This window comes from Monodelphis domestica, chromosome 3 (assembly GCF_027887165.1).
Source record: "Monodelphis domestica isolate mMonDom1 chromosome 3, mMonDom1.pri, whole genome shotgun sequence".
Lineage (NCBI taxonomy): Eukaryota > Metazoa > Chordata > Mammalia > Didelphimorphia > Didelphidae > Monodelphis > Monodelphis domestica.
In genome coordinates, this window is record NC_077229.1 from 179,596,492 (window position 1) to 179,668,580 (window position 72,089).

At 37.4% G+C, this 72,089-nt stretch overlaps 1 long non-coding RNA gene across 1 annotated transcript; it reads right to left on the reverse strand.

Annotated features, from left to right (window-relative positions):
• Positions 1 to 29,135: 29,135 nt before the first annotated feature.
• Positions 29,136 to 37,136, reverse strand: LOC103103329 (uncharacterized). Its single transcript, XR_008917575.1, has 4 exons — positions 36,044 to 37,136; positions 35,756 to 35,834; positions 31,278 to 31,333; positions 29,136 to 29,601 (listed from the first exon to the last, which is right to left on the reverse strand). It is a non-coding gene; the product is annotated as an uncharacterized LOC103103329 (long non-coding RNA).
• Between the last annotated feature and the right edge of the window lie 34,953 nt (positions 37,137 to 72,089).

The window sequence follows — 72,089 nt, forward strand, 5'->3', positions numbered from 1 at the left end:
CGTATGCTTTGTGGTTATTTGAGCTCAAGAAAAGAATGATGTGTTTCTAGAGGAGAAATAGTACATTTTTCTTCTAATGTTTAGCAACTGAAAAAATGTATTTCAAATCTCTTTTTCCATATCCTTTAAACAGTCCTGGGAAGGGGTCAATATGAAAGCTTTTAAGTCTCAAAGGATTTTAAAAGTTAAGTTTATAGGAGGAAAGAAACCTAAATCATTCGCCTTCCAAACACCCTACATTATGATCATTTCCCTACCTGAGAGATGGACTTGTTAAGAAAACATAATTGTTCAATTTGAAGGTCATATTGTCTCTTCATTTTACTAATAAGTTTTCAAGACATAAGTGTTCTAGACAGAATAATTTAGAATCATGTTTTATTAAAAAATAGTAATTAGAGATGGGGAACTATTAGGTAATTGAACCTCTATTTCATTAGAAGATTGTTCCTTTCAATACATTTTGGGGCAATTTAATGTTTCTTTCTGAGGTGGTATGACAGTAGGTAGAGAGATAGGAAGTTAGGAAGTCCTGTGATCAAATCTGGCATATGGCACATACAATCTATATAACTATAAGGCAAACCACTTGACTCCTTCGTACCTCTAGGCAATTTTTTAAAGTTATACTTTTTATACAAGTTGCCAATCTGTATTAATGGAGTTGTTTCTATCCCTGGAACTTCTCCCTAAATAAACAAAAAGTAGATGTTTGGACAAAAGGACAAAATATTTCTTCAATTCCTCAGTTTGATGGAATATCTAGTAGAAAGATGATGACTCATAGTTCAAAATATTTCTCATTCTAATTAGCTAGGTGCTTATTCTTTATAAGAGCTATATCTAGGGAAGCTTCTATAATCCCTTCCAACATATTGCTATTCACATTTCATCCCAATTCATCAAGTATAGAAGAGGAATTAAGTGTTTGTTGGTGGTTAAAATACCTCTATCTAAAACTGAATCAATGTTGCCATCCCTTGTGAAAGTTGAAATTCTGTGCCTTCAAGAAACAATTTATATCAATCAACCAATCATTCAATAAACATTTATTAAGCACTCTCTAAGTGTCAGGCACTGTGTTAAATGCTGGGGATACAAGAAAAAAGATGCTTGCCATCAAGGAGCTTACAAAAAATTTTAATGAGTCAACAGACTAACAAATATACACAAATCAAGCTATATACAGAATCAATAGGAAATAATTAATAGCAGGAAGGCACTGGGATTAAGAGGGATTGCAGAACAGTTCTGTAGAAAGATGGGATTTTAGTAGAGTCTTAATGGAGTCAGGGAGGTCAGTTGTAGGAATGGAGGAGAGAGAGCTTTCCAGATATGGGAAGCAACCAGAAAGAATACCAGAAGCAAAGAGAGAGTTGAAAGAAGAGATTTTTGGAGAGGAAAGATAGTTTTGAGAATCATCAGCATGGAGATGGTAATTAAATCTGTGTGAGTTGATGAAATCATTAAATGCTGTGAAGACTGGAACTCAGGAGAGAGGTTAGTTCTAGAAATATAAATTAGGAATCATTTATTCAACAAGCATTTTAATTGCTCACAATACAAAGACAGTGGTCCCTGTTCACAAGGTACTTATTTTCTTTTTGAGGGAAAATAATATGTACATAAACAAATAGAAATTATATATAAATTAAGATGAAGAGATGATTGTTTGGAGTCTCCAATCTGATTTATAGCCTCATCATTCAATTGAAACCTCTCTGTGAAACCTCATCATCTAATGATGTCTTACTCATTAAATCTAAGGCTCTTTCCTAATCCTCATCCTTTTAAACCTCTCTGAAGCCTTTGCCACTTGACCATGATCTTCTATTTATATTTTCTTCTCCCTAGGTTTTCATGACACTATTCTCTCCTGATTCTCCTCCTATCTGTCTGTCTTCAGTTTCCTTTGGTATATCTTTTCTCAGATTATATCTACTAACGGGATAACCCCCAATACTGTGCCCTGGGTCCTTCCTCTTTTCCTACTATACTATTTAGTTTGATGATCTCATAAACTCCCATGAACTCAATTTTCATTTTTATTGAGATGAATCTCAGATATTTTTATAAAACCTCAAGATGTCTACTGATTCCAAACTCACCTCTCAAACTGCTTATTGAACATCTCAAGTGGTCTGGTGGACATCTTAAACTCAACATATCCATAATTGAGTTAATTATCTTTCCTCCTTAAACTTTTTCCCTTTTCCTAACTTCCCAATTCCTGTTGAAAGCACTATAATCCTTCAGCTCAGAACCTAGCTGTTAAGATCAGATTTCTCGTTCTGTCCTCCCCCCTCAATCAAATCAGTTGCCAAGTCCTCTGTGTTCACAACACCTTTCCTATATACCCTTTACTGAATTTAGACACTCCCTTGGTCTTGGTGCAAGCCTTCATCACTTCATGCCGGGACATTTGTAGTAGCCTTTTCTTGGCTTCCTTGATTAAAATCTTTCCAGTTTAGTCCACATGTCACTTATATGTCAATTTAGTCTCCCTAAAGCTCATTTCTGACCATGCCATGCCCTCAAACTCTAGTGGCTCCCAATTCCTTCAGGATAAAATGTCAAATCTTCTGTCTGAATTTTAAAGTCCTTCAAACTCTTTTCTACTTTCCAGACTTGGCACGCCTTCCTCCTATTCCATATACTCTACAATCCAGGATTATGAATTCCCTGATGTCCACACAATTTGATTCACCTTTTGATTTTGGTTTTCTCACTGTCTGCTTATTCATAGCTGCAAATATTTTTTTTCCTTTTTCATGTCTAATCTCCTGTGGTTTCCTTGGCTTCCTTCAAATATCAACTAAATTCTGTCTTCTGCAAGAAACATTTATTTAATATTAGCACCTTCTCTTTAAGATTATTCCCAATTAATTGACATATATCTTGCATATACATTGCTCATTATAAATTGACTCATTCCTCACCATTCTGTGAGGTCCTGCAGGGCAGGGATAATTTTCACCTCACACTCAGTACTTAGCGTAGAGACTAGAACATAGTACACAAAATAAATGTTTGTTGACTTGATCTGAATGGATAAAATTGTTGAAAACAAGACCATATAACCATGTGCTTTATATATAGAAATCACCTAATAGATTTTTAAAAGTTATATCAAATTATCAAAATTTCTCCACATTAACTATTCAGCCAATCTATTCAGATTTCCTTTTCTTTATTGCATTAACTTTCCTCCAGTCACAGTGAAGATAAACTGTTCAGAGAACCAGTCTTCTCTAATGAGGGTAGTTACCAGCATTTAATTCTGTTTTTCCATCAAGATTGGTGACATTCAAGCCAACCATGCCAATCAATCCCCAAATCAAGGGTAGCCAATTCCTTTGTAGTCAGATACAATATTGTCTTTTCTGCCCTCCATCCAAGCTAGTGGTTTTGGTGATCATCACTACTGATGGCATGTGACAAACTACTATCACATTTTGACATCCCTTTTCAACTTTTTGTTTTTGTTTCCCCCTTTCCATAGCTGCCAGTGTCTTTAGTCAAATACCTGTCTGTCATCCCAATAAGAGAGGTCTTAATGTCTTTGCATTATGGAGAAGGACCTCGGCTGCTTTCCAGCACTTTTATTATAGTCCCTCCCTAGCATTTTATCACACATTCTGCTCGCATAGCTTTCCCTGCACCTCCACAGAAACCCTTCCAAGTTGGCAGCTTTAGTGTCTACTGTCATTAATCTTCACTAGGCTGTGAGCATGGGGCAAAGGATGATTTATGGCAGATACCTGCGATAATGCCGAGCTCAGGTGAGTGGGGCTCCAATGTATTTACTGGGCTAGATTCCATTCTGGAACATCTGAAGAATCAAACATGCCTGCTTTGTTTCTTTGGAGATCTGCATTTGTTTCACCCATCAAATGTTATTTAATTTAAGGAGGAGAATGGGCAGGGAGAAGAAAGAATGGGGATGACTTTAAATATTATAATTATGTTTAGACACTGAATAGACCAAATAATCAAAAATAAAAATGACTAATGCTTAATAGGCCATTTTGACTTCTTGGCCACTTCTAAACTTTTAAAAATTGAAGAAAAAATTATAAATTGCACCTACTTGACACTTCCTGTGCCATCTGTTTGAGGTGATTAAAATCCATCTGCCTAGTGGGTTGGGTTGGATTCCCAGGCTCATGTTCTGTGGGCTAGCAGAGGGAAATGAAGTGGGTATAATACATTCCCAGAGACTGTTGAGGAATGAGAAAGGTGGACAGGAAAAGAGAAAGAAGAAGAAGGAAAACAAATGTCACAGAAAGGTATTCTCCTAAGGATTAGGAATATTTGAAAGTATCTATGAAATAGATGCCAATGACTATTTGCCTGTGACTTTTCCAAGGTCTATTTGAGGATTCTCATTTTACCAAGAGAGAAGTAATATAATTGGATATAAAGAACATTTGATTTGAATTGGATGAGGAGACCTAAGTAGGTCGTTTTGTATCACTGAGCCTTAGTTTGTGCATGGGTAAATTGGGAATAATAATACTTGTGCTATAGATATCATAAGATTGCTGGGAAGAAACTGCTTTGTACACTTGACACTGCTATGTGAATATGATTAATTATTGATGTATGATAACAATCTTCTTTGGGAGCCCTGATCCCAAAGTAGAGGAATGATTGTTTTTTAGAATTGAAATAATTAAATAGAAAGCTTCTTAACTCTTTGGTTAATTTGCTTCAGTTACAGGTAAGATAATATTTTTCACTATTTAGGGGGTCCCTCACAGACATAAATTCTATCAATTCCCTGAAGAGGCAGCTAGACAATACACTAGACAGAGTGATGGGCCTGGAATCAGGAGGACCCGAGTTAAAATCTAGCCTCAGATATTTACTAACTCTGTAGCCATGGGCAAATCACTTAACCTATACCTCAGTTTCCTCAATTATAAAATGTATACTTGTCTCTTAGGGTTGTTGTAGGGATCAAATGAGATAAGATTTGCAAAAATATTTAGCATAGTTCCTGGCAAAGGGTGTGAACTTAATATTTGCTTCCTTTCTTCCTAATAGACAAAGGGTCTACACCTTTTAAACTGCTGGGCATCATAGAGGTGGGCTATGGGGGTAACCTATGTGGTTGTTAATGGGATTGTGTGTAATTCCCTTTTTGTTATACAGGGATGGTGCCATACTCTGAGATATAGATCTTATTTTAACTTGATCTCCTTTGACCATTGACAAGATCCCTTGTTTTTGCCAAGAACTCTGTTTTTTGGAATGGCTCTGAAGGAGAATTTGAGATGTGAATCCTCAGAGACAAAAGAAATCCACCTAGAAAAAGGCATGAAGAGTGAGAGCACTTTGAAGACCTTTTCAGCCCCTGAAAACATCCCCGACAGCAATGAGTAACTATTCTACTTCCCTGGTTCCCAATTTTCTTATGTTGAGCTTGGTTTGAGGCAAAGAACTACTGGAATCAAATTTGGATAGAGTTGTTGTGAGTTCCTGGGAGAGTTGGCTTTTAGGGAACTCTGTTGGTCCATGTGTGCTGTTTGGGGTTGGAGGTCCCTGAAGCTTGGTCCCGTATTATGGAACCCATAGACAGGTTCATGGTTGAAGATGAAAATTGCTAGATGTATACATCAGAATAATGATTTGAGATGATGCCTTTACATACAACCAGAGGCAAATATAATGGAATAAACCCATTGATATAACACACACACTTGCATTAAGGATGCCCTGAGAGTTGAAGTTTCACCTTAGAGTTGGTCTCCCTTAAGATATATTATGTAGGACCATGTAGAGGGCTCAGTGAACAGAGAGAGCCAGGCCTGGAGATGGGAAGTCCTAGGTTCAAATATGGCCTCAGACACTTCTTAGCTATGTGATCTTGGGCAAGTCATTTAAACCCAATTGTTTAACCATTACCTGATATTTGCTAGTGATTCCGAGACAGAAGATGAGAGTTTTTTTTAAAGATATGTATAGAACTGCAAAACTTTTGTGCCCATTTTTGGTAGTCTGGCAACTACATTAAATATAATTTATTAAAGTAATTTATTAAATGTGCCTTAGGAATGGGAAAAGAAAAATGACTTAAAAAAAGATGTAAAATTTTTGGATAATAGTTCTTATTTTTCATTGTTGTAAGATTAGAAGAGCAAGAATCTTTTTTATTGATATTATTTTTTATTTGGTCAATTTCAAACATTATTCCTTGGTTACAAAAATCATTTTCTATTCCTCCCTCCCCTTTCTCCACTCCTCCCATAGCCAATGCACAATTCCACTGGGTATTGCATTTGTCCTTGATCAGAACCCATTTCCATGTTGTTGGTATTTGCACTAGGATGTTCATTTAGAGTCTATATCCCAAATCATATCCCCTCGGCCCCTGTATTCTTGCAGTTGTTTTTCTTTGGTGTTTTTACTCCCACAGTTTTCCCTCTGAATATGAATAGTGTTTTTTCTCCTATATTCCTGTGGGATGTTCAGGATCAATGCATTACCACTAATGGAGAAGTCCATTACATTCAATTGTACCACAGTGTATCAGTCTCTGTGTATAATGTTCTCCTGGTTCTGCTTCTTTCACTCTACATCACTTCCTGGAGGTTGTTCCAGTTCCCATGGAATTCCTCCAGTTTATTATTTCTTTGAGCACAATAGTATTCCATCACCAACATATACCACAAAAAGCCATTCCCCAATTGATGGGCATCCCCTCATTTTCCAATTTTTTGCCACCACAAAGAGTGCAGCTATGAATATTCTTGTACATGTCTTTTTACTTATTGTCTCTTTGGGGTACAAATCCAGCAGTACTATGGCTGGATCAAAGGGCAGACAGTCTTTTATCGCCCTTTGGGCATAGTTCCAAATTGCCCTCCAGAATGGTTGGATCAGTTCACAACTGCACCACAACTTCCACCAGCAATGAATTAATGTCCCAGTTTTGTCACACTTCAGCATTCATTACTTTCCTTTGCTGTCATGTTAGCCAGTCTGCTAGGTGCGACATGGTACCTCAGAGTTATTTTGATTTGCATCTCTTTGATTATAAGTGATTTAGAACACTTTTTCATGTGCTTATTAATAATTTTGATTTATTTGACTGAAAATTGCCTATTCATGTCCCTTGCCCATTTATCAATTGGAGAATGGCTTGATTTTTTGTACAATTGATTTAGTTCCTTATAAATGTGAGTGATTTGACCTTTGTCAGGGGTTTTTGTTATGAAGATTGTTTCCAAGATTGTTATTTCCCTTCTGATTTTGGTTACATTGGTTTTGTTTGTACAAAACCTTTTTAATTTGATGTAGTCAAAATTATTTATTTTACATTTTGTGACTCTTTTTAAGTCTTGCTTGGTTCTAAAATCTTTCCCTTCCCAAAGGTCTGACAGGTATACTATTTTGTGTTCACATAATTTACTTATACTTTCCTTATTTATATTCAAGTCATTCACCCATTCTGAGTTTATCTTGGTGTAGGGTGTGAGGTATTGATCCAAGTTTAACTTCTTCCATGCTGTCTTCCAATTTTCCCAGCAGATTTTGTCAAATAGTGGATTTTTGTCCCCAAAGCAGGAATCTTTGGGCTTGTCATAGACTGTTTTGCTGAGGTCACTTACCCCAAGTCTATTCCACTAATCCTCCTTTCCGTCTTTTAACCAGTACCGAATTGTTTTGATGACCGCTGCTTTGTAATGTAGTTTGAGATCTGGTACTGCAAGGCCATTTTCCTTTATATATTTTTTCCATTATTTCCCTGGGTATCCTTGATCTTTTGTTCTTCTAAATGAACTTTGTTATGGTTTTTTCTAATCCAGTAAAAAAGTTTTTTGGAGTTTGATGGGTATGGCACTAAATAAATAGATAAGTTTGAGTAGGATGGTCATTTTTATTATGTTAGCTCATCCTACCCATGAGCAGTTAATGTTTTTCCAGTTGCTCAGATCTAGTTTTAGTTGTGTGGAGAGTGTTTTGTAGTTGTGTTCATATAGTTCCTGTGTTTGTCTCAGCAGATAGATTCCCAAATATTTTATATTGTCTAAGGTGATTTTGAATGGAATTTCTCTAATTCCTGCTGCTGAGATATCTCCAACACATCTTAGAAGAGTAATAATCTTGTGAAGCAGATGTCTTTACATTTTGTGACTCTTGCCTTTGATACATGCTAGCCATGCCACCATGGGTAAGTCACCGGATTTCTTTGAAGTCTGGTCCCTCTTGAGCTTGTAGAATTGTGTCATTGGGGGAAATTTCTACAAAATAAATCTTCATGTGCCCCTCATCCCAAATCTTTTTGTTGCTTGACGTTATATTATTTGTGTCAAGTAATTCTGTTGGATAAATTCCCTTTACCAGTGGAAATTGCAATTGTTTTGCCATTTACAATCTTAGAAAATTACCTTATGATACTGAATAAGTAAGTTAATATCACACTATTAATACCTGTCTCCAGCAAAATTTGAACACAGAACTTCTTAGCGGCAAAGCTAGCTTTCTATCCACTCTGCCACGAGTATGGACTAAAAGAAAGAAATAATAGTTAAGTACTTCATTCCATGACACTCCCCTCCTCCTACCCATATAAGGTAAGTAGTGGAAAAAACTCCATTTTACTGATTAAAAAACTGAGGCTCAGATAAATTAAAAGATATCATAACACTTCATCTAATAAATGCAGAAGTGTTAAGTTTAGAGGAATCTTGTTTTGATTATATATGCAGATTTATATGAGATAAGCTTGCCTGGTATAAGTATCTGCAGGAGTTTAAATATGGATGTATCATAAGGATCTAATTATAGTTGGTCTCATCTACCTGCTGTTGTCTTGGCATGGACCTCAAGGATGATGTGCTTCAATGTGGTTTAGTGGAAAGAGCACTGGTCTAGGAGGCAAATACCTACAATTCCTCTCTTAAATCCTTAAATCTGGACAAATTATTTAACCCCTTTGGGTCTCAGAGTCCTTGTCTGTAATATGTAGTTAGTAATGCTAACTCTGACTTCTCAAGGTTGTTGTAAAGACCCAATCAGATAAGAAAAACATTTTTAAAATGATCAAAAACTGTGCAGGTGTGCTATATATTACAATTATCATTGCATATTGATATTAATGTCTTAGTTGTTATACAGGTTAGTAGTTTTATGTTATCTTCTTTTTTTTAAACCCTTAAATTCTACCTTGGAATATAAGTATTGCTTCCAAGGCAGAAGGGTGGTAAGGACCAGGCAATTGAGATTAGATGGTTTGCTATGGTCACACAACTAGGAAGTATCTGAGGCCAGATTCAAACCCAGGACCACAGGGTTCCAGGCCTGGCACTATTTCCACTGAACCATCTATCCATCCTTACGTAATCTTCTTTTGATCCTTCCTCTGACTAAAGAGGAGTTATCAATTCATTATATGCTTCCATACTCTCTTATTGATGATGTTATCTATTTTCATGGCTTCCATTAGCCCCTCGAAGCAAATTAACAGTCTATATTCTAATCTCTAACTTCTTCTCAGGGCTCAAGGTCCATATTTCTATCACGTGGAAACCTTTTTCTGGATCTCCTGCCGTATCCCAGACTCTCATGTCCAAAACTGAATTTCTCCTAAACATCTCCTCATCCTCTGCTGGAATTCTGTGTTTCTGTTGCCATCTTTGTCCTCCAAACCATCCAAGCTTGTAACCTCAGAGTAATCTTTGACTCTTCCTCTTGCCTCAGTGTGTACATCCTATCAGTTGCCAGCCCTGAGAATTCTGCCTCTGCAGCATCTCTGACATCTGTTCCCTCTTCTCCATTTTCACTGTAATCACCATCCACAATCTGCTTCTTTAACCTCTCCCTCGCCTTCCCTTCCCTGCTCCTCCTTTCCATAGAACCTGCCCTGAACAACGTAGGATTAAGTCAAACAAATCAACCCATTGGCCAAGGATGAGGACACATGCTGCATTCTACTTTAATGGTTGCCATCTTGCTTTCAGATGGAGGCAGGCATGCTTCACTCATAGCCCTCTGAAACCAGAATTGGCCACTGCATTGATCAGTATTTATCTATGTTTTAATGGTGTTTATCTTTCTATTAGTATGGCAGTTGTTTATTGCTCTCCTGCTTTGCATAGTTTACTATATATCAGTTCATAGAAATCCTCCCTAGTTTCATAGCCATCATTTCTTGTGGCATAATACAATTCCATTACATTTATATGCCACAAGAGAAGCTAAGTGGCACAATCGATTGAGTGCTGTTTGTACTTGCTATATGACTCTGAGCAAGTCACTTAACTATATTTGCCTCAGTTTCCTCACCTGTCAAATGAGCTGGAAAAGGAAATGGCAAGTCACTCCAGGATCTTTGCCATGAAAATCCCAAATGGGATCACAAAACCTGAAAACAACTAAACAGCAACAATACATGCCACAATTTATTGAACATTTTCCCAGTCGATGGGGAAAGGACACTTATTTTTTCCAGTTATTTGCTCCTTACTTCAAACTATTTTCTAGCCTTATTACATATTGCTCCCTTCACATATTGTGTTTCAACCAAATGATTTTATTCTTTGTCTCTTAGTTTGACTCTGGTTTGACACTATCCCACCTCTGTTTCTTTGCTCATATCTATCCTGAACTCTCCCCAGCTTCATCTAGTGAAGTCCCTTTTTCCCTCAATGAGGTATGATTCAAATTCCACCTCCTCCTTGAAGTCTTCCATAAGCCTTGATTCTCCCCATTCCAGATGATAATAATATCTTTGTCCCCATAACATTTTTCTTGGGCTTTTCCTCTTTTTTTTAACCCTCACCTTCTATCTTAGAATTGATACTAAAGAGGGACTCTAAGGCAGAAGAGCAATAAGGGCTAGGCAACTGGGGTGGTTAAGTGACTTGCCCAGGGTCACACAGCTACAAAGTATCTGAGGCCAGATTTGAACCCAGGTTCTTCTGATACCAGGCCTGGCTCTCTAACTACTGATCCACCTGAGGATTCTATTAAAGAGGAAGAGTATGCCCCAAGCTGGATAGTCACCTGGGTGTTGGAAGGTACTTGTTCTACTCTAGGTTTAAAAGAAGTGCTGAGAAGACCTCAGAGAATGATGCTCACGAGAATAGTCACAAAAGAGAACACCTGCAAGAGGAGGAACGTGAATAAATTGACCTAGAGTTGGGATCCATGAAGAATCCTTTAGCCCTTGGTTCATTCTCTGTTTCAGTCATTCATTCCGGTTAGATTGGAGGTTCCTCACCCCTTCCCTTTTGCCCATCTCCGGGAAGACCATCACATTCCAAAATTGTGCTTGCCTTACAGATCCTTTCCTAGCCCAGTGCCCTTCTCTGGTCCAAATCATTTCTTCAGCTTGACTCTGCCAACGAACAACATTCTGTTCTGGGCTGAAGGCTGGGAAAGGAAGGTCTGGAAGCATTCAGTGCACTTGGGCAGGGGAACTCACAGCTGTTCCACTCTTTCGCTAAAGCCAGAGAAATTGGTAAATAAACAAATAACTAAGGCCTAGGGTTCAGTTACTAAATACCCCCAATATGTGCGAGCAAGCAGCATCAGGCCCGTCAAGGGAAAATAAAAGCATAATCTAGTAATAACATGTTCGCCTCCAGCCTCCTGCTTAACCCAAGTGTTAAGTTAAAAAAGGCAAATAAGGGGGTTTGCAGCACCCTTTTTATACCTAGTTTAAAGAAAATAATGTTTTCTGGGACCAACTGCATCCTATGTTAGTAGGACCTGGCACCATTCCCCTCCCTGTGAAAGGGAAGAGCTTTAAAAATAATTGTTAGCAATTACTATTTACCCTTCCAATGAGGAATCGTACCATTCCCAGAGGAAGTTGTATTAATGGAATCACAGTAATGGGAGGGACTCAGCATTTCTCTGGGTCAGTGACCAACTCTCAGGGAGGGTTTAGCAGAGCTTAGCAGAGTTCCATCTCCAACACGGACAGATATATTCGACTCCCAAGATAAAAGGGGAACCAGAGTGGCTAATACTTGGCAGAGGGTGAGCTCTCAAGTCTATCCTCTTTCCAGGATTCATCGAAAGCTTCTGAAGTCATATTTGGGGAGATAGGTCAAAGACTGAAACATGGAATCATAGGATCATAGATTAAGAGGAGAAAAGGTTCCCCTAGTTCACCCCTTGCTCCCCCACCTCCACCTTTTTAAAAATGAAAAAATCGAGATCTGGGGAACTCAGGTTACATGCCCCACATCATGTAGTGGAAGAACTTGAATTGGATCTCAGGTCTATTGATTTCAAATCCCTTCTACTTTCTACTGTACCAATCTTCATCAAAATCGAATTATTAAGTATTAAGTTACCTATGGTTACATGTTTTGTCTTTGCCTTTTGAAAATAATAAATGATAATAGTCATTTTAGGATTCTTTAGCACTCAGATTAGCATTTATTTTCTCTAGAAACATCTTTTTTTCCTAGGGGCAGCTAGATAGCATAGTGGATATAATGCCAGATTTGCAGTTAGGAAGGTTCATTTTCCTGAGTTCTAATCTGGCTTCAGACACTTATTAGCTGTTGGACCCTGGGCAAATCACTTAATCCTGTTGGCCTTAGTTCACTCATCTGTAAAATGACCTGGAGAAGGAAATGTCAAGCCATTCTAGTATCTTTGCCAGGAAAACCCTAAATTGGATCACGAAGAATTGGACATGGAAAGCGACTGAAAAATCATAGTAAGTTACATCCGTTGGGAAATAATCAAAGGAGTTCCTTGATCATCTTAATGAACTTCCAGGGCTATAAGCCTTTATTTGAAACTTTGATTGTACATTCCTTTAGAGAATAAAATCATGTTCCTTGGTACCAGCTAGGGGATAGATTTTATGAACTGGGGCAGTCCCCAGATGAATTGCCTGACCCACACCCTTAGTATGACATCTTGCATAGGGAGCCATTCATTTGTGCTGATACAAGAGAGCATTCATTAAGGATCTGACCCCTTTCAGTGTGTCTTTTTCAATATTTCTTCCAGAGAGTCCTGCAGGGAAAGCCCCACTTGCTTGCTCTGACCATGGCCACTTTGAATGTCGCAGGAACACAGTTTAGAGAGAATTAATGTCACCGATGCATTCCTGAACAATGTTGAATACCTGAGGAGGAGGAAGTCACCTACGCAAGGGTTAAGAGTTCCTGAGAGTTGCCTCTTTAGCTGTCTTACATAAAGCAATCCTGGAATGTTCCCTTATAGCTAGAAAATGGAGATTTCTCAGACTGTGTGACCCTAAAATCGAGTCTTTTAGCCTGAGAAAAAGGGAACAGCAAAAATAGCATCAATCTTGTTTGTTGCTTTTAATGGAAACTTGAGTTTGAGAGTTCAGAGATCCAGCCTTTTGGATGTCCTTTTGGAGAAGGGGAGCTTCCCGAGGAACATACCTTTTGGAGAGAGCATAGGCTCACACACATGGCTCCCAGTGCTGAAAGGAGGAATAGCAAGGGCCTGACATCATGACATGGGGAGACAAAGCATATGGACCTAGTCTCTTACTGTCATTGTGAGTTAGTGTAGATCCAATGGGAAGGGAATTTTTCTGTCTAGCAGCCCCCAAAACATTTCCTTTGTGGGGCAATCTGAACCTTCAAAGTAGTGTCATAAATATAGACATCTGCTGTATGGTCTCTATAGATATAGGATATGAGGGACTCAGTGGAATATTGGAGAACTGTCTATCTAGCAGCCTCAGGTTTGTTTAATTTTTGAGTAGAGTCCAACCCCAGAGGGTGGTTGTATAAGTCTGGAGATTTTAAATATATATATATATATATATATATATATATATATATATATATATATATATATATATATATATATATATATATATATATATATATGGTAAGGAAGAGTCACTGAAATGTCAATGGTTTACCCTGCTGGCAACCTCAATTTCAATTTCCCCCTAAAAGACTCCAGATGATGGGGTGGCACTGATTCTGCAGGACATTGGGGCCTCAGTGGAACATAAGAATCACCAAAGAGGGAAGGGAATTGAAGTGATTATTTTTGAGTTATTTTGAAACATTTATGTGTTCTCTGCATTTTTGGGAGTGTGAGTCTTTAATTTTTAATGCTTGATATAATGACTGATTTTATATGTTGTTGTTTGATATAAAGACTGAACAAGAACTGTTACTTTGCTTGCATGAAAACTCCAAGATCCTAGAATTCCAAGATCTATTTATGGAAACCTGAATAAGAGTGATAAATAAAGGTTTTCTTAAGTAAACTCTAACTGGGGAAAAATGAAATAAAAGCAGAATGATTCAGAGGTCCCTAACATTTGACTCTATCTACATGAACTTTCATTTCAGGGGCATAGATTACACATTCATATCAAACTTTGTAGATTAAGAATTAAGGATAAACTATGAGGAAGGCAACCTAAGTATATATAGCTTCATGTTACAGTTGTAGAAATTGAGTCCTTAAATTTGCTGAAGGACACTTAGCTAATAACTGTTGGAGCTGGGACCTGAATCTATGGCTTCTAATTTTGCCTCTCAGATTCTTTCCACTCCTTTTTGTTGCTTCTCTAATTATTATTTTTTAAATTTTAATATTTAATTTTTTATTTTAATAATTCTTTTACTACTTGTCATTCTTACAGTTGTCCAGTGCCCCCTCTGCCCAAGCAACTCTCTTTCAGTAGAAGAAGCCTTTATGTTCAGCCTTGTCATGATTCAGAAAAGCAGTTCTGAACTGAATCTTACTGCTGTCATGGTTCACACAGGGATATGCTGGGTGGGAATGTTCCACCAAGCGAGCTGCAAATCCTAACTGAGACAAACTCTCAGGAATGGACCCTCTATTCTTTGTGATGTTGATGCAGAGGGGAAAGGCAAATGCATGATGATTATCATTGCACTAGAAATCTGATATCCTAAACAGATTCACATAAATAAGATCCATTTTCCCTCTCTCCATTTGCTCCAAAGAACTGAGAGTTAGACAGGAAACTTCCCCATAAAAATTGCAACAACTATTCAATGATCCCTCTCCTAGCCCTATATATAAGTTATATTTCAGCAAATTATTTTGTAATTCTCACTGATTCGTTTCAGATGTGTACATTTGTCTATGTAAGTGGACTAGAGGAATCAAGCTCCTTAAAGGCCAGGAGATGGTTTTCTGCTGTTGTGCTCCTAATTTTCTGGACTTTAATACCATATCTCTGTAGCAATCTCACCCTGGAAACCCTCTTACTACTTGTGAAACAGCCATCACATCAGCTCTTTTCTTCCATTGGTGAGTTACTCCCAATGTCTCCATTTTGGAAAGGGATGCAGACCAGCCAACCTTCATTTCCCTTCTGGTTATGCTTCTGATTTTCCAGATTTAGTATTCCCTACCTCCCATCCCACCTTTCACCTCCCTTTTATGTACTATCTTGCTCCATTAGAATGTAAACTCCTTTAGGGAAGTGATTGATCTTTCTTTTTGCTTGTATTTGTGTCTTCTGTGCTTAGCACAATGTCTGGTACATAGTAAATGCTTAATGAGTGGTTGTTATTCTACTTACTGAGTACCATGCTTTCTGTCAAATAACATCTCAGAAAATACTTGGTATCTGATGACTTGATATCTATACCAAACAAGTTGGTAGAAAGGCTCCTTGCCCTATGCATACTTTCTATCCGAGACAAGCAATAACATTGATTCACAAAACAGAAAGGAGGCACAAACAACTGAACCAATATTGAACAAGAGTAATAATTATATGCTGAGCATATTTCAGATTAATGTATACAGATATGGGTTCCTATACATATTTGTATAATATAGCTCTTCAAAAAATCACTTTGTAAGAATATTATTTAAGAAGACAAAGGCACCTCCTCTAAAAGGTAAATGATCCCTAACTGAAATGATCTCTAGAAAAATTGATCATCCATTCACAAAATTACAATTTTACATTATGTACTAACATAGAAAAACAATGAATATTATTGGGGAACAATTAAGAGGAGGAAGCTTGGGAGCCACAGAAATCAGTGTCCACTTTTCAAGTGTAGACCTGTCCTAAAGACTGGACTTGAGAAAACACCAAAATTAAAATTTCATAGTTAAGTTGGAGAGTATTAGGAAAGTTGTCATGTGATTTGTTTTTATGTTTTATTACTCTATGATTTTAGAATACTTGTACTGAATATGAATATTCAATGAATACTATGACTAGTTTCCAACATGAATGAAAATCAAATGGATGAAAGCAGTCTGACTTGGAAGTCATGATCCTTCTGGAAAATAGAGGCTTGGGAATAGAAAAATCCACTATATTATCAGAATCTCATAAAAAATTCATCAGTATTAAAGAATTAATTTAACTTCTTAGGGAAAACACTGATTATAAAATACATGTATATCAGAATTAATACATTTTGGATTAATTACATTAACCTCATCTCTAGAGGATCAACTTATGGCAAAAGTTGAAAGTGACAATGTGGGGTTGTAGAAGATCAAGGCATACATACATGGGCTAGAACTTCAAGAAGTCTCCTCCCTGGGTGACTCCTTAAGATTCCTGAAAGTAGAAAGGTAATGTAGGGAGAGTTGAGTCCAAGGAATACAGAAAAAATCAAATAAGTGAAATATTGTATATGGAAAAACTATTTCCAAGTCTACTCTTAGTTGGCAAACAAGCTCTCATGTTGGCTTTCTACATGGACCTCAAAGATCAAATAGGTGAGATTATAGGGTCCTAACTTAACTGGGAAAGATCTTGGAAAGTATGTGGTTCAACATTTTTCGTTAAATGACTTGTCCACAGACCTGCAGGCAGTGAGTAACAGAGCCAAAATTTTCATTTCTACCTACTTTCTATGCTAAAAAGGAAGGAAGAATTACATCATTGCCCTTCATCCAAGAGTATTAAGAATAAAAATTGTTATGTAATTTCCATTGCAATATTAAAAGTAACTCGAATGCTTCCTAATTGGCTTCTTCTTCAAAAAGACTTTCTGATTATTCCTTAATATTAATGACTTCCCTCTGGATTATATCCCATTTATCCAAAATTATCTTGCTGGTACTTTAGTGTTTGTGTATTCTCCACCCCTATCTTAAATTGTTAGCTTCTTGAGTGCAGGGGCTGTTTTTTGTTTTTCTTTGTATCCTTGTCACTTAGTACAGTGTCTGGCACATAGTAGATGCTTAATAAATACCTGTTGACTTGACATGGAAGGTATGGTTTAAAAAAATAATTCAGCTTTGCCAGAAAATTAAGTGAACTTCAAAGAGCAATTGATATTGAAAAAAATCTCCACAAGATGATCATAAGCTTCAGGCTTTAGACATTGATGGAACTATAAAGCTTATTTGTTTAAAACCAAATTATATGATGACAAAAATCAGTGTTATGTTTCCAAAAATATTGCTAGAACAAAATGCAATCAATCAGTTCTAGATTCTCAGAGTTGGAAGGGACCTCAAAGGTCAACTAGTTCTGCCTCTACTTGTATTGAAATCCTTTCCATATTTATTGGCAAGTCTTTATTCAGTTAACATGAAAAGATTCCCTGTGTTGAGAAACTCTCTGCCTACCAACTCATTTCACTTTTGGTTGCACTAATTTGGTTTCACTCCTTGCCTTTTTTAATCCATAATCTCCCTCTTATCAACGTCAATCAGTCATCAATAAGCATTTTTAAGTGCCTACTCCATGCTGGGCACCATGTTAAGTCCTATGGATACAAAGGAAGGTAGGAGAACCATCTCTGCTCTCAAGGACTTCACACAATCTAAAGAAGAGAACAAGAAAATAACTATATACAAATAAGATTTATTCATGGTATATTAGAGATTATCAACAGAGGGAAAGAATCCACTCATAACTCCTAGTTTTGCCCTCTAGAGTCAAACAGAATAAATCTAATCCCTCTTTGCCAATGATAATCCTTTAAACACTTGAAGATAACTCTCACATTCCCCTTAATTCTTATCTTCCCTAGGATAAACATGTATATTTAGATGCTTCATCTCATCCTCTTACGAGATGGTTTCAAGACCTATGCCATCTTTGGTACTCTGCTATCACTACACTTGGTTGTATTCTCTGGTATATTACATCAGCTTTAAGTGCCACATGTAAGGAAGAACATAGATGTAAACAGAATTCTCCCAGAATTACCTCCAAATTGCACCCTTCCCTGAACTGGAAGGCTTAGCATCTATTTTCACAGCCAAACTAATTCTATCCAGAGGCAGTAAGATTACAACTAGTCTTATGTCTACTGGCAATTCTAAGTGCCTTACTTTTTTCCTTCTAAACATCAACTTTTCAGCAAAAAATGATGTCTCAATTACTCAAAGCATACCACAGCTATTTCATTGACTTCTCTAAATTAAAAAAAATTAAAATGCTGACATCATCTGCCTTAACTGTAGCTCTTGTAATATAATTTCTCCATTTGAAAACAAAACCAAAGTCTTCTGTGGAACTCAACTGACCATTGAGTAATATTCAAACATTTTTGCTTGGCATTTAAAACTCATAAACATTCAGCACCACTCTACTTCTTCCTGATCCTATGCTTTGTTTTGTTCTTTCTACTCCCTAGACTTGGGATGCTCTTTCTCTCTTTGTTGTATTCATTTCATCTTCTGGACTTTGCAGTCTGTTGTTTTGTGATTCTTTAGCATACTTATAATTCTTGCATTATATTTATGTGGTGGCTGGAATTGAACCTGCAACACTTCCAAGAGCTATATCTGTATGTTTGTAACTCCTCTCTGTCTCTGTCTCTGTCTCTGTCTCTGTCTCTGTCTCTGTCTCTGTCTCTGTCTCTGTCTCTGTCTCTGTCTCTGTCTCTGTCTCTGTCCATCTGTCCGTCTTTCCGTCTGTCCGTCTTTCTGTCTGTCTGTCTGTCTGTCTCTGTCTCTCTCTCCAGTAAAGAGGCAATCAATATCCTTCAGGTTTCTTCTTGTTAACACTAAGATAAGCTCCAAGAGGTTACTATGCATACGAGGTATCCTTCTCTCTATCAGGACTTCAAGGGGCTTCACAATCTAGTCAGGGAGCCATATTTGGTGACTACAAACAACAGCAATGAAAAGCAGGATCTTGGTCTCTGGAGAAGATCTTAAGTTCAGTTATGAGCCTGGCCTTTGGAGTTCAGCTATTAAACATATAAGATAAAACAGTTCATTAAGTATATTCCCAAGTGATTTTCCTGACCACCAGAGCAGGAGCCCAGGCTTAGTATATTTAGGCTGTGAAATATAAAAACTTCTCAGAGTTGTGCAGTCCCCACCCTTATCACCCCAAGGTGGCATTTATATTCATAATCATCAAAATGCAAAAAAAACCTCTTTATATAAATGAATAAAGATTAAAATAACAATAATGACAGTAAAGTTCATGGGTGGGGGAGAAAGGGGATTGTTGCTTGTCAATCAATCAAACAAGAAAATAAACTGGAAAGAAAAATACCCACAAATATCTGTATGAATTATTTGGATATGGGATAGTGTAGAGAAGGGAAAAGGGATAAAAGAAGAAATCTTGCTTGTACAGGACATAGAAAAAATCTATTGTATTTTTTCATACTTTGCTTATAGTATTGCATTTTTATTTAAAGACTAGTGGTCAGTATTGAATGCCTGATCTAATTCGTGAACCATCTCTCCTGTCTCTGTTCTATGTGTCTTTCTTTTCCCCCAAATTTGTTGACTCCAGAGTTATCCTCTATCAATCTAACCCAAACTCCACCCAGCTCCCGTAGAGAGATATTCCATTGCCCCTGGAAGCTTGGAGGTAGATAAAATATTTTACACACAGAGGGCTATATACACATATGTCTGTCTGTCTATCTATCTATCTATCTATCTATCTATCTATCATCTATTCTTCTACCCATCCATCTATCCTTCTATCCATCTCTCTTTCTCTTCATCCATCCATCCATCTATCCATCCATCTACCTATCCATCTGTCTATCTGTCTGTCTATCTCTCTCTCTCTCCATATATATATATATTTATTTATCTACCTATCTCTCTATCTCCATATGGACAGAGAGAGGAAGAGTTAAGATTTATATAACATTTATTATGCGCTAATAGTGCTAAGCACTTAACATATATTATCTTATTTGATCCTTACAACAAATCTGGGAGATAGATGTGATCCAATTTTACAGGTAAAGAAACTTTGGCAAAGAGAAATGAAGTGACTTGGTCAGGGACACAGAAATAGTGATTTGAACTCTAGTCTTCCTGACTCTAGTCCTGGCTCTCTGTCTTTTGCACCAAGAATCACAGAATGACTCCTTATTTGCACTAAGTGCCGCCCTGTTGATCTAAGAAGGAGACAAGCAGCATCAAACACATTAGAAATGATTGGTCAGGAATATGCTGCTACTGTACTTGAAGAATGAATAAAGAATAATTTACATGTTGGATTTCAGAGAAGGGATCATTTGAGTCCTAGATTAGTTCATCCCTATGATAAAACATATGAGATGAGACATAATCACCAAGGTCACATCACAGTCCATGGGTGAATAGATAAGGACCTTTCATATTATTAGCATCATCACAGATGAGCTAGTCAGAATTGGTGGCTTGGGGCTAGATGCTCTAAATGCCCCTAGTGAAAGTACTGTAAGGGTCTGGTTAGTAAGATGGAATTATTAAGAGAGAGGGTGGAGCTAAGCCTAGCCATATGGTGAATGCCACAACTGGGGCAAACCTGTCAGGAACAAGAACACTGGGAAAGCAGGCGAAAGGGAATTGTCCTGAAAGAACAACATGCATTCCGCCATGGAGAAATGAGGACAGAGGGCTATAGGCAACACACAGGCCAGTGACTGACACTTTTACTGATTAGATACAACAGTGGAAGTTGAGTCATGTCTAGGCAAAGTTGATTAGGATGGATGAGACCTTTTTCATTGCTTTAAAAAATACTCAATATGGTGCAAGCCATTTCTCTAAAACATTCTTAATAAGAGGCTGATTTGTTCTTGAAACTCAAATAAGTGATTTACTTAAATTGGTTGTTATAACACGAATTGGTTTAAGTAAATTATATTTCTCCAACAAGTTCTTGCTAACAACAGCAGCAACAACAACAAAACACCACTAATCATTTGGCTGCAGAAAGTCATAATTTAACCATCTTCAAAAATCCAAAAAGCATTAAATAAAAAAGAATAATATCAGGATAGCGATTTGTCCCATAAGCACTTCTGTCTCAATTTTATTGAAAACAGGTAAGAACAGCAACAAAATTGGTTCACATTGTTATTGAACTTTAAGGTCTATAAAGTACTTTCTATACATAATCTTTATTTGAGACTTCTAACAAGCCTGTGAGATGGTTTTTGATGTTGTTTTTGTTTTTAACTAGACTTCATTTAATAGGAAGCTTTCTTTTAAGGAATTTTCTCTAACAATGAACATTGTTGCTGAGTTGTTTCAGTCAAGTCTATGACTCCATTTGGGGTTTTCTTGGCAAAGATCCTAAAGTAGCCTGTCATTTCCTTGTCTAACTCATTTTATGGCTTAGGAAACTGAGACAATGAAGATTAAGTGAGTTGCCCAGGATCACACAGCTAGTAAGTGTCTGAGGCTAGACTTGAATTCAGGAAGAAGAATCTTCCTGATTCCATGCTAGGGAACCTATCCATAGCACCACCTAAGCTGTTCCCCTACCAATGGAAATCATCATCTGTTCTGTTCTGTTCAGCATTAGAGAGTTGTCTGGAAACAGTGACATTAAGTGATTTGTCCCAGATTATACTGCCATAAGTATCAGAGGTGAGACATGAACACAGATTTTCCTGACTCCAAAGCTGTATCTCTGTCATTCACAATGGCCAAGTCTCTCTCTCTCACCACCATGTTGCCTTTCATATGCTTTATTATTATATCTATTTTGCACATAAGGAATATGAGACCTAGAGTGGTTGACTGACATGTTCAGGTCCATATGGGAGGTAAGTGTTTTAGATGGTATCTTAACTTCAAGCCCAACACTATCTACTTCCCTATTTTGGCAAAGATGTTTCCCTTAAGGTACCATATAAAGTTGATGGATTTTTAGTACAATAGTAAAACTTGACATTCAAACTGATTGGATGAAAAAAAGAAAGTGAATTCAACTTGATAGAGATGGATCACCTATGTTTTCTACATTGTGGCTACATAGAAATGAAAATATGCCATCCTGTTTGCTCCTGAACTCCTAATTGGGTTGAGTTCAATGTTATGCTAGTTCATCTGCATTCTGGCACCATAAAATCTTGTAACTAGGTCTGTAAGAGACCTTAGAGATCATCTTATCTACCCCCCTCATTGGACAAATGAAAGCCACAAAGGTTAAGTGTAAAATGAGCTGGAGAAGAATGGCAAACCACTCTAGTATCTTTGCCAAGAAAATATCAAATAGGATCATGAAGAATTGAACATGACTGAAAATAATTGAATAACTCACATAAAAGGTGCTTCCTTACATTGATAAGGGAGTTTACACATTTGGGAATTCCTTATCTAAATAAAAACATAGGTACAGTTAGAAATGCTTTAAGGATCAAATAAGATAATGGATATAAAGCACATTGCAAACCATAAAGTGCTGTATAAATGCCAGTTACTATTATTATTATTATTCTATTAATCTCTAGCCAGATTTTAATTAATATACATGTTTACTGATTGTTTAATCTCAATAGAATGTAAGCTCTTTAAAGGCAGGGATTTTGCTTTTGATTGTGTAGCTTTAAAACTTAGCACAGTGCTTGGAACACGGTAGGATCACATATTCATAAACAGAAAAACCTTAGATACTAAGAGTCTCTCTACTCCAGATGTCTTCAATCCTTTTTGATTGTCCAGTCCTATCAGTAAAAAAAAAAAAAGCATGTACACTCTGAATGCAAACACCTCCATGTCCATATATAAATATGAATACCCATGTATATATATACATATATATACATATTTACAACTATATAAATAGACCACTTTATAAAATATTTATACATTATGGAGCATATAGAAAATGAAAAAAGATGAAAGATGAATTTGAGCATACTGATATTCTATTGCATTTATTAATGATACAAAATTTTATTCTCATTTAAGTAGTAAGTAAAATTAATGTAATAATATTGTATATTAATAATAATATTTAGTGAATATAATTAATAATATTTAATGAAAATTATGTGACAAGACACACTGTTTTATTTAATTTTTAAAATAATATTTAATACTTCCTCAATTATATGAAGAAACGAATGTTAATTTTTGTTTTTTTTTAAAGTTTGAGCCAAATTCCCACCATCTTTTCCTCCCACCCTCCCTCCTTCCTGAGATGGCAAGCAATCTGATTTTGCATGAATATACTTCATTATTTTAAAAAGCTGTATAAGTCCTGGAGGAGAGGTGGACTTGTAATAATAACTATAATGTACTGTTCAGTTAACTTGAGCAACTGTTGCTAGCTAAGCAGCTGAATTTCTTTTAGAAAACATACTTTAAGAATGAAAGATAGACAATGCAATAATTAAGAAATAGGTCACTGTCATAGTCAGTGAAAGTAATAGCTCTTCAGTGGAAGTTGTATTTCTGAGTGAAGATAGTCAACAAATACAATACAAAACCAACACACCCAAGTGAATTGTCTCTAATTTCACCTAAGCAGAAAGTTTTCCTTTTAAACACATTCCTTTTTCTTTGTATAGTTCTATTTAATGGTTAGTATCCTATATAAACTACCTATTCTTGCTTGGGGATTTTTGTGTGGGGATGAAGAACAGTAAAAAAAAAAAAAACAGTTTGACTGGATCATAGCTTGCAGAAGAAGAATATGTAATAAGGCAGGATGGGTCAGTAGGAACCAGGTTACACAGAGCTTTAAATACTAATTTTGTTGTTCTTGTTTCTGGTTTTAGTTGTGTCTGACACTTCATGACCCAATTTGGGGGGTTTCTGACAAAGATCCTGTAGTGGTTTACCATTTTTTCCCTCTCAGTCATTTGACAGATGAGGAAACTGAGGCAAACAAAGTTAAGTGACTTGCCCAGAGTCACAAAGGTAGCAAGTGTCAATGGTTGGATTTGAACTTAGGTCTTACTGACTCCACTGCATCATCTAGCTGCTGCTTAAACTCCAGAGATTTATTGCTTTTAGGACCCAAATTAAATGCCTATTTAGTGCTTAGTATTTAAGGGGCAGCCAAGTGATAACTATACTAAAACAGTGGATTGGGTGCTGAGACTGGAATCAGGAAGATCTAATTTCAAACCTAGCCTCAGATACTTACTAGCTCCAATGGGACCCTGGGCAAGTCATTTACTCAGTGTCATCAACTGTAAATTGGGAACAATAACATCTCTTACTTCTCAAGGTTATTGTGATGTTCAAATATGATAATATTTGTAAAGCATTTAGCACAGTGCCTAGCATGTAGGAAGCACTATATAATATTAAGATTGGAGGCAGGAAGAGATTGACATAATTGGACCTGAACTTTGAGAAAATCTCTTTGGAAGCCTTTTGGAGAACAGAACTGAGAGTGAACTGAGACAGGCAAAGATGTTAATTTGGTGGTCATTAGATGTTCACCAGGGGAGAGAAAGAGAGGGACTATAATAGAATGGGAGCTGCTTGAGTGTAGAGAAAGGGAGGAACCTGAGAGATATTGTTCAGATGGAAACGGAAAAGTTTAGCAATCCTTTGGCTGTGGAGGTGAGACAAGGAAGGGTAAAGGATAACAAAGCTGAATACCTGCATAACTAGAAAGATAATGATCTCCAGGAGTGACCCAGGGAAATTGGGGGCAGGAGATTTTTGGTGCAGGGGAGAATGATGTAATGACACCTGTGAAGTAGATCTTGACTTACCCATGAGTGCTTTGAGAGACAGGTTGGTATAGTGGATGTAGAACAATGGATGTGAAGTCAGATAGACCTAAATTTGAAACTGACCTTAGACATTTGCTAGTTGTGTGATTTTGAGCAAGTCACTTAACCATTATCAGTTTCAGCTTTCCATCTGTAAAATGGGGATAATAATACTTCCTACTTTGTAGGGTTTCTGCAAGATTCAAATGAGAAACTCTAGGCTAAATATTCTGCAAATTTAAAAAGGTTCATAAATTGTATAGTTGGAAAATCTTGAAATACATTCCCCAGAATTCCTTTTGTTTTTTTTTCTAGCATGCTTTTCCCTTTGTTTATGTGCCTCTTTATGTGATTGTTTATAATTCTCTGTGGCTTTTCCCTCTCTTTTTTATCAAGACCATGGCTTAAATTAGTTAGCCCCCTTTTAACTCTAGTTTTTATTTTAATAAATCTTATAAATGTAATACTAGAGTTATTGTATACTAATTTTAACTAATGAAATTCTAGCTAGTAGTAATAATCATAAGGTAGTGAGGTGATACAGTAGATAAAGTGCTGGATCTGCAATCAAGATTATTCATCTTCCTGCCTCAGCCACTTAATAGCTGTGTGATTCTGGGCAAGTCACTTAACCCTGTTTACCTCAGTTTCCTCATCTGTCAAATGAGTTGGAGAAGAAAATGGCAAACCATTCCATTATCTTTGCCAAGAAAACTCTTAATGTGGTCACAAAGAGTAGGACATGGGGTGGAGTCAAGATGGCTGCTTAACCAGCTGCAAAAGTTCAGATCTAGGAAGAACCTTCCTTACCGATTACAGACTGAATGCTCCTAGGACACCGAAATTCAAGCTGAGCAACAGGACAGAGGTGGGCAACCCTCCTTCTGGACTCAAATCAAAAGGTACGCCCCCCAAAAGCTGGAACCCGAGAATACTCGGGTCTAAGGGGAAGGCAGAGGGAAGGTCCCCCAACCCAGAGGGCTGAGCCCCTAGTGGCAGCGGGAACCTCTGAGAGGGCAAAGGTGCTGGTTTGGAGGGTCTATCTTGTGAGCAGTGGGGCGCCGGGCACCAAGTGTCCAGTGTGGACAGTGGGGAGGAAGCCAGGGAGAGACTGGGGCTGTGGCTGGGTCCCTCCATCAGGCTCCAGTCTCACCATTGCCTCGGGGCACATCCAGACCAATCCAGTTGAACATAATCCCATCTGGACTCCTCAGAGCTCAGGGAGGCAGGCAAAGGCACTGGGGAACCTTGCAGACAACGGAGAAGCAGCTGGAGAGAACTGGAGACATACAGCCCAACCCAGTTGAATTTAATTGATCAAAAGCCTCCAGAGGACAGGGAAGCTAACATTCCTCCCCTAGAGACTGTACCAAGAGATCTGACAAAGCTCCAAGAGGGGAGACTGACAGCCCCAAAACCAAAAAAAAAATGAGAGGAGCAAGAACACAGATAAATACGTGGAGCAAAGAAGGGATAACCCCGAGCAAACAACAGAAAAAGAAGAAAGAAATTACAATAGACACCTTCTGCACAGGTAATGAGCAAAGAGCGAAGGAAACAGAGGGGGAGGGATCAGGAAAGGAAAAATCAGAAATCCCAGCGAATTGGATACAGGCTTTGGAAGAACTCAAAATGCAATTCAAAACACAATTAAGAGAGGCTGAAGACAATTGGGACAAGAACTTAAAAACTAAGATAAGTCATCTGGAAATAGAAGCACTTGAACTAAAACAAGAAAATAGTGTCTTGAAAGTCAAAATCAACCAGCTGGAAAATGAGGCAAAGCAGATGAAAGATGAGGTGAAGAAGATGAAAGATGACCTCCAAAGAAAATCCGACCAAAAGGAAAAGGATGACCAAAAAACTAAGGATGAAAGAACCAGAATACAACAACTAGAATCAAGTGACCTCACAAGGCAGCAGGACACTATAGAACAAAATCAAAAGAATGAAAAAATTGAGGAAAATATGAAGCATCTCATTCACAAAACAGAGGATTTAGAAAACCATTCAAGGAGAGACAATTTAAGAATCATTGGCCTACCAGAAGACCATGACAAAAAAAAAAAAAACACCTGGACATTATTTTACAGGAAATTATTAAAGAAAACTGCCCCGAGATCCTAGAACAAGAGGGAAAAGTGGAGATTGATAGAATCCACAGATCACCTCTTGTACTTAATCCCCAACTGACAATACCCAGGAATGTTATAGCCAAATTCAAGAACTATCAGACCAAAGAAAAGATATTACAAGCTGCCAAGAAGAAGTCATTCAGATACCACGGAACCACAGTGAGGATAACTCAGGATCTGGCTGCATCCACACTGAAAAAAAGAAAGGCATGGAATATGATATCAGTCAAAGCAAGGGAACTAGGTCTACAACCAAGAATCAACTACCCAGCAAAACTGACTATATTCTTACACGGGAAAGTATGGTCATTCAACAAAATAGAAGAATTTCAAGAATTCATAAAGAAAAGACCAGACCTGAACAGAAAATTTGATGTACAAGCACAAAGAGTAGGACATAACTGGATTGAAATGATTGAAAATTAGCAACAGTAATAAAAATAATACTATTGTTATGCTAAATCTATGCTATTAACTCTGGGCCATTCAAAATGAAAAAAAGGAGGTTCTCATTCACTGGTCCCTGGGAGCAAGAATATATACAGAGGGGTGCCTACCATGGTTCTGATCTACTCAGCAGGGGTGAGTAGCCTAGGAGGAGGGGAGAGTCAAAGGTACCTTTCCAGTTGTTTCTGTGGATGCCCAAGGTTGTAACTGCATTGAAGGGCACTTCTGATGAAGGAAGAAGGTGGAACCTTGTATAACAGAGAGAGAGAGAGAGAGAGAGAGAGAGAGAGAGAGAGAGAGAGAGAGAGACAGAGAGAGACAGAGAGACAGAGAGACAGAGAGACAGAGAGACAGAGAGACAGAGAGACAGAGAGACAGAGAGACAGAGAGAGAGTTGTGCTTGTTTGGGAAGCAATCTCAAGATTGCTTATGTTTATATCTTTCCATGCTGATTGGTTGATGCCATATTCCTCAGCATCATGTTTTGACCCTCTTGTGTTTATGTCAGTTCCTAGGGGGCCAAGACCCTCCACATTCTAACTTTGGAGATGACTCTTTTAACCCAACACTTTCATCTGTCAAATGAGGAAACTGAGGCTCAAGGAGGTTAAGTAACCTCTCTCCATGGTCTTATAGGTAGCAACAATCTAAAATGAGATTTGAGTCCAAATTCTCTGACTCTAGGGTTTTCTCTCTCTCTCTCCAATGTATTGCAAGGAACTTAATAAATGCTTGTTGGTTGATTTATTGACAGAATAACATCTTCATTAACTTGGAGGGAATTTCTGTGCTGAGTTTAAACAAAAATCTTTGCTTTATCCTGCAGACAGGGTATGCGATACATAAATATTGGATTTAATTTTTTTAAACTGAAAGCAAGTGTTTGGTTTATGCTATATTTATAAATAACAAATTTTGTGAAGAAAGTGTTATATGAAAGGGATTCTTTGCCAGTTCCAAGGCAGTAATGCTTGGAAGGATAAAAATGACTTTGTTCTTCTACTGCAAACATATGTAAATGGAATTAAAAACTATTCTTAATAAAACATGACTTTTCCCCCCAAATATTGTGTTGCTAATCTTAGGTTTTTATAAATAGCATTTTAATGGTATTTTTGATAGCAGACTTCTTCACTGTTGGTCCTGATGCTGTCAAGACATAAAATAATAAGACTCAACCTAGAGAGAAACTATGAAGTATTGTACACAGCTTTGTGAATCACCATAGCTTAAATAGCTATATAGAAGCTCAGACAGTAAATCATTATGCTTTGCAGATGTTTGCAGACATTTATTACCCTATAATATCTGAGCTCTCAACTAAACAATTCCTTGAGGGCTGGGACCATGCCTTCTACTTCCTTTGTATTTCCCTCAAAACCTAATATATACAGGGCTATATGCAAAGAGGGTGTTTAATAAACCTACATTAAGATAAAATAGGCTGACTAGGTTGACTTGAGTGTTTCCAGCACTGAGATGGTTAGTTAATATCACTTTATGTACTCAGCTAGGCCAAATTCTCCATTTAAAAAGAGTTAAGAGCCTAATGCCTTGCATGACATAGATGTACATACACGTTCTGGAAGTATTGATTATGCAGATCTAGTCTTTTTTTTACAAAAACCACATACCCTCAAAAAAGAAAAGAAAAAAAATCCAACAACTACACAGTCATCTGGAGCAAAATATCTGATTACAGAGATGAAAAGTGCTTTATGTACGTAATTTTTCAAAAGAAAAAAAATTACAAGCCAGCAGCAATGAGGCGCTTAACGCAGTTTCCAACCTTGCAGCGATTACATTTCAATCTGAGGCAGCAAGAAGATTCTGCTGATGGTAAGCTAACGAATGTCAAGGAGGAAATGGCTTTCTTTCTTCTTTTAGCAGGTGGTTATTGTCTTTGAAATGAAGAGTCTCCAGGCTGGCTGGAATCCAAAATATGTCCCATAATCCAGATCCAGAGATAGGCAGTGAGCATCCCCAGCCCCCAAATATTTGATTAGGGCATATGTAAATCTGCCCATGTTCCTGGCAGGGACTGAATCAGTGATGACAATATGGATTATGATGTTCTTGGAAAATCAAAGAGCTTATTTTATGGGGAGAAAAACTTGTTTAGTCAGGAGGCCTAATGCTTCTTACTAATGCAGATAATTTATCTGGAAATAAACAAAGAATGCAGCAATTCAGGACAATCTATAAACAGTGCTAAAATATCTTATAAAGTTAATAATATGGCAAACAGAAACACATGGCTACTCAAACATTTGCCAGTGATTTATTTATTGACCCATTTTCCAAGCATTATTGGAACTACCCTTAGCCTAAATTAAAATAAAAAAAACAACATAAAGTAGAAAGCAAAAAACATGGAGTTCAGAGCTCCCCAATTTTAATAGAACCATTGAAAAGCTGGGTATCTGTCAAAATAACTGAAATACTAATGGGAGATATCTGTCAGCAATTCAGTCACTGTCAGTCTAGTTTGGAATAGTATCATTTTCATTCCTAGAATATGTGAATCAGTATAGTATAATTTAATTAATTTTTAAAAATACAATTAACAATAATAATAGACATGTAAATAGAGCTTTGAAGTTTGCAAGTACTTTATATACAATGTTTCTGAAACTTGAGTCTATGCATTACATTCTAATTTACTTGAATTATTATTCCCTACTGGGCACTGGGTAATGGTGATGATGATGATAGAGTGAAACACAGGCAAATAGAGAGAAACAAACAGAAAAAGAATCAACAAGATATTGGGGAGGAGGAAGGAGAGAGAGAGAGAGGCAGAGAGAGAGAGAGAGAGAGAGAGAGAGAGAGAGGCAGAGAGAGAGAGAGAGGCAGAGAGAGAGAGAGAGAGAGAGAGAGAGAGAGAGAGAGAGAGTCAGAGAGAGACAGCCAGAGAGAGAGAGAGTCAGAGAGAGAGAGAGAGAGAGAGAGAGAGAGAGTCAGAGAGAGAGAGAGAGAGAGAGAGAGAGAGAGAGTCAAAGAGAGAGAGAGAGAGAGAAAGAGAGAGAGAGAGAGAGAGGAAATAAGGAGAAACAGAGATAGTTAGAGAGACAGGGAGAGACAGAGACAGAGACAGAGACAGAAAGGAAGTAAGTTAGTTACTTTACAGCCTGGGTCTCACTTTCCCCACCTGTAAAATTAGAGTTGGTCAAGAGAACTTAAAGATGTCAAATTGCCAGCCAGGACTTTGGAGAGAGCTATATCAGCCATTCATTAATTATCCCTGAAATAATCACATGGCCATCATGTCTGCCAGTGAATACTAAATCTCAAATGTTGTCAGAATGATGCCAAGTAAGACACCTCTCATCTCAATAAAGAATTATGCAAATTGATCTAGTTTGCCAAAAGAATGACTCTATAAGAAATTTAATTCTGGTGTCTTTTTTTTCGTAACTTTAAACTGGAAAAATAACACAACTTGTCACCTAAAAAGGAATTATTCCCTGTGTAGGGTTCAAAGCCCAAGGGAATCTCATATATTTCTTTTGTTTACCTATTAAAGGGTTAATTAAATTCCCTGAATGACCAATATCCTAAGGATTTGATAACTTTTTTGATTAGCCACAGTAATATCCATTTGTGGAGAAGCCAATGTGATAGAGACATGAAGAACCTCCCTCTCTTCATGTCTCTATCACACCAAATACTAAGTAAATGCACTGAAATGGTTTCATTCCTAGTTTGTTAGAAGGCGTGGGGTAGAAGGACTTATGTAAAAAGGCTGACTTATGGCAGAGAAGGGAGAAACTGAGATATTCTTGCTATAGATATTTGAGAGCACAGGGAATATATGACCGAAAACTTAGGAGTTTACCTTTTTTGTAAACTTCCAACATCTCAAACCGATACTAGCAGATTAAAATAATTGTGCTGTGGAGACAAGAAGATTGAATTTTTAGGTCCCCTATTAATGACTGCCACCTCAGTCAAAGCTAATTTGGGAGCTTCTTTATCCTACAGCTTACTTATGGGTGTACTTGAATGGAGATCTGAGGGAGGAGAGAGAATGTGGTGCTCACTTCCTGAGCTTCCCTGTTTGAAGGCATACTAAAGAGGGTCTAAAATGGGGTTGACTCACAACACATTTACATAAATTTCAATTTAAAAATTGTATTAAAGGGAAATGTGTATTGAAATTATTATAATAGGAGTTTGAGTCCCAACTGGCATCCTACAATTTATAGTTCAGAGAGACAGGCATTTCCTCTGAGCCTTGAGATGATTTTCTTTGCTTTCTGAGTCACATTCAGGACATCTTAAAAGGAAACTCACTCTTGTAAGATTCTGAAAGGATCAGGGACTATAAGACCTGATCTGCAGCTGCAGTGAGGAGCCTGCTCAGCCCTGTGTAGGACTCAATAAGCCAAGCTGGAAAGAATTGCAGCTCAGGAACATCAACCAAAAGAAGAAATGGAAACATGAGCAACATGGTGGCAAAGGAAGGAAAGATTAAGGTGAGCTATCACACCCTGGAAGCATCTCAGAAGACTCAAACGGAAACTATTGGACTGAGGGAAATTTAGGACTCTCCCATCCCCTACCCAAAGTCTACTTTTTTCCTCAATTTCCCTTCCTTATACTTGTCCAGAAAGTTAGATATTATATTATATTTTGGTCACTGCTTTTATCTAAATGTTTTGTGTATGGTTTTGCCTCAAATATGAAGAAGCCAGGAGTTAGATCATAAGTGAAAACTTTAAATTAACATAAGAAGTAAAACCTCTGTTTACAAGTTAGGAATTCTCCTTGTTGAGGGCTCTGACCTATTTTGATTATACAAATAACATATGAGGAAGCAGGGACACAATGAATTCATGTGATTTCCAAAGTGCCATACAGCAAATACATGACTCAAGTGAGATTTGACCCCACATCTACAATGAGGGAAAATTTCTCCATTTCGGGGACAAAATTCTAAAATGATCTGTTTGCAAGAAGAGTGGAGTATAGGCACAGTAGAAAGTAGAGTCAAAAAGAATCAAAACATCTCAGAGTTGGAAAGTACATCAGGATTACCTCATCCAACCCATAATTGAAGAGAAGACCCCTCTATTACACACCCAAAATGTGGTCTTTTAACCAGGGAAGGAGATTCACTGTCTTCTGAGCCAACCTGTTCACTTTTAGATATATCTTATTATTGCATCAAACCTACAGAATTTCCTTTTATCAAGCTTTTGTTGAAGTCTTGTGATAATAGGATCATAAATTGAGAGCTGGAAGAGACCTTAGAGCTCATCTAGGCTCACATCCTCAGTTCACAAATGAGGAAAATAGATTTACAAGAGAAGGTAACTTCCTCTATACCACTTGTGAAAGTGTCTAAATAAAGTTATGATATATTTTTAACAATAAGTATTTATGACACTTAAAATAGTTGCTGAGGTGATAGCTTTATAGTTATCATATGATAATATAATTTTTTCCAATCAATGAAATGAAATTTTCCATAAGAATCAGGGTTTCATTCTGGTTGGGCAATAGTTTAAATACTTTCTGACATTCCAATTTAACTTTAAAGGAAGAGGTATAATTCAGATCACTTATAATTATTTTATCTCCCATTTTATTACCTATAGATGTAAGGAGGTGGTGGAATAAATAAACTGGGTTTAAACACTCCCAATTAATAGTTTTAGACGATGGTGGCTTACTGCTTTGCTTTGATTATAAAAGTTAAGGAAGGGCAGGATTCCTTTTGACAGCCCATTTCACAACTTCTCCAGAAGCATATGCCAAGACATTACTATTATTAATGTTCAATAAAATCTAAGCTGAGGTTGTCAAAGAGCAAAAAGGGCTGGGGCAATGTTAAAGAAGGATTCATGTCTCTTGCAGTGAAGCGAAGTCAAATAGAACATTTTCTAATAGAAAATTATTAGGATGAAAATTAGATCCCAACATTAAAATTCTAAATTTAATGATAGCTGACATTTATCTAGCTAAGGTGTTCTTAACCTTTTTTTAATGTGTCATGGACCCCTTTGGTAGACTGGTGAAGGGGACACATGCTAACTGTATTTAGATAAATAAAACAGGACTAAAAGGAAACCATTTATACTGCAATATAGATGTTACAATATTAAATAAAATTTGTGGACATTAGATTAAGATATCTAGTATTGTATCAAAGATCAAAGTGGGATCAAAGAATTTGCACAACTTTGCAACTTTGGAGGCAGAGTTCTAATTGCATTCCAAATTAGCTGGACCATCATTAGTCTTGGAAAAAAAATTATGGAGCCTCAGTGGCTCCTCCAGGATCAAATATAAACTCTTTTTTGGCATTTATACCTCCTTATAACCTGCCTCCTTCCTGTCATTCTAGTCTTCTGTATTCCTCCATTCTATGAATTCTGTTATCTGGCCACACTAGCCTGCATTCTGTTCCTTGTATGCAATATCTCACCTTACATCTCTGCCTTGCACTGACTGTCCTCTATCCTGGAAATGTGTTTCCCCTTTACCTCCATGTCTTAGCTCCCCTGGTTTCCTTCCAGACTTGGTTTAAATCCTACCTTTTGCAGTCAACTTCTTATATTACTCCCAGCTGCTAGTTTCTTCCTCTATTTAATCAATATTGTATATAGCTTTTTTGAGCCCATCTGCCTAGATGGTTTACTAGGGTATTGCCACTGTACACGTTATAGCTTTTTGGAACTACAGGCTGATGGGCTAAACCAGGCTGAGGGAATCCAATGGGCCACAAACCAGTTGTCTACCCCAAATATACAAAGACTTCCCCTTATGGAATATGCAGATAAGAACGATTTGTTCCAAAAGCCATGAAGGTGGCTGAAGCAGGTGCTATGGAGCTCTTAGATCTTGGCAAGATATCAGACAGGTCAAGGTCATTCATTGCATCCTGAACTATTGCTATTGTCCTGACTTTTGTCTTGCCATTGGATTAACATTGGACTCCTAGAAGAGGGAATGAGGCTGACAACTTTGTGCAAATGTCTCACTTAGATCTAATTCATTCAAAAGTCAAGATATCACCCTGTCCTTTTCTGAAAATGAAGGACAAACAATAACAACATCAACTATATAACTTGTATATGTGTGTGTATAAAACTATATAGTTATTTAAATACACCACACCCATTAAATTCTATTTTTCTTAAGGACAGGGACTGTTTGATTGCAGACTGATTGAATTTTTCAGATGAAGGTAACCCTTCCAGTAACGAAAAAGGATAACAGAGTCATTCAAAGTATTAAGGGAAGAATTTTAATTACCAAAAAGAAAATTCATCTAATATCATCCTTTAAAATCTCTTCATTGAAGATCATTAAAATTCCCTTTTGTTTTTTCAAAAAAAAAAAAAGAGTCCACAATTGGAACTTTGAGGAAAAAAATCTGTCCAGGGCACAGAAACTCTGTAGTATCCATAGATAGGTTTCATGGAGTTTATGAACTAAGAAAAATGAAAAAAAATTGGTATTATTGGTTTCCTTTGTAATCCTATTTGTTTTATTTTTTTTATGTTGAAAAACATTTTGAGAAAGGATCTAAATCCTCTAGCAGACTACTAACTGGAGGTTTATGGCAATAAAAAGGTTAAAAATACCTATATTTAGATTGTATTTTTCATATTTTCATCCTAAGTGCTACTAAATAACTTAAAACTGCAATTAGATTTTTGGAACATGCTGTAGATCTAGTTGGCACTTAATGAGCACTTGTTGAAATGAAGTTAATTGAATATAGGAGATATGTGTTGAATATTATAATTTCCCCTTTTGTAAGCAAAGAAACTCAGTTTCTAAAGGTTAAATGTTAACCTAGAATTATGTCATGAAGTAGTGGAAGAAGCCATTAATAAGATTGTATTTTATGTATCTTATTTGATTGCCTTAACCATTAGGTTGTAAGGATAAAATTCCATGATGTCCTTCCCAGAAATGATGCATGACTCAATTAGGTACACTCCAAAACCCCCACTCTCCAATTCTGTAGAGGTTGTATAAGACAAGTGGAATTATGAATGAATTTAAAACAGGCTAAACTGAACAATATCTAAGAATATTGCTGTTCTCAAAATGAAGCTTTCGTGTTTGGATTTCTATTGGGCCTTTTTTTCCTGATAAAGATTTTCAGCCATTAATGTTAATTTGTCCAATTTTTATGTAAGGTAAGAAGGAACATTTGTGAGCCAATAGGTTTAGCTAGATTTAGTTTCCTACAGGCAGGCATGCTTTTCAAAGGGGTTTGATGATGAAAGCAATAATAGGTAATTGAATAAAACAATTATATTTAAGGTTAATTTCTGGGTTTTAAGATTTGAGTACCTGTGGAGTCCTATGTGCTTTCTTCATGGATTGAGAACCCTCCTGGAAATAGACCTGCCTTTGAACTCTTATCAAGTGTCTGTTTTAGAGAAATAAAGACAGAGGAGCTAGGCTGGTTAATACTGGCTTTTGTTAATGTCTTGCATTGAAAAATAAGGGTCCTTAGTCATTTATATTTCAACAAAATTGTTGATATGGTTCAAGGAATATTTCTTAGGAGGACAAGTCAATACATTTCAGCCCTATATTTCCTTGTGACATTTGCCACATCTTTTCCTTTTGGAATACCTTTACTGCCTTCAGAGTACCATGAAAACTCATAAAATCCATAAAGTCTCTTTTTGAAGCAAGAGAAATGTATTTGAAGGAATTAGAGTTGATTTGGGAAATCTGATTCTGGCATTGTAGCAAACTGATTCTATGAAGGTAAGATAAGTGCTCTGTCCCATAATAAAATGTGCCATCTAACATAATATGTAGAGGCCTGATCATATACCTAGCTTACAAATAGATGTGTACAAATCAGTGTAAATCTCCAACAAAGAGAAATGAATGGGAAAAGGACAATAGATTTTGCTTGGGAACCACACACAGGATAGGAAATTGTGCATTTCTTATATTTAAGCTTGGGTGTTCTTATGTTTACACAACACTATTATTATGCTAATTGCATACTAATAATCTGCCCCTGAGGACTTTCTAGAAGATATGAGGTGAGAGCCTTTACTTGATGAAGCAGATTCCTTTCCTTCGAAACTGACTTAGGGCATTTTTTGTTGCTGTTGTTGTCACTGTTTTAATTATGATGTCACAATGATGCTCCCTAGAGGGACATCCAGAGGAGCGGACTGAGAACAGTCCATACTCTCATTGCCTGGTTACTGATTTCACAGTGAATAGTACATGGCTGGCAGGCAGGTAGAGATGAAATTGTTTTTCTTTTGATGTTTTCTCAAAAGAATTTGGACAGGCAACACCTGAATCTAAAAAAAGTTTATGTGAATATTTGTAATCAGATATGTGTATGCTTGAGGTATTGTGTGTGTGTGTGTGTGTGTGTGTGTGTGTGTGTGTGTGTGTGAGTGTGTGTGTGTGTGTGAGAGAGAGAGAGAGAGAGAGAGAGAGAGACAGAGATAGACAGGCAGGCAGTCAGAGAGACAGAGGAAAAAGAAAGAGAGGGAGATATAGACAGACAGAAAAGGAGAGAGAAACAACAGAGAGAGAGAGAGAGACAGGAGCTCACAGTCACAGTGATATGTGTACAACTTCACTAGGTGGAGCTCTTGGCTGGCTGTTCAGATGATGACCATTGTCTGCTTGAGACAATTTTTCTTTGTTTGAAAATTTACAAATCATCAATGAAAATGTCACTGATGAAAAGTTTTAGGGTTGAAGTCAGTGCCTCACAACACTCCTTGCCTTAGGTGGGGGTCCTGTTGCCTCAACACCTCTGTTTATTTGCCTAGTAACTGTTTTCTTGTTTCCTCCCAATTTAACAAATTTCGGGGTGATGATAAATACTTCTAGTGACCTAGTGATTGAACAACTCCTCTCTGTAACTCAGTCCTTCTTGGAGACTCTTTATTTATTGGGCTTGGTGAAAAAGAAAAAGGAAGGCAGGCAAGAAGGAAAGATAGGAGGAAAGAAGGAAGAAAGAAGGAAGAAGAAAGGAAGACAATGAGGCAGGAGAGGGGAGAAGGGAGCAGGTATTTATTAAATGCCTACTATATGCCAGGCATTGTGCTAAATGATTTATACATATTATCTATTTAGGGGGCTTACTAAGATAGAGAAAGGAAGGAAAGAAAATAGAAGGAAAAAAGAAAAGATTAAGGAAATGGAAGAAAAATAGTTGATGGAAGGAAAAAGAAGCAAAGAAAGGAGAAAGAGGGAGTGGGAAGGGAAAGAAAGAAGAAAGGAGGGAAAATAATTTTCTTAAACACTTCAGCATGTGGAGTGAAGACTAGATTTATTTTCTTCATATAATATTGGTGACAAGACTTCCACTAATGGCACTAAATGTTATTTTTAAGCAGAGTGAGTTTTTCTGTTTCCAGATGTACAGTGATAAGAGTTATTAGGGAAAGTCTTCAGCTAAAAGGATGGCTAATTCTTTGAAAATCCCCCCACCCCCTCAAAAGGAAAAAATACTCTAGTTCCCCCTCAGTGACAGCAGCTCAGATAATTTTAGGGTGTTGGGGGGGGCTTGATGGCTCCTCCCCAGCCCTACCTCCCATTTTGTCTCCTGAAACCAGGGTGGGGGTGAATAAAGCAAAGTGCTTCTTTCCCTGGCATGCTCCTTCCCTTTTTTCTACACTCTAATGACATTTGGCAGGCTCGGCTGTGTAATGCTTGGCTGGTTTTATTGTTGTCTGCTCCCAGTGGGGAATAGTTGACACTGCTCTCTGTTTTCAATTGATATCCATTTTCAACAATATTGCTTTCTATTAGATTCCTGCACAGTTTGTGCCAGGCAAACTGAATATTTACTGTGCTGACCTCAAAGCCTTCAAGTCAACAAACACTGGAATAAGCAAAATATGCATTTTCAGATCAGATGTTTTCAACTGCCCCCTTTCAAAATTATTATTTTTAAATGCACTATGAACTGCAGATTAAGGAATATTATATTGCCACTTATGTCAGCTCATTTTTATTTATTTATTTTGCATGCTTTAAATAATGTAATTAAACCTTATGAGAATAATGCAGTACAACTCCTACCTACCAAGGTTAAGAGCATTTCATTCTCCCCCCCCCAACATATTTAGCAATCCCTTCTCAGCAATGTAGTATGTTTGTTCATAACTGTTTAATGGAAATACATTCAGCAATATCAAAGAGATTAGATCCACTGAATCCTGACAGGACTAAAATATGGACAGTCATTTCAAAGCACTTACAACAGCTAGGGCTCGGGATGGAGCACAGGCATTTAGGCTGTGCGGGCTTGTACTATTTTTAGCAATGTTCCTAAGAAGAAGCTGCAGATTTTAGGATGTGAGCAGCATGAACTATTGGAATCTGGTCCAGTGTGCTTTAGTCAATTAGAAATGCCTACCATTCTAACCTAGGTGGAAATAACCTTCCTTTATGATGTCTGCCTAGAAAAGAGGGGAAGTTAAGGCAATTTACCTGAACCTAATTGAGGTGAAGAAATTTGTTAGTAAGGCAATGATCTATGAGCGAGCATTAATGTGAATGTACAGAATAGTCTTGCCACATATCTCTGTTAGAAGTTTAACAAAATCCATCAGTGGAGCAAAGTCTTCTAACAACCAACAAACATTTTGCAGAGGATTTCCTATATTTTTCAGTATTCCAGCTATGATGTATTATTTTACACTGAGCCTCAGGTTGAAGTTGTATACTATTCATTCATTCATTCATTCATCCTTTCATCTATCCATCACCTGTTTGTTACATTCTTTCTCTAGACAAAACACTGCTCAGTGATGGGAGAAGATTAAAAGAAAAATAAGGCAAAATCCTGCCCTCATTGAGTTCACAACCTAGTAGAACATGGAGTCAAATTTTAAATACACAAAAGATTTAACTCAGCTATAATCAGATTTCTTTTGCTTTTTCTTGATACAGAAAGAGAGATAGATAGAGAGAGACAGACAGATAGAGACAGAGACAGAGAGAGAAAGAGAGAGACAGAGAGAGAGACAAAGAAACAGAGAGACAAAGACAGAGAGAGACAGAGAGAGACAGAGAGACAGAGGGAGAGAGAGGGAGAGGGTAAGGGGGAGAGAGAGAAGAGAGAGACAGAAAGAGGGAGAGAGAGGGAGAGAGGAGAGAAGAGAGAGGAAGAGGGAGAGACAAAGAGACAGAGAGAGATGGAGAGAGGGAGAGGGAGAGAGAGTAAGAGACAGAGAGAGATTCTTTTCAGCATGGGACAAGGTATATTTGCATTATTATGGCAAATCCACTGGTATCTAAATGATGTTGATAAAATGGAAATAAGGCATCCTGATAAGTTGGGTCAATTCCCTAGGGAACACTTATAGCTATACCTAGATAAGAGATAGATAGGATGAACAGGCATTGATGGGTTGTGTTTTTCATTCTGGTAGAGAATACCCACATCTATGATCTTATCACAGATCCCTTGGATCAAAGTTGACTATTTGGAAATACCAAATCGTGTAATAATCATATACCTCTCAAGGTATCTTAGAAAATATGACTGAGGAGGAAACTGCACAGGACCAACAAGCATTGTATCAATATACTGTGTAACTCTGGGAACATTTTCTGTTTTCACTATCCTAAGTTAGTGGCTAGCTAGGTGGTAAAAGAGTCCCTGAAATCCAGAAGACCTGAGTTCAAATCCAGCTTCAGTCACTTACTGGCTATGTGACTGGGTAAATCATAGCCCTGTTTGCTTCCATTTTCTTATCTGTAAAATGATCTGGAAAAGGAAATGGCAAACCACTCCAGTATCTTTGCCTAGAAAACCCCAAATGGTACCACTCAAGAGTCAGACACATCTGAAACAAATGAACAACAATCTTTAGTTACTGTATTTGGAAGCCAGGTATGATGAAAATTGTCTACTGTGACTCTCAATAGCAAGTTTGAGGATAGCTGGTAAGGAATAGTGAGAATCTACAAACTATTTTTAGTTCCATGGGTGAAAAACATATAAAAATTCAAGAAATTCAAGCTATTCATGGGAATCAAGAACCTCATTTATATTTAGATTTACTTTCTCTCTTGAATTAAATACTACATTCTTTATCTCTAACAACAGACTAGATTCATCTTTGGAGCCCCAGTGGGATAAAAAAGCACTTGAATTGAAGGCCAGGATGAACTGGAATTCCTTAGCTAATATCAGGCTAGTATAATAATATGACTCAATGGAAGGAACATTGGCCTAAGAATCAAGGGCCCTGGGTCCTAATCCTGGATAATTAGTTTTGTAATCCTGGGTAAATCACTTTATAGGATCATAGGATTTCAAGCTATTAAGGGACCTTAGAGATCATCTAGCTCAATTCCCTCATTTTTCAGATGAGCAAACTGAGGTCCAGAGAGAGGGGAAGAGACTTGCTCAAGTTTGGATCTACGGGTGCTGCTCATGCTAACAATTATGACAATGATGGCTTTTACACACATGCACACACACACATCTATATACCTTTGTGGTTTGCAAAGCTCTCTACACATTCCAATCTTATTCTAAGCCCAATTTGGGGGATGAAGAAATGGGTTCTTAGAAAGAATAAGTGATTTACTCAAGGTTACAGCTTCAGGTGTCTGAATTCAGATTTCATCCCAGCTCTTTCTGTCTTTAATGTCGACACCATTAGAAGGGTCAGAATTTGTAGGGAGTGTATGATGTAGAGTGCCTTATCTGGAATCAAGAAGACTCATCTTCCTGAGTACAAATGGGACCTCCAACACTTACTAGCTGTGTAATCTTGGACAAGAAATTTAACTGTGGCTCAGTTTCCTTGGCTGTAAAATGAGTTGAAGAAAGAAATGGCAAATGACCACAATATTTCTTTTGAAAAATCCCAAATTGGGTCAGAAAGAGCCAGACATATCTAAAATGACTTAACAATCATCTTTAATTCCAAGTCCTTTGTTCTGTTAATTATGCAATATTACTTGTTCTGTCTCCTTGTATCTCTGATTATTTATCTGGAAAAAAGAAAGTGGGGGGGAGAGAAGAATATTCTCTATGCTACCTACCTGGACAGGCTGGCTGAGAGAACAGCATGACCTGTGAAGTAATAGAAAAGAATAGAGCTCAAAACACTCAAGACATGGACTACTTGGAGATTTTGAAAATGAGGCAAGATTGTTCCTATATTTCTCTTTAACTAAGAGAATTTAAAAAAAATGCAGGTTTTAAAAGAAGATCTTTGACTAGATAGTACATTCTGCTCACAGTTTCTCCTATTATTTTTATTTTGATTTTCAGTGAGGATTCGTTGTCTTCCTAGTTAACTACTGGGGCAGCCAAGGCACTCTCTCCTTATTGCTAATGTATTCTAGAGAAGTTTCTCCCAAATACCTCAGACAAGAAAAAATATTTTTCTTCCTTTTCGGAAATGTGCAGAAGTATGTAATTTCTACCTAGAAGGGAACATTCCTTCTGGAGCCTTGTTCAAGAATCTACAAATATATTTGGCTCTCTGACTATATACATTATTTTCTTTGTGGCTATTATGCTGTGATTCCAAGTCTAAAATCACCTGCCTTTGGATATCAGAAGCACTGGGTTCAAATCCTCTCTATTATATTTTCTACTTGTGTAATCTTGAGCAAGTTGCTTAATAATAACTATCATCTATCTGTCATCTATCTATCTATCTATCTATCTATCTATCTATCTATCTATCTATCTATCTGTTTACCTGTTTGTCCATTCTTCTATCTAATCTATCTATTTTTCTGTCTGTCTATCCATCTATCACATCTATTTATCTGTGTGTCTGTCTGTCTGTTTCTTTAAGCTATACAAAATGCTTTATAAATATGACCTTATTTTCAGCCTAAAAACAACTACATAAGATGGGTGCATTTTATAGAGGAGGAAACCATAGTGAAATGACTTACCTAAAGTCACACAGTAAGTATCTGAGGTTGAATTTGGACTTACTGCAACAAGTAATTGATTCTCTCCTCCTCCCTCTTCTTTAAATTGAATCCTATTCAATTTGAATAACCTAGTCCTGCTGCCTGAGGAAAGAAAGTGGCTGGAGGAAGAGGTAGGGGCACTGCCTCAAACTCTGAAATTCAGAGAAGGAGTACCAGGGAGAACACTGTGAGAGCAATGGAGGAGAGAGTTGGTGAGCCACACTGACTCCCCATAGGGTAAGCCTCCTTGACTTGACACTTGTGTGAATGGTGCAAGTAATAGAGGTTCCCCTCACTTCCCACCAAAACCTAGTGAGTCTACCCATGAGGTCTGGAGTTATGGAGCCTTTTTATATGAGAATTTAAGAATAAGGAAGCTTCATTTTTCTTAAGCTTGAAAAAAAATCCCTACAAGATTTTTGTATAGAGACTAGTTTACCGAACTGGTCCCCTGGGAAAGTGTGGTGAAAGCCCTAGGGGTACTTTTCTGAAAATGAGTATTTCTTGTGCTGATTCAGAGTATGCAGCCTGGAAAGCGAACAGGGATACTAATGGTAGAAAGGATCAGCCTCTGGAACTCACTTGTGGTCCAGGGAAGTCAAGGCAATAGAGGCACCTTGCAGACTAGCCAGAAAGGTCACTCCATAGTTAGAGGTAGCAGGTGGGGGATTTGTGTAGGTTCTATGAACTAGTCTTGGCAGAGGTATCAGAATTAGCAGGCAGTGAGGGAATAACACATGCCAGAGGCAGCTAGAATGGTGCAGTGGAAAGAGTACTAGGTTTAAAGTAGGAAGACTTCTCTTCCTGAGTTCAAAGCTGGCTTCAGACACTTACTGCGTGACTCTCGGTTAGTCATTTAATTCTGTTGGTCTCAGTTTCCTCATCTGTAAAATGAGCTGAAGGAGGAAATGGCAAACCACTCCAGTATCTTGGCCAAGAAAACGCCAAATAGGATCACATAGGACCAAAAAGACTGAATAACAACAAGTAGATACAAAGTTAATAAATACTCTATCCGTTGTGACAAATAGCAGCTTTCAGACATTTCCCAACTATCATATCCTCCAAGAGAATGTCAACATTTTTGGTTTTTACCTCTATATCCATAGGATAATGCTAGGCATATTTTTATTGTTCAGCTGTGTCTGAGTCTTTGTGACCTCATGGACCATAATGTCCATGGGGTTTCCTTCACAAAAGCTCTGAAGTAGTTTACCATTTCTCCAGTGGATTAAGGCAAACAGAATTAAGTGATCTGCTCAGGGTCACATAGCTAGGAAGTGTCTGAGGTTGGATTTGAACTCAGGTCTTCCTGATTCCAGGTCCAGCATTCTATCTATTGAAACACATAGCTGCCTCCACTTGACACATGGAAGGTGCTAAATAGATGCATGATGAATTGAACTGAAGAAATTGTATGATGATTATGCTGGCCTCTGGGAAGAAAGGATTTGATTCCTGAGGTTGTCAGGTTCTCTATCAGAGTGTAAGCTCTATGAGGGCTAGAATTATGTCATTATTCATCTCTGTATTCTCAAAAAGTGTGTACTGAATTAAATTAAAACAATTGGATTATAGGAAACAAAGAAAACCAAACAGGGGGATTGTTTGTGGAACCATAGCATGGGTGATTCTTAATTTCCTTAACTAAAAGCACACATCCTTTGACAAAGAAAGGAACATTGTAGGATAGACAGTAAATGTTTGATTGAACAAATGATGGCAGGAGTCAAGCAGGGAAGCATTGATCACAGTCTCATTACGTCTGGAGCAGAAACAAAAATGAATTCAAAATGTGACAGCCAGGGAGAGAAGGGCAGAAAGGAGTCTAAAGGAGGCAGTGACTAGAAAATGGTACATTTTCCAACAGGATAAATCCTAATGTGGCAATAAACTCAATTGCCAGAATACAACTTTTTGGTTAAGTTTCTGACAGTCTTTTCCATAATCTTATAGGCTCTACCTCTCTGAAACAAAAGCCTTAAAATATTTTTATTTCCCACATTTTATTAGAACCAAAACAACACTCCTAAAAGGTATTCTGGATTATTTGTTCTGAATTATATCAAATGGGGATAAGGTGATGGGAGAAAAATAGAAATACAGAAAGAAATTAGAGATGTTTTAAGATATAAGTTATTTGAAGTTTACACAGAATTTTACATTTTTGTTGTTGTTCAGTCACTTTTCAGTTATGTCTGACTCTTTGGTGACCCCATTTGGAGTTTTCTTGGCAAAGAATTCTAGAAGGATTTGCCATTTCCTTCTCTAGCTCATTTTTACACATGGGAAAACTGAGGCAAATGGGGTTAAGTGACTTGGGATGGGTCACACAGCTAGTATTTTTAAATATATCATCTCATTTGAGCCTAACCACAATTCTGTGAGAGAGGTACATCCTAGATATATTATTAATCTAATTCCAAAACGAAAAAAAAACAACCTGAGGTTCAGAATAGAGAAATGACTTAACAATATGATACTATTAGTGGGTATCATATTGGAGGATTTGAATCTGGGACATCTGACTAACACATTATACATTTAACTAAAAAGTTTATTGAATTAAATGGAAACAATTGAATTATTGGAAATGAGAAAAATGAAACAAGGGGACTATGGAACCAGGGCATGAGTAATTTTTAATTTTCTTAACTTTGTAACTAGAATTTTTTACCCTTGGGCATCATTTCTCAGAATCCCTTTCCTTTTGTCCATATGATGGGTCCTTATGTTTGAAAGATAAGTTGCTGTAACTCTGCCCTCAGGCTCTCTCTTCTCCTGGGTGGGTGGCGAGGAAACTTTCTTTGCTAAGGCTATCATTTTCCTCTACTTCAAGTTATTATTAATAAATCTTACAAAAATATAATACTTGGAGTTGTATATTAATTTTAATCTTATATAACTAAAAGTACACATCCTTTGACAAAGAAAAACTATTCATCAAAGTGGAGGAAAAACAGATAATGAAGCTAAAATTATGGATGGAAGAATTATTTCTTTTTTTAAGTCTTAAAAATGGAAGAATTATTTAAACAAAGTTAAATGGATCATTATTAAATACCCTGATTTAGCACTCAGTGATTTTCATCTATTATTCAAATCTTGATTCCTTTTCGTCTTTGTCATACTGTTGTTGTTCAGTAGTTTTTGTCACATCCAACTCCTCATTACAACATTTGGGCTTTTATTGGCAAAGAAATTTGAGTGCTTTGCTGTTTCCTTTTCCAGGTCATTTTACAGATAAGGAAACTGAGGCAAATAGGGTTAACAACTTCGAAGATAAGTCTTCTTGACTCCAGGCCAGGTCCCCTACCTACTGTGCCACCTAGCTTCCCATTGTCTAGTCTTCCTTTTTTCCCCATGAACTAGTCTTATTCCTACCCAGCTAGATTCCTTTGCTTAGGTTTTGCTCCCTTCCTGGAATGATTTTTTTTCCTCTTTACTACCACTTTCCAACACTTTTTTTTGAGAAGACTCCAGAATTGCATCATCTTCAGTGACCAGTGACACTTTGTTCTGATAGCTCCCTTATTCTGCATTTCCTTTACTGTTTGTATTATACAGCTACTAAGTCTTTGCCTTCCTTCTCTAGCTTTCTTATGCCTTTTCTCTGCATTTTAGTTGGAAGCACCTTGAGGATAGGCATCATATTTCCTAATCACTTTCCTTATCTAGTGGAGTAGGGTCTCTCTGAGGGCCCTTCCAGCCCTAGAACCAATGGTTCCATCCTTCTTTGTTACTATTTTAATTTTCTGTGGTGACAAACTCAGACAGATGTTTAATGAAGATTTGTTGAATAAAAAGCCTAATAATAATTATAATAGGTCACACTTACAAAACACCTTATGGTTACAAAGTGCCTTATGTACATTATCTTGTTTGCTTCCCACAATAACCTGGTGAGATAAATACAACCTGTGTCCTGTCTTCTAATTGAAGCAAAACCTTAGAGAGATGAACTGGGACATCTAACATTGTATGATAGAGCCAGGACTCAAAGAGGTCTTTCAACTCTAACTCATCAGGAGCTTCAGGGAATCTCACTTCCTAGGATACCACCGTTGGGGTATGGTACCCAGTCAGAGGTATTCTGTTGCCCCACTCGTTTTCCTCTCACATTTTTACAGTGTTGGCTCCTGTCACAAAGGATGGGAATCCAGCTAGAGTGTGCTGAACCCCCATGTTTTCACATTTAGTTTCTGCTGATCTCTCTTAATTCTAGTGCCTTCCCATTGTTATTTCTAATTTATCCTATAAAAATCTTGTTTACATTAGTTGTTTGCATGTTGTTTCCCAAAACATTAGCACTGTGAACTCCTCCAGAGAAGAGATTGTCTGTTTTTTTATCCCTAGCACTTAGCATAGCATAGTAGGCATTAATGAATGTTTATTGACTCTCTGTCTGGTTGAAAGTGAAGCTGACATGGAGGCTTTAAAGGAAATTGTCCTCATTTTATAGTTGAGGAAACTAAAGCAAAGGTTAAGTGACTTGACTAACATCACACAGCAAATAAGTGTTTGAAGCTGGATTCTTCTGAAAGTTGGGTCTTCCTGATTCCAGGTCTAGCACTTTATTCACTGTTTCTGTCATCTGTCTACCAATCCATGGGTTCCCCCCAAATGCATTAGTGCAATGTGGTTTTTTTTTACAACTCTTTGGTCATTTATTATTTACCCATTATTATTTACCCATTATTTAATCATTGCTTAAAAGAAAAACAAAACCCAAAACAACCCTTACCTTGTATCTCAGAATCAAAACTAAGTATAGATTCTTTTTTAAAAATTTTATAATATTTTATTTGATCATTTCCAAGCATTATTCATTAAAGACAAAGATCATTTTCTTTTCCTTCCCACCCCACCCCCCATAGCTGACGCGTGATTCCACTGGGTATCACATGTGTTCTTGACTCGAACCCATTGCCATGTTGTTAGTATTTGCATTAGAGTGTTCATTTAGAGTCTCTCCTCTGTCATGTCCCCTCAACCACTGTAGTCAGGCAGTTGCTTTTCCTCAGTGTTTCTACTTCCACAGTTTGTCCTCTGCTTATGAATAGTGTTTTTTCTCCTAGATCCCTGCATCTTTGGGTTTATCGTATACTGTCTTGCTGAGGTCCCTTGCCCCCAGTCTATTCCCCTGATCCTCCTTTCTGTCTCTTAGCCAGTACCAAATTGTTTTGATGACTGCTGCTTTGTAATATAGTTTAATGTCTGGGACTGCAAGGCCCCCATCATTTCTCTTTTTTTTTCCATTATTTCCCTGGATATCCTTGATCTTTTGTTCTTCCAAATGAACTTTGTTATGTTTTTTTCTAAATCAGTAAAGTAATTTTTTGGGAGTTCAATGGGTATGGCACTAAATAGATAAATAAGTTTGGGTAGGATGGTCATTTTTATTATATTGGCTCGTCCTATCCATGAGCAGTTAATGTTTTTCCAATTGCTCAAGTCTAGTTTTAGTTGTGTGGAGAGTGTTTTGTAGTTGTGTTCATATAGTTCCTGTATTTGTCTCGGGAGATAGATTCCTAGGTATTTTATTTTGTCTAAGGTGATTTTGAATGGAGTTTCTCTTTTTAGTTTTTGCTGCTGAGCTGTGTTGGAGATATATAGAAATGCTGATGACTTATGTGGGTTTATTTTGTATCCTGCAACTTTGATAAAGTTGTTGATTATTTCAATTAGCTTTTTGGTTGAATCTCTAGGATTCTTTAAGTAGACCATCATGTCATCTGCAAAGAGTGATAACTTGGTCTCCTCCTTGCCTATTTTGATGCCTTCAATTTCTTTTTCTTCTCTAATTGCTACTGCTAGTGTTTCTAGTACTATGTCAAATAGTAGAGTAGATAATGGGCATCCTTGTTTCACTCCTGATCTTATTGGGAATGCATCTAGTTTATCCCCATTGCAGATGATATTAGCTGATGGTTTTAGGAACGACCCTTCTATTCCTATGCTTTCTAGTGTTTTTAATAGGAATGGGTGTTGTATTTTATCAAAGGCTTTTTCTGCATCTATTGAGATAATCATGTGGTTCTTGTTGGTTTGCTTGTTGATGTGGTCAATTATGTGGATGGTTTTCCTAATATTGAACCAGCCCTGCATCCCTGGTATAAATCCTACTTGATCATGGTAGATGACCCATCTGATCACTTGCTGGAGTCTTTTTGCTAGTATCCTATTTAAGATTTTTGCATCTATATTCATTAGGGAGATTGGTCTATAGTTTTCTTTCTTTGTTTTTGACCTGCCTGGTTTTGGAATCAGTACCATGTTTGTGTCATAAAAGGAGTTTGGTAGAACTCCCTCTTTGCTTATAATGTCAAATAGTTTGTATAGTATTGGCATTAACTGTTCTCTGAATGTTTGATAGAATTCACTGGTGAATGCATCAGGCCCTGGGGATTTTTTCTTAGGAAGTTCTTTGATGGCCTGTTGGATTTCATTTTCTGATATGGGATTATTTAAGAATTCTATTTCTTCTTCTGTTAGTCTAGGCAGTTTGTATTATATCACCTAAATTGGTGTATTTATTGCCATATAATTGGGCAAAGTAAATTTTAATGATTGCTTTAATTTCCTCTTCATTGGAGGTGATGTCCCCCTTTTCATCTTTGATGCTGTTAATTTGCTTTTCTTCTTTCCTTTTTTAAATTAGATTGACCAGTACTTTGTCTATTTTGTTTGTTTTTTTCAAAGTACCAGCTTATTGTCTTATTTATTAAATCAATAGTTCTATCACTTTCTATTTTATTAATTTCTCCCTTAATTTTTAGGATTTCTAGTTTGGTTTTCTGCTGGGGGGGTTTAATTTGGTCACTTTTGAGATTTTTATTTGCATTTCCAATTGACTGATCTCTGCTCTCCCTAGTTTGTTAATATATGCACTCAGTTATATGAATTTAGCTCTGATTACTGCTTTGGCTGCATCCCAAAAGGTTTGAAAGGATGTCTCGCCATTGTCATTTTCCTCGATGAAATTATTGTTTCTATGATTTCTTCTCTAACTAACCAATTTTGGAGTATCATATTGTTTAATTTCCAATTAGTTTTTGATTTGGTTTTCCATGTACCATTACTGATCATTATTTTTATTGCCTTGTGGTCTGAAAAGGCTGCATTTATTATTTCTGCTTTTCTGCATTTGTGTGCCATGTTTCTGTGATCTAATGTATGGTCAATCTTTGTGAATGTGCCATGTGGTCCTGAGAAGGTGTATTCCTTTTTATCTCTATTTATTTTTTTCCATATGTCTATTAATTCTAATTTTTCTAAGACTTCATTCACTTCTTTCACCTTTCTTTTTTATTTTTTGATGTGATTTATCTAAATTTGATAATGGTTGGTTCAAGTCTCCAACTAGTATGGTTTAACTGTCTATTTCTTCCTTCAATTCTCCTAGTTTCTCCATTAGAAATGTGGGTGCTATATTATTTGGTGCATACATGTTGATTAGTGATATTTCCTCATTATCTAAAGTCCCTTTTAACAAAATATAATTACCTTCCCTATCCCTTTTGACCAGGTCTATTTTTGCTTTGGCTTTATCAGATATCATGATTGCCACTCCTGCCTTCTTTCTGTCAGTTGAGGCCCAGAAGGTCTTACTCCATCCTTTAATTCTGACCTTGTGGGTGTCTACCCACCTCATGTGTGTTTCTTGAAGACAACATATGGTATGTTTTTGGATTCTAATACATTCTGCTATTCGTCTATGTTTTATGGGTGAGTTCATCCCATTCACGTTCAAAGTTATGACTGTCATTTGTGGACTCCCTGGCATTTTGATATCCTTCCCTAATTCTAACCTTTCTTCTTCAGCTCTACCTTTTAGTCCAGTGATTTACTTTAAATCACTCCCCCTTGTCCCCTCCCTTGATATGTTTCCTTTTCTAGTCCTTCCCTTTTTTCCCCTCCCCCTTCTTCCCTTCTTCTTCCCTCTTCTCTCTTCTTCCCTCCCTTTTTTGTGTTCCCTACCCCCACCCCTCTTGGTTTTCCCTTCTCTCTTCCCTTGTTGGGTAAGATAGAACTCAAGATCCCAATGGATTTGATTGTTCTTCCCTCTCAGAGTTGATTTCCCTGAGAGTAAGGTTTAAGTAAAAACTCTCTTCCTCTCCTTCTTATAGGAGTTTTCTTCCCCTCCCCTTCCCGTGTGAATCTTTGTGTGAGAAAGATTATTCTATTTGGTCTTTCTTTTCCCCCTATTTACACATTACATTTCCCCCACATGTTAATATACATAGATTGATATAAATGTAGTCCTTATAGAAGAGAGTTTGAGTGAAAGAAAAAGATAACATTTTTCTCCTTTTCCCTTTTCTTCATATTTACCTTTTCAGGTATTCCATGCTCTTTGTTTTTCGATATCGAACTTTCCACAGAGCTCTGGTCTTTTCTTTGCAAAAAGTTGGAAATCTTCTATTTTGTTGAATGCCCATACTTTCCCTTGGAAGTATATAGTCAGTTTTGCTGGGTAGCTGATTCTTGGTTGAAGACCCAGCTCTCTTGCCTTTCTGAAGATCATGTTCCATGCCTTACGATCATTCAGAGTGGAACTTGCAAGGTCTTGTGTGACCCTGATTGGCATTCCTTTATATCTAAATTGTCTTTTTCTGGCTTCTTGTAAGATTTTTTCTTTTGCTTGAAAGCTTTGGAATTTGGCAATTACATTCCTGGGAGTTGTCTTTTGGGGGTTTAGTGTAGAAGGTGTTCTGTGAGCTCTGTCAGTGGCTGTATTGCCCCCTTGTTCTAGAATCTCTGGGTAATTTTCTTTGATTATATCTTGTATCACGATGTCGAGTTTGGTGTTTATTTCTGGCTTTTCTGGAAGTCCAATTATTCTTAAATTATCTCTTCTCCCTCTATTTTCCAGATCTGTCACCTTGTCAGTGAGATATTTTATGTTCTCTTCTAATTTCTTGGTATTTTGGCTTTGCTTTATTAATTCTTGCTCTTTTACATGATCGTTGTCTTCCAGCTGCCTGATTCTGGCCTTTAAAACCTGGTTTTCCTTTTCACTTTTGTCAAACTGGTTTTGTAGATGCGTGAATTTCTTTTGCATTATTTCCCACTTTTCCTCCCAAAAGGCTTCCATCTTTTTGATCCTTTCCAATTCCAATTCTTCATGGGTTTGTGGAGAGTTTCCTTTTCCTTTGGAAGGTTTCGAAGCATTTGCTTGTGTTTCCTCTTCTGTCTCCTCTGTATTTTGTATTTTTGCTCCATAAAATGTGTCCAAAGTTGCCCCCTTCTTCTTGTTTTTCTTGGAATTTTGAGGCTTTTGTGCTTCTGCGGATTTTGCCATCTCTATCTGTGTGGGGAGGACTAGCTTTTCTTATCTCTGTCTGGTGTTCAGAAGTTTTAGCCCTATGCAAATTTTCCGGTTCTCCTCAGCTGTTCTGTCTTCCCAGGGAGGCCAGGAATTGCTGGTGTTTCCGTGTTACTGCCCTCCTCAGTTCCCTTCCGATGATTCTCTGTTGCCTTATTTTCAAGCTCTGAGCCTGACTCGGCACTCTCCACAAGGTTTTTCAGTGCCTTAGCCATCCAGAAGAGCCTACACTCTGAGGGGGGAGGGGCTGGGTCTTCTCGGAGCTCTGAGGGCTCCTGATAAGATTAGCTTTCGCTGGGTTGAACTGAGTATGCCCTGAGGCATGGACCTTCCGTGAGACTTGGATGGAAGTATCCAGGCAGGGGGTTACAGGCTCCCCCCGTCTCTCTCTGTTTCCCTGCTGTCTGGGTGCCCCCGTGACTGAGTCGGGTTGTTTTCAGGAAGCAGCCTTCAGAATAGTGGCCCTGAGGCTCTGACGTTCCCTCTGCTGCCTCAGACTCAGCGCTCTGGGTTGGGGGGATGGGTCCTGGGACCTTCCTTCTGCCTACCCCTTAGGTCTGATTAACTCGGGTTCTGACTTTTGGGGGGCCATACCTTTTGGTCCAGGTCCAGGAGGAGGATTCCTGGGGTCTCTGCTGTTTTTCGTTTTGAATTTCAGTGCCCTAGGAGCATATAGTTTGAGCTCGGTAGGGAAGGGTTTCCGAAGATCTGAACTTTAACTTTCTCTAAGCAGCCATCTTGACCGGAAGTCCCTAAGTATAGATTCTAAAGCAGAAGAGTGGTAAGGGCTAGGCAATTGGGGTTAAATTATTTGCCTAGGATCACACAGTTAGGAAATGTCTGAGGCCAGATTTAAACCCAGGTCCTCCAGATTGTAGACCCAGTGCTCTTTCCACTCTGCTACCTAGCTGCCTTTATTCCATTTCTTTTCATTAAAGCATTATTATAAATTATAATGATGCTTAGGATCATATATTTAGAGTTAGAAGGGACCTTGGAGGTTATGTGGTTCAACTCTCTTAATTTTATAGATAAGAAAACCAAAGCCAAGATTAGTCAGGTGACTTGCTTGAGAGTATCCAGGGATTAAATAATAGAGTCAGGATTTGAACTTAGATCCTTTGATTGCCAGCCCAGTTCATCTTCCACTAATCCTGTTTTACTGATCATGTTTGAATCAAAGGGTACACATGAAAATCTGAAGTCTTAGGTCCTAAATTCTGCACAAATGGGCAAAAGAGAATCCACATCATATTATGCCTCATTAGATAGAAACCAAAGGTGGATGAGCAGCCCTGGGGAAAAGACTTAGCAAGTCCTCACACCAGAGATGCTAGTCCTCCCTTACTACTGTATGTAGGCATGGGGATACATTTTAACTCTCACACATGGCTCCAAAAAGCTGTAGCATGCACAGTGGTCACATCCACTTGGTAAGTGGACTAAACCAGGTTAAATGTAATTAACAAGCCTCAAACCCATCAGTGAGTTAGTTTTTCACACCAAAGCATGTGAAAAATTCCTTCATGTAAAATGGGTGGATGGCAATAATTTGCTGCAAAGGCAATGAGGATGTTGTGGAGGACTCAGAGCTTGGTCAGATATGGAAGATGCCAACATCATCCACTGCATCCAGGTCACTACCAATTGTCCTGACTTTTATCTTGCCCCTGGACTTAGATACCTCTGGTAGAATGAGATTTATGATTTTGTGTGACTCTGTCTCATTTCAATCCAATTCACACTCAAATCATCACCTTGTGATATCATTGTCTTCTTCAAAAAGAAAGGATGAAGATCAAGTAAACAACGTCTGAAAACACAGCAGTATTCTTTGAAAGAGAGATAGGTGTTCATATGTTCCACTCCTTACCTCCCATGATGTTGTTCTTGATTGCTGCAGGTGTGCAGAAATATTTTCCATTCAAAGCCACAAGTCACTGGATAAAAATTTGGGTTTGGGGATTGCATCTATCATATCCATGCCAACTCCTGCAAAAGTTGCCCTTAGAAAATGACACAACACCTGCATCCTGATTGGTTTTTATAGTCTTCATCCTTTTATGGCATCACACTCATCTCACAGAAACCAACAGGATAACTCCAAGTACCAGGAACTGGTCGTGAACTTCACTGTTGGTTCTTTATTTCTCATAATTAAAATTTTATTTTATTTCACCTATTTCATCCCAAATATATGGAAAAAACACAGTGAAGGATCTGTTGAGTATTGTAGGGATAATCAAGAATATTATATTGTTGCTTAGTGGAAATATACCTCAATGTACTGGTCATCAGGGGAATGAGATCTGAGCTTCAGTCTCAGCTTAGAGTTTGCATCTCAGTTCTGCTACTTGAAACTTATGAGATCTTGGACAAATCACTTAAACTTCCAAAATATATACAGTGGAATTAATATTAATTTGATCTGTTTTACATGGTTGCTGTAGGCATAAAAGGACAGAACATGTGAGACATCCTTTGCAACAGTGAAGTGCTACTTTGGGAAGTTATTTTTTTCCAAGTAGTTTATTAAAATGAGTACACAAGCTATATCTTTAAGAACATAATTATGATGAGAATTGCCAACATTGGAGGGTCATAAAAATTGGCACATTATCGGCAGAGCTATGAATTTGTCCAAACATTCTGCAAAATAATTTGTAATTATTTTAGTGACTAAAATGTTCATATCCTTTGGCCCAAAGATTTCACCAGCAGGCATATATCTCAAGGAGGTCAGAAAAAGAAGGTCCCTACATACATTTGTTCAGTGACCATTGACAACAACTCTTCTTATGGTAGCAAAGAACTGGAAATAAAGAAGTTCGTCCATCATTTTGGGGAATGTCTAAACAAATTGTGGTAGATAAAATGATATGGAATGTTACTGCACCACAAAAGGTAGTGAATATGAAGAATGGGGGAAAGTAAGGAAGCCATATCAACAGAAGCAAGACAAATTAAGTAGAACTAATAAAACAAATGAGACAATGACTACATCCATGCTAGTGAAAAGACCAAGAATAAGAAAAGAAACTGAATGTTATCTAAATATGAACAAATTTGATCTTGAAGAATATATAAAAATATACCCCCTTTTTATCTTCACTGGTCAGATGAAGGACTATGCATATAGGATATTGCATAGACTGTCAGAATCCACTGATGGATTAATTTGATGAAACTTTTTCTCTCCTACTTTTCTCTTCTATATTATAAGGGATAGCTCTCTGTAGAGACAATAGAGAGAAGAAGAGCAGAATAAATCTTGAAATGGTGGCATAAAAAAAACCCCAAAAAAACAATAAATTACAAAACTCAGAAGTATCTTATAGACTAAAGAGTTGGTTATACACTTAAAATTGTTCCCCCCATAGATCTTGCTTCAATTTAAGGTTTTCCTATATTTCACCTCCTTACCCACAATTCTCCTTTTGCCCAAACCACTGCTGCTCTGAAGACTAGGAACTTGAACTGAAGAAAACTTGCTTTTCTGCCAGTCTAAGATAGTTCAGTCTCCATGATGTCTTCATCCTGTACCTCCCTTAATTGTCTTCTAACTGTGTTGAACAGTAGCTGCTAGCAGTTGCAATGTGGATCTCCATTTGCTGGGCACTGGTGTTTTTTTTCGCTTGGGCCACCAAATTAGTACTGAACTATATTCTGGAGATAAAAAGATTTTCTCCACTAGGCTGACCTGTCACTCTAAGTTGGTTGAAGTGCAGACTGCCATTTAAGAACATGCTTGAGATCAGAGAGGAAGAAAGATGGTCTTTCACTTCCTAGCCAGTATTTTTTCCTGAATTTTGAGAGGCTTCTGCTGGTACATTTGTAGCTTATGATCTTAGGCTCTGGCGAGGGGGCAGTTCCTGTGCTAAAAAAATCTATCTATTGGAGACCCAAGCTAAAATGAAGACTTTACTTTTAATATAGACAAGGCACATCTCCACCCCTTCTCTCTGTCTCTAGTTATCTCTGTCTCTCTCTGTCTCTGTCTCTGTCTTTCTTCTCTCTCTCTCTCTCTCTCTCTCTCTCTCTCTCTCTCTCTCTCTCTCTCTCTGTATGTCTCTGTCTCTCTGTCTCCACATACATATTAAATTTTCTGGATTTGGGGAAGTAATTTCCTCTTATGACAATCTTTGGATACTAAACTTATTTTTTCCATCGATTCCAATTTATAGCTAAGACAAATGGCACTTGCTCTTCTTTCACCCTGGTTCAGCAGACTCTAATGATTAAGAAAAAAAATTAGAGGATGAATTTTAATTTCTCCATAGGTGCAGTAGGGTTGGATTTTCTAATCTAAAAAATGTAAGAATCTCATGAAGTTTTCCATATCTCTAAGTGCTCTCACTATATTGCCCAGAGAAATTTGGTAGAGCTTATATTAAGATAGCAATAGAATTTATGCCCTATATTTATATTAAGTGGTGGGACAAATAAGAGTAAAAGACAATTAGTTGTGAGGAAGGATGGTGGAGTCATTAACAAATAGAAGGAAATCCAGAGGGGAAAGTGGCTTTGAAGACAAGATGATAAAATTTGAAACATGAAATTTGGTCATTGGCTCAATTTGTGGCACAGAGTAAGGAGTTGATAATAATGCTGAAGTTACAAGTCTAGGTGACTGGAAGAATGATAGTGCCAAGTGCAAGGTATGTTTTCTTTCATAAAAAAAGTTTGAAGGCAATGGATCTGGTGAAAAGCAAAAAGCATGCAAAAACAATCAAATGGATTGACAACAGAAAACGACTAGTTACATATGGGAGAAAGTAGTTAGCTCAGAAGAAAGGTGAAAATAAACACCAAGTTAGAACAGAGGCAAAAATATGGATATAACTAAGTCTAATTATAGCCAACTTCAACATGACATGTTGTCAACTTTGAAACCTGAGAAAAAATAAAGAATAAAGACATCAATAAGATATTTAATCTGGGGGAAAATCTGGGCATTTTAGTGGACCACAATCATATAATATGAGGCAATAGTATGAAAGAACAGTCAAGAAAACTCATACAATCTCAATGTATTAAGGGGAAAATATTCAGGAATGATGAGTCCCACAGTACTCTGTTCTAATCAAACTATACCTACTGTGTTGTGTTTATTTCTGAGAACATTTTACTTATGAACTGTTCAGTTTTCGGGGGAGAGCAACTAGTATGGAGAAGAATTTTGATTCTTCATTTCCATAATGCCATATGAGGATCATTTAAAGGAAGTAGAACTATTTTACCTATAAAAAGGGAAAATTTAGAAGCTACATGTTAATTTTCCTCAAGTATTTGAAGAATTGTCCTGTATGAGAGGGATTGGGCTTGTTCCCAGATCACAGAACCAGGGACAAGAAGTGAAAACAGCAGAAAGGTGAATTTAGAAACAAAGATCAAAGTAATAAAAATTGAGAGCTGGAAGAAATATAAGAAGCCACATAGTCCAACCTTTTTATTTCACAGATAAGGAAACTGAGTCCAATGGAAGTTCTGTGGCATGCCTAAGGTCTCAGAAGTAGTGTCAGAAGCAGAACCTGAACTCAGATTTTCTAAATCTATCAAATTATATCAAAGGGAAAAAATCCAAATAAGAGCAAGAATTGTTTTTTCTGCCTGAGGAGTTAGGTGGTGGTGAAGGGGAAAGAAATAAGCATTTATTGTTGTTATTATTGTTCTGTCATGTCTGACTCTTCATGACCACATTCAGGTTTTCGTGGCAAATATACTAGTGTGGTTTGCCATTTCCTTCTCTAGCTCATTTTACCAATGAAGAAACTGAGGCAAACAGGATTAAGTGATCTATCCAGAGTCACACAGCTAGTAAGTGTTTGCAGGATTTGAACTCAAGAAGATGTCTTCTTAATTTCAAGTCCTGAACTCTCTATCTTCTATACAACCTGGCTACCCAAAGCATTTACTTAGTACTTATTATATTCTAGACACAGTGGTAAATGTTATTTAGCTCATTTAACCTTACTTACTGGAAGTCCTTAAGTAAGGACTAGATGATCATTTGTTAGGTATGCTATAGAAAGAATAGCTTTCCCCCAGCCCTAAACCCTTACCTTTTGTTTTAGAATAGATACTAAGTATGAGTTCCAAGGATGAAGAGCGGTAAGGGCTAGGCAATTGGGATTAAATGACATGCCCAGGGTCACACAGCTAGGAAGTGTCTGAGGCCACATTTGAACCCAAGACCTCTTGACTACCTGAATCTCCATTAACTAAATCATCTCACTGCCTCTAGGAATTGCTTTTCAATTTTGAGTCAAACTAGCTGGTCACTGAGATGCTTTGCCACTCTGAATTTCTGTGAGTCTCTGAAAAGATGTCTTATGTGTAAAAAGTGTCATAAATGACATCTTAGAGGATATATATATATCTAAAAAAGGATCCTCAAATCATAGATTTGGAGCTGGCAGGATTTTTAGAGGTCAAGTACTCCAACCTTCTTATTTTGAACATGAAGAAACTCAGCCTCAGAGATGTTAGTCTTCCCCAAGGTAATTCAGCTATAAAGTGGTAGAGTCTAGGTCCTCTGATTTTTAATCCCAAACACTCTCCTCTGGAGAGAATAATCAGGTTGTGACATAAACTATTAGAGAATTGCTTGAATATCAGAGTTATGTGGCTTCACCATGGTCACAGAGTTAGTGATAGGAGAAAGAAATGAACCAAGGTCTTGAGGTTCAATCAAATGCTCTACCTCTGAGCTATGCCCTCATTTCTTTGTTTTTGAGTCAGAAACTGAGGCATTTTTTAGTTGAGTGGTCATGAGAATCAAATGAACAGACCTTTTCCTACCTCTGCAGCCCCTTTCCTAAAGATTCTTACTTTTTGATTGTGCTCTGGTCTACTCTGGGGGCTCAGGGCTAAGCCCAATGCAATGGTAAGAACATTAGAGCTATGTGAATTCCAAATCCAAAACTCAAGCAGTATCATGCAACATTGTTGTCTCTCCATAGACCTTTAAATCTTATATCATTGTGGATTACTATCATTTTTTAATCTCATAATGTCTGAGGAGTCTTTTATTATTTTCCCAATTAGAGAGCCATGGAAGAAGATGTCTCAGTTATCTCCGTATCCACTTACTTCTTTCCCCCCCCAGCTTCACCTGACTACACAGCTTTGACAGTGGGGTTTAGCATCTAAAATTCCTGAAAGTAGCAGCAGATTCTTTACTCTGACAAGACAGGGTGCTGCTGAATTTGCTTTTCTCCCTTTGAGTTGATTTTTATAATGGGGTGTTTGGAAGCTATGAGCAGTTCAGAAAAATACTCTTAGTACTGTGAAATAGGGAGCTTTTCCAAAGCCTACTCAAAATATGATTGCATTAGCAATTCCTCAAATATATTCTATTAGCTTTGTAATTTGCTCCCATGAAGTGCAAATCTTAGCTGTTGACTTTTTTTTATTTAAAAGGATGTAAAGGAGACTTGCTTTCTGTTTGTGGAATTGCAACATAAAGAGGCACTTTGAAACAAGGGAATGTAGGAATGGCTAGAAACCAAGACTTAAACATCCCTGTGTATTCATCTGTCTCCTTTTGGAAAACCATAAGAGAAATAGGCAGACTTTCTTTGGAAATTATTGTTATTATTTTTATGTGTGAAGTCATGCAAAACATATTTCTATGAGCCATGTTGCCAAAAAAGAAATAAAAATAAAGTATAAAACAATAAGCTTCAATCTGTCCTCAGAATTCCTCAGTTTCCTCTCTGGAGGTGGATAGCATTTTCCATTCTGTCTGGGTTCTTTGGAATTGTCATGGATCATTGTATTGGTCAAAGTAGCTAAGTTTCACATTTGATCTTCCTTACACTATTATTGTTACTGTGTACAATGTTCTCTTGCTTCTGTTTACTTTTTTCTCTGGATATTATAATGTAGAAAGGCCTGGCCTGGTGATTGGGGAGGCAATACCTTCCAGTAGTCTTTGGAAAATAGTGAACACTTTCATGCTGGGGAGTTAAGGTGAGAAAACTTTCAGGTCTATGACTGCTTAAGAGGGCTGCTTTCAGGAAGGGGAAGCAGGTCAGTCATGCCTACAAAGTTGATATTTGTAGGCATTGTAAGGGTATACTAACCCTTACTTGATTATTGCTATAGTATGTTTTTTACCAATAATTTATACTATATGGATAGGCTGTTAAGTTATGACTGTTGAGACAAGTTGGTTCTCAGAGCAGTCTCAAGAATTCCAGCTTATCCAGGAGCATAAAAAATGCATTTATGCTTTAAAAAAGGACTAAAGAAAAGGAATAGGAAAAGGAAATAAGTGGAGAAGAAATTCTTATAATATATTAATCCTAAACTAATAAATTTTATCTAACCACCCAAATAAATCTGACTTGTTAGAGTCTCTTCATTCCCTAACAAAGTTGGGGCTACACTGTCTTTCTATCTATTCCTCCCCAACCTAATTTATCTGTCCTAAACTAGATTCTTATCTTATACACAAAAAGAGTAAGTTGGATTTTTCTTCTTAGCTGTATAGTTGGAAAAAACAGCTCAGAATCTCCAAGGTGTTCATCCTGTTAATTTTTCTGGTTGGACTGGATATAATTGGTGGCTGCCAAGGTTTTAATTTCTAAATCCCAAAATGAATTACTAAAGTAAAATGTAATTTATGGTAGTTTTATTTACAATAGAAGGAAGATATTAAGGATGAGAGAAAAGGGGAGAGAAAGAGGGAGAGAGAGTTCTGGCTTTCTCAGAGCCAGGTAGAAATTCTAAGCCCCAGTCAGGGGAAAGGAGTCTCAAGAGGATGGGTCTTTCCCGGAGGTTCACACCTCCAGAAAGGGCAAAGAAACTAACTCAGCCTTTCACTCACCATGGTGACCATCTAAAAAGAAAGCAGTCTGAGGTCTCCTGCACAAGCTCCTCCAGGGGTTCGGTTCTACAGCCAAGTGTCTTCCAGTCCAACTCTGAATTACTGATCTTCCAGTCTCTCCTCCAAGTGACTGAATATTTGAATTTTTTTCTAGTGAGCCTGTTTCCTCTATTTAAAGATCTTTTTCTCTTGTGTCACCTCCCCTAAATTTTATGTCTATCAATCACAGCAGATGCTCCTCTCCAGGACTGCCCACTCAATGTATGAAATTGGTTTTCACACCTTTTTGTAGTTACTTCACATCTTTTTGTGGTTAAGATGGGTAGATATACTTTAAATACTGAGTTAAAACTTTGGGGATTAAAATCTAAAAATAGATGGGGAATTACAATTTTATCTTCACTATCAAGGAAGAGCTAAGTACCTTCATTGTTACAATCAGGAGGTAGCCAAATCCAATCTTCACACTCCAAACTCACAACAAACCAGCTGGGTTTGAAATGATAATTCATACAGTGATCTCCTTCCCTGATTTTGGTCTGTTAGGAAGCAATTGAGGAATTAGAAATTTTTACGTAGGAAGCAATTGAGAATTTTCCCACTGTAGCCAAGTCTCTCTCAGGATCTCCTATCCACACTGGAGCAACCCCAAGAGTGCAAAGACAGTTGGGTAACTGTAACTCAAGGCATTCTGGGAAAAATTTTCTTACCCACAATCCATTTTTGAGATTCCATTTAAAGAAACCTAACTTACTTATGCATTTATCCATAAATTATACTATATAACTATTTCTTACTATATTCTTACTTAATTAACTCTTAATTAACAAATACCCTACTACATAAGTTACCAAAAGTTCTCATTTTTTTTTATTTTAATATTATTTTATTTGGTCGTTTTCATACATTATTCACTGGAAACAAAGATCGTTTTCTTTTCCTCCCCTCCCCTCCCCCCCCCCCCCCCCCCGCCTTTCCCTCTCCCATAGCCGACGCATGATTCCACTGGTTATCACATGTGTTCTTGACTCAAACCCATTTCCCTGTTGTTGGAGTTTGCATTATAGTGTTCATTTAGAGTCTCTCCTCAGTCTTATCTCCTCCAACCCTGTAGTCAAGCAGTTGCTTTTCAGCAGTGTTTTTACTCCCACAGTTTATCCTCTGCTTGTGGGTAGTATTTTTTTTTTAAGATCCCTGCAGATTGTTCAGGGATTGCATTGATACTAATGGAGAAGTCCATCACCTTCGATTGTACCACAATGTATCAGTCTCTGTGTATAATGTTTTCCTGGTTCTGCTCCTCTCGCTCTGCATTACTTCCTGGAGGTTGTTCCAGTCTCCATGGAACTTCTCCACTTTATTATTCCTTTTAGCACAATAGTATTCCATCACCAATATATACCACAATTTGTTCAGCCATTCCCCAATTGAAGGGCATCCCCTCATTTTCCAATTTTTGGCCACCACAAAGAGTGCAGCTATGAATATTTTTGTACAAGTCTTTTTGTCCATTATCTCTTTGGGGTACAAGCCCAGCAGTGCTATGGCTGGATCAAAGGGTAGACAGTCTTTTATCGCCCTTTGGACATAGTTCCAAATTGCCCTCCAGAATGGTTGGATCAATTCACAACTCCACCAGCAATGAATTAATGTCCCCACTTTGCCACATCCCCTCCAGCATTCATTACTTTGCATAGCTGTCATGTTAGCCAATCTGCTAGGTGTGAGATGATACCTCAGAGTTGTTTTGATTTGCATCTCTCTGATTATAAGAGATGTAGAGCACTTTTTCATGTGCTTATTAATAGTTTTGATTTCTTTGGCTGAGAATTGCCTGTTCATGTCCCTTGCCCATTTGTCAATTGGAGAATGGCTTGATTTTTTGTACAATTGATTTAGTTCTTTATAAATTTGAGTAATTAAACCTTTGTCAGAGGTTTTTATGAAGATTGTTTCCCAATTTGTTGCTACCCTTCTGATTTTGGTTACATTGGTTTTGTTTGTACAAAAACTTTTTAATTTGATGTAATCCAGATTATTTATTTTGCATTTTGTAATTCTTTCTAATTCTTGCTTGGTTTTGAAGTATTTCCCTTCCCAAAGGTCTGACATGTATACTATTCTGTGTTCGCCTAATTTTCTTATAGTTTCCTTCTTTATGTTCAAGTCATTCATCCATTTTGAATTTATCTTGGTGTAGGGTGTGAGGTGTTGATCTAAGCCTAATCTTTCCCACACTGTCCTCCAATTTTCCCAACAGTTTTTATTAAATAGTGGATTTTTGTCCCAAAAGCTGGGATCTTTGGGTTTGTCATATACTGTCTTGCTGAGGTTGCTTGCCCCCAGTCTATTCCACTGATCCTCCTTTCTGTCTCTTAGCCAGTACCAAATTGTTTTGATGACCGCTGCTTTATAATATAGTCTGAGATCTGGGACTGCAAGACCCCCTTCCTTTGTATTTTTTTTCATTAATTCCCTGGATATCCTTGATCTTTTGTTCTTCCAAATGAACTTTGTTATGTTTTTTTCTAAATCAGTAAAAAAATTTTTTGGAAGTTCCATGGGTATGGCACTAAATAGATAGATGAGTTTGGGTAGGATGGTCATTTTTATTATATTGGCTCGTCCTACCCATGAGCAGTTAATGTTCTTCCAATTGTTCAAGTCTAGTTTTAGTTGTGTGGAAGGTGTTTTGTAGTTGTGTTCATATAGATCCTGTGTTTGTCTCGGGAGATAGATTCCTAAGTATTTTATTTTGTCTTGGGTAATTTTGAATGGGATTTCTCTTTCTAGTTCTTGCTGCTGAGCTGTGTTGGAATTATATAGAAATGCTGATGACTTATGTGGGTTTATTTTGTATCCTGCAACTTTGCTAAAGTTGTTGATTATTTCAATTAGCTTTTTGGTTGAGTCTCTAGGATTCTTTAAGTAGACCATCATGTCATCTGCAAAGAGTGATAATTTGGTCTCCTCCTTGCCTATTTTGATGCCTTCAATTTCTTTTTCTTCTCTAATTGCTACTGCTAGTGTTTCTAATACAATGTCAAACAATAGAGGTGATAATGGGCATCCTTGTTTCACTCCTGATCTTAATGGGAATGGATTTAGTTTGTCCCCATTGCAGATGATATTAGCTGATGGTTTTAGATATATACTGTTTATTATTTTTAGGAATGACCCTTCTATTCCTATGCTTTCTAGTGTTTTTAGTAGGAATGGGTGTTGTATTTTATCAAAGGCTTTTTCTGCATCTATTGAGATAATCATGTGGTTCTTGTTGGTTTGCTTGTTGATGTGGTCAATTATGTGGATAGTTTTCCTAATGTTGAACCAGCCCTGCATCCCTGGTATGAATCCTACTTGATCATGGTGGATGACCCTTCTGATCACTTGCTGGAGTCTTTTTGCTAGTATCCTATTTAAGATTTTTGCATCTATATTCATTAGGGAGATTGGCCTATAGTTTTCTTTCTCTGTTTTTGGCCTGCAAAAGTTCTCATTTTTAAAATGGCTCTACTGTTGACTTTCTATGGTGTCTAAAATCCCTGACATTAGTGATTTTAGAATCCTTTGTGGGATTTGGAGTGGTTTGAATATTGGTTTTAGCAATGGGTTATCAAAATAAATTACTTGTGAGAAACAGATTAGGCTCTTGTCATTCCTCAAAATCTTGCAATAGTCAGGGACAGCTAGATAGCTCAGTGGATAGAGAGCTAGACCTGGAGATGGGAGGTCCTGGGTTAAAAAAATCTGGCCTTAGAGAATTACTAGCTGGGTGATCCTGTCCAAGTCTCAACCCCAATTGTCTAGTCCTTACCATTCTTCTGCCTGAGAATCAATTCACAGTATTAATTCTAAGACAGAAGCTATGGGTTTTAAGATCTTTCAATAGTCTGGAAGAAAACTGTTTGGTCATTTTTGTCTAATCTTTCTCTGTCCAAACCGTAGTCAGGCCCCTCTCCTTTGCCCTGCTCCTTCCTTGTGCTCTGCCCCTCTTCTAGAATTCCCCATATTTGGATTTTTTATGCCTAGAACAATGTGAACATTGTCCAATTTCTTAGCAGGTTATTTCTTAGCTGCTTGTGACTTCAGTGGAGAGAAATGTGCATGGAGCCCCACTACTGAACTGCACACATCATCAAGCACCATCAAGTGTTCTGAGCTGCCCCATTAATGAAGTGAATGTAGCCTTAGTTACTCCAGTGCCGAACTGGAGCCAATTGATTACCCAGTTAGCTCAAGGATCCCTGGTGGTATCCCCGATTCTATCCCATTTCCTACTGTTTCCTGCCATTCCTTGAAGGTTCATAGAGAAGGGAAATGACAGGAGCTCTGACAGGACAAGCAGCCAGGTGATTGTTTTACAACTATTATCTCATTGGATTATCTCACAAGATCATAAGATCATGGATGTAGAAATAGAATCTTTCAGGTCAATTAGATGAACAACTTCTCAGTCTTCATTCCAGTATGGGGGCAACCGAGTTTTAGTAATATTAATTGCTATATTTGTGTATTTGTGTAGGATAGGAGTGAGGGAGGTCAATGTGCCAACTTAGTATCTTTTTCTCCTTGTACCTGACTCCTCCTCCTAAATAGATTACTTTTAAAGTCCCCCGAGTATCTAATAGCTAAGCCATAGATTGTTTCCTTAAATTAATCTAACAAAAGAGCCTATTGTGTTTAGCATTCACTAGATCCTTTATTTTTGGCAATGGAGTTCAACATATCTTCATATGGATTAACTTAGTGATGAGAATGAAGGAATATAAGGCATGCTTTTAAGATTTGGAGATGATAGAGACCTGGAAAAAATAACTGAACTATTCGGTGATAGAATCAGAATCTAAAATACCTTCATGTTCTTCTAGAATGGTAAGCTAAAAGTAAAGCAAAGTATATCTAGTAGTGTTAAATGTTAAGCATGATATGATACCTGGTTCAAAAAATCATTTTGACAAACATAGAATGAAGACAGAATGACTAGACAAAAGTCTGTTTGAAAAGTATTTGAGGGCTTTGGGGTGTTCCTGGCTCAACAATTTTAGACAATAATGTGATATGGAAGCAAAAAAATCAGATGCTATCTTTGGAAGTTATGAAGAGAAGAATAATGTTGAGGATCAGGCTAGTAGAGCATAATTCCTTTTTCCTTTGTACTCTGCTGGGTCAAATCACATCTGCACTATAGTGTTTAGCTGTAGATTTCATATTTTAGTAAAATAAAGCAAGACTAGTAAAGGGTGATCAGTGTAGTAAAAAGACTCGAGCCCTACCAGATTATAATAGCTTTAAGTATCTTCAGTTAAATTTCAAGGGAAGTTTAACTTGGAGAAGAGACTTAGAATGACAAGAACCCAAGTTCAAATTCTGTCTCAGACACTTACTAGTTGTGTGACCCTGGGCAATTCACTTTACCATTATTTATCTCAGTTTCTTCCTTTGTAAAATATTTGCAGCAGCTCTTTTTGTGGTGGCAAAGATTAGAAATTGAAAGGATGCCCATCAAATGGGGAAAGGTTGAACAAGTTGGGGCATATGATTGTGATAGAAATACCATGGTGCTATAAGAAATGATGAGCCATTTGTTTCAAAAAAATCAGGGAAGTCTCATATGAATTGATGCAAAGTGAAGTGAGAAGAACCAGGAATACATTACGCATAGTAATAGGAATGTTGTGGTGCTATTGTTGTTCAGTTGTGTCCAACTCTTCATGACTCTGTGGACCATATAGCTATCAATGGAGATTTCTTGGTAAGAATATTGGAGTGGTTTGCTATTTCCTTCTTCAGTGTATCTATTGGATCCTTTTGTCAGGCAACTAGAGATTAAGTGACTTCCTCAGGGTCACAAAGCTAGGATGTGTCTGAAGCTGGATTTGAACTTAGGTCTTCCTGAATCCATGATTATTACCCTACCCACTGAGACACTTAGATGCCTCATATTGTAATGATAAAAGTCTACTCTAATCAATACAATGATCAAGATAATTCCAAGGGACTCAGTATGAAAAAAGATTATCTATCTCCTCAGAGAGAACTAATAGACTCTAGATACAGATGAGCAGAATTGTTCAGCTTCTGGCTGTTTCTTGTTGTCTATTTTGCCCCCTTCAACATGAATATTATGGAAATATGTTTTGTGTAACTTCACATGCAAAATTAATATCATATTGTTTGCTTTCTCACTGAGTGGGGGAAAGGGGCTGGAGGGAGAGAGATAATTTGGAACTCAAAGTAAAAATAATTAATGTTAAAATGGATATAATAAAGCATAAAGTTTATTGGTTGATAGGGGAAGAGCAGGGCATGGAAATGGAATTCAACATATTTCAAAATTCTACAGGCAAATAATGAGGATCTATTATTTGCAAGGCCAAAGGAAGCCTTAGTTTCCTTAGCAGTTAAAAGAGGGGGCTGAACTTGATGGTTTTTAAAGTCCCTTCCAACTCTGAGCCTATGACCCTTTGGATTCTTTCTCAAAATTCAAAGATCAACACTGAAAAGATACTTTACCTCATCGGGAGTTATTCTTTCCAGTCATTGGAGCTTGGGAAATTAGTTTTTCTTCCATGTTCCAATGAAGTGTAGCTATGGTTCCAGATAATTTGCCACTACTCCTCTGGCTGTTTCTCTTCCAACTTCCCTTGGGAACAAAAGAACAACAGCAAGATTGTTCATGTTGGGAAGCTGGGGATGCAGAAAGAGTGAATCATGTAAAACTGTGCAGATCTCTTAACTACTCTTTCTTTTGCAGAGTGTTTAGTGTGGGAGAAAGGTAGGGAGATGGAGGCATTATTGATAATTAGATCAGACATGGGTGCAACAATAGTTTCCTTCTCTTCCACCCCTGTAGTTACTTCTAACCCATACTCTAGGACTTCAGTTGATAGGAAGGGAATCTGTCACAGTCTATAGGATAAATCACATGTTGATTTCTTAATAACTTAAAAACTTTACAGAAAGGTATTGAGGAATGGGATAAACTGTCAATTCAGAGACATTAGTCCTATTTTTCTCCTCCTACAAAGAAGAACAAAAGAGTTCATTCAAGTAATTTACAAGGGGAAACATAGACTTACCAGGTAAGAACTAATCATCAACCTACAAGGAAAAGAACCCAACTAATGGAGGCTTTATTAGAATGGGACTGTGTATGGGGGGAACAGAAACCTGTCAGCTAAAAATACTATTAAAATCTCAAGTAAATTCCAACATATGAAAGGGAAATCAGTAAACTCCATAATACCAATGCCTACAGCACACCTGGTATAGGTTTTTACTGTAACATATAAAGTGCAACCTATTAAATGCGATAGAATAGGGGACATTCCAGCCTGGAATTCTTTTAAATATAACCAAGAGTTTGGGGAGTATATAAACTTCTTGTAACTCTTTACTAGGATGTAAAAATATAAGAATGCAATGTGACCTTCATAAGCAGCAAAGGCAGAAACAACTAGAATGAAGTTCAAAAAAGGAGCATGGAAAAGATTATTTGACTGGAGGAGAAGGCTAAAAGTAAACTAAGATTTAGTAGGAACTTAGGCTTTTAGAACAAGAAGAGATTTGAGACTTCATCTTTTTTAACCCTCTCATTTTATAGATGAGAAGACCAAGTCTGGGAGACATGTAGTGACAGATCTGAGCAGATCACACAGCTAATAGTGAACTATCAGAAAAGATGAGTTTTCAAAGGAAAAAAAAGTAAAATAAGGGACCAAGAACTAAATATGGGAAATTCTACAGTTATGGAACTAGAGAAAGAATATAAAAAACATAAGAAAAGTAAAACGTTTTATTGATTGACTAGGGAAAAGCAGAGCATGAAAAACTTTTAAAAGCATGTCAAAGACAAATTGAATTTTAGGACACAGAGAGGAAAAGGAGAAAAGCAAAGTTAGAACCAGGACACAGCTTTTCTAACCATTTCCTCCACCTCACCTGATATTCATTGCTTTCTAGAAAAAATGAATGAATGAATTGATATTCATTAAGAACTTAGGTGACAGGGCAACTAGGTGGCTCAGTGGATAGAGAGCCAGGCATATAGATAAGAGGTCCTGAGTTCAAATTTGACCTCAGATACTTCTTAGCTGTGTGGACCTGGGCATGTCATTTAACCCTAATTGCCCATCAGTTACTGCTCTTCTGTCTTAGAACCAATTCTTAGTATCAGTTCTTAGACAGAAGGTAAGGGTTATAATAATTTTTTAAAAATAACTTATGTGACTCTCCCAGCTTGCATTAGCGGTAGCTGCCAAAGCAGCATGCCCTACCAGTTTTCTGCTCCTAAGCATCATATACCAGGAGAAGGTTAAGAGCTCCTCCAAAGATGACCCCAGCAAGCCAATTTACCTCACAGCTTTTCTGAGCTATAAGGTAGACATGATCCACATCATTTGAGAAATTGAACAGATGTGGCTCAAAGGTGAACAAGAAGTAAGTAGTTGAAGTGATTGCCATTGAGCAGATATCTCCTATGGGCATTGTGGGCATTGTGGGCCATGTGCCCTTCAAATATATATTTACCAAGTCTTTCATTGATGAGTATCAGAAGTGATTCTTCATGAACTGACACAAATCCAATAAGAAGGCCTTTACTAAGCACTAAAAGAAATGAAAGAATGATGATGGCAAGAAAAAGAGGTAGATTTCAACCGATGAAAAAATACTACCAGATAATCTAAGTGATTTCCTATTTCCAAAAGTTTCTGCTCCCTGTGAGGCAGAAGTCTCATCTGATCCTGGGGAATGGTGGCAGAATGGGTGAGAAACTGGGTCCACAAGAAGCCAGAGCAGCAGATGCCTGTTTCTATTATGTGTGAGAAAGATGAGATGATTGATGTCATTAGAATTGCCAAAGGCAAAGGTTACAATGATGTTTCCAGCTTCTGGAGCATAAAGAAACTGCCCTGGTCCTCTTGGTACTCTGCCCATGTAGCTTTCTTTCTGGCTCAGGTCACTCAGAAGGGCTATCACTATCACACCACGATCAACCAAAAGATCTACAAGATTGGCTACCAGATCAATGAGGGGAAACTGATAATAACAAAATGAATGCATTCACTGATTGTGATGTCTTAAAACTTTACCCTCAGAAGAATTTGTCTACCATGGTGAAGTGAACATTGCTCCTAGAGGCTACATAGGAGATGGAGGGACCAGGAAGAAGTACTATGATCTAAAAAGTTTCAGGAAAAATGAGTGGGGACATAGTTGAGTTATATCTTAGACAAATTAACTGTAAGGCTTTTAGTAAAGTAAAATTTATTTTTCAATTGGTTTCTATTATGAATTTGAAGATGCACTGCCACAGGAAAAAAGCAACCCAATGAGCAAGGGGTTCAGAGGGTGACCTGTACTGTGTCAAGGGGTTCAGAGGGTGACCTGTACTGTGTCAAGAAGACTCTTTTCCTATACCCTTAATGCTAAATAGTTAAAATTAATGCCTGAACTCTAGCTGGTATTTCTTTTGCAGACTTATAACATTTTTCAACACCCTGAGATGCCCACAGATGCTATTTGTCACTCTTCCATTATTGCTTATAACCTCAATCTCTCTTGTCTGTACTAAGATCTCCCCAACCCAGGGCAATAGATTTCTAAATAATTCACTAAATAATTCACAAAGGCCCTCTGAACTTTGTACATACTAAAGCAGGTAGAGATCAAGGATATTCTTTTAATATTTGTGAAGTTATAATGATGTGACCCATGACCAGCTGGTTTCCATCTCTAGTATGGCTGGACTCCCAAGGTCTAGACTTCATCTGAAATGGGGTAGTTGGATGTGATCTATGGGGTCTCTCTCAGCTCTAAATTTATGATCCTATCAAGCAAGCGGGTTGGGGATTCGAAATAAAAAAGACTTTCCCAGATGAGAGCTGTTGGCCATTTCATGACAGCTGGGAAATTTTATCTTTTGATAATTAAAACAAAAGTTGGATACATTTTCATCTTCTTCAGATAAATTAATGTCTCCTACATCAGACATGATTTCTGTAGCTATTACCAGCGCTGTGATTATATTTTAAACCCAGATTTAACATTCCTCAGGTTCTACCCATTAGAAAACATCTTTTGGAGATGGTTCAAAATATATTTTCCTTTCAAACTCATCCCTAGTTTTATGTCTAATTGACTAAGAGAAAAAGTTTTAAAAAGGTTTTTGATTTGCTGAATCTCTACATTATTAAAGGCGGAGCCCAGAATCTCAGATCTTTGCCAGCATCACTTTCTAGCCATTCTAACACTGGACATCAAACTTTATGTATCTTACAGGGAATCTGGGAAATTATTTGTGAAAAACATAGTTAAAATGAAGATTTATAACTTCAAAAGGAAACAGTTTTACTGTAAAACTCTTCTTTAGATTATGAGACATTAAGTAGGTCAGTAGACCAAACTAAGAGCTATATGTGAATAAGTGACTGTGCCAAGTATCATAAACTTATTTCATAGTTAATATGTCACTTCCAGGCAGATATGATTTCAAATTAAATTGCTCTCTCCCTCTTCCTTTCACTCCCCCATCTCTCACTCCCTTTTTCTCCTTTCCTCCCTTTTTTCTGCTATCTCCCTCCTCCCTCTCTCTGTCTCTGTCTCCTTTCTCTCTGTCTCTCTCCTTTCTCTCTTTGTCTCTTTCTCTGTCTCTCTCCTCTCTGACTCTCTGTCTCTCTTCCCCTCTCTCTCTTTTTCTCTCTCTCTCTCCTTCTCCCTCTCTTTTCCTTTCTTCCTCCCTCCTGCCCTCCCCCAACAAATATATACTCTTTACAATAATATTAACCTCTCCTAAGGTTGCCTTGTCTGCCCACTATCCCAGGCTATTGGATAGCTCCATTTGTCTTAACTCTCTGTTCCAACAGAGGTTAATTTCCTTGGCTGCCCCCTGGTTTCTTTGCAAGACATTTAATAAAGTACCTCTTTTTGATTAATAGCAGATAATGCAAAAAGAAGCATATTCATTTCTCCTTTTAACAAGCATAGGTTTATAGATAATTGAAAAATTCTGCAAAGAATGTGGAGAATGGTTCTGTGGATATTTTATCAGTAGCCAAATAAACTAACCTTACTAGAGCTAGTGAATGGGAGTTTAAAAGAGGCAGGTTTTAATTCAATAGAACTCCCTAAAAATTAGTTTCATTTAACCCTGGAATAGAGTGAACAACTTCAGGAAGTAGTCAGTTCCTTATTAGTAGAGATGTTCAAGCAGAGTCTGAATTATCACATATTCTATTGCAGAAAGGACTCATATTTTGTATTATAATTAGGAGAGAATGCAATGAATATTACAGTGGGTCTGGAATCTGGACCTCATCTTCTGGATCTGGATCTGGATTATAGTGGATCTGGAATCTGGATCAAACCTCATCTTCGACTTTCATAAACTGTGTAACCTGAGAAATCACTTAATCTCTACCTGCCTCAGTTTTCTCATCTTTAAAAAGGAGATGATAATAATATCTAATTCCCAGGGTTTTGTGAGGATGCAATTAAACAAAATCCATGAAATGTTTTTCCATCCTTAATGAACTACATAAATACTTATTATTATTGGCAGATCCTGGATTACC